General features: G+C 39.6%; 1 protein-coding gene and 1 non-coding gene across 2 annotated transcripts; one reads left to right on the top strand and one right to left on the bottom strand.

The window, feature by feature from the left end:
* Window positions 1-10,306: 10,306 nt before the first annotated feature.
* On the bottom strand, window positions 10,307-51,634 carry PPIL4 (peptidylprolyl isomerase like 4). The gene is made up of 13 exons (XM_050787157.1): window positions 51,474-51,634; window positions 46,830-46,897; window positions 46,678-46,742; window positions 46,268-46,385; window positions 41,289-41,431; window positions 40,356-40,452; window positions 39,110-39,226; window positions 32,896-33,020; window positions 31,431-31,497; window positions 27,049-27,160; window positions 23,033-23,129; window positions 18,066-18,213; window positions 10,307-11,296 (listed from the first exon to the last, which is right to left on the bottom strand). Exons 1-13 carry the CDS (start codon window positions 51,541-51,543, stop codon window positions 11,045-11,047), a joined length of 1,479 nt encoding a protein of 492 aa, XP_050643114.1. The 5' UTR covers window positions 51,544-51,634; the 3' UTR covers window positions 10,307-11,044.
* LOC126954039 (U7 small nuclear RNA) lies at window positions 22,636-22,697 on the top strand. The gene has a single exon (XR_007725492.1). It is a non-coding gene; the product is annotated as a U7 small nuclear RNA (small nuclear RNA).
* Window positions 51,635-57,951: the final 6,317 nt, after the last annotated feature.

The following is a 57,951-nucleotide window of genomic DNA, read 5'->3' as shown; positions in this document are numbered from 1 at the left end:
GTGCCTCAGCCTCCCAGAGTGCTGAGATTATAAGTGTGAGCCACCGTGTCCGGCCAATACAACTTTTTAATTGTCCATAAAAATGTCACTCAAAAACCGTGCCCATCTGCCCATTCAATGAACAAGGAATAGCAGAGGAGGCAAAAACATAAAATTGTCAACTCTTGACAGTGCCCCTAGCAAAATTAAGCCTAATTAGTAGTCAAGTGTGGGTAAAATCGGGTAAGACCATAGATTTTCCCATTAGCAGAAGAGTAATTAAAATGACTTGCTTTAAAAAGAGTTTTGGGCTGGGCATGGTGGCTCATGCCTATAATCCCAGCACTTTGGAAGGTTGAGGCTGGTGGATCACTTGAGGTCAGGAGTTCAAGACCAGCCTGGCCAACATGGTGAAACCCCATCTCTACTGAAAATAACAAAAATTAGCAGGGCATGATGGCAGGTGCCTATAATCCAAGCTACTTGGGAGGCTGAGGCAGGAGAATCACTTGAACCTGGGAGGCGGAGGTTGTGGTGAGCCAAGATCACACCATTGCACTCCAGCCTGGGTGGCAAGAGCGAGACTCCGTCATGAAAAAAAAAAAAAAGTTTTGAAAATGAAGGGGATCTCCACATTCTGTCATTTAATAACAGGAAGCCCAGGGTTCTCTCAAATTTCCCATCAAAACATGGTTTCATAGCAACAGCCACTGAAAGGTAAGGTTCCTGTGATTTCGATTTTACTATCTATTATGCATTCTTTGTGACTCAGTCTAGATGGGTAAGAAATGTCACTTAAGATTAAATGTTTTTATGATGAGTGGAAAACAAAGATGATATATATTTTTCAGTAACTAAAAAGCAACCAATTTATTAAAAGACACTTGTAAAAGTATGATTGCTGAGTGTATTTAAACTTTCTTTTATTTAGCCTTTAATAGTTCTAATCAAAATCTTTGAAAATTCAACTGGTAAGAAAGATTAAGCTGAAACCTTACAGTGAGGTTGTAATAACTGAGAAATTTTAGGCTCCAAATAGTTTTGGTGTTTTTTTTTTAATTTTTTGTTTTTTATTTTTGAGATGCATTTCCACTTGGCATCCAGGCCGGAGTGCTGGCACGATCTCTGCTCACTGCAACCTCCACCTCCCAGGTTCAAGCAATTCTCCTGCCTCAGCCTCTCGAGTAGCTGGGATTACAGGTGCCTGCCACCATTCCCTGCTAATTTTTGTATTTTTAGTAGAGACAGAGGTTCACCATGTTGGTCAGGTTGGTCTCGAACTCCTGACCTCAGGTGATCCGCCTGCCTCGGCCTCCCAAAGTGCTGGGATCACAGGTGAGCCACCATGCCCAGCCCCAAATAGCTTTTTAACTTAAAAAAAATCTGACTACCAAGAGCTCACTCAATCTTTCTTTGTGGGAGGGGTTGGCAGGGACAGGTTAGCAAAAGCCAGTAGAATATGTAAATGGAGACTGGTTTTAAGAGTTCACCTAAAACCTAGAGAAGCAAAACAGAAGAAATAGGAAACATGGCCACTTTATCGTAGATTAGTAGTAGTATCATGAAGCCAAGACTGCACTGTATCTGATCAAGGATGCGTGATAAACACTACGTTTCTGTACACACATCTTTGTTAAAACCAGTTTCTCATACCTAATTGCAGCATTTGCAATTAAGGAAAGTTTTGTCTTGAAATGATAGGTTCAAACATTTTTACTACCTTGATTTTTCCCACTGGATCTACTGAATTCAAGTTTCAGGTGTGGGGAGGTTATTTCCTGTCATGGCCCCATCACCTGCAACCAGCATTTCTCCCTTGGGCATTCATTCTTTCAGACTACATTTTAGAATCTTCTGTATGAACAGTACATATTTTTCTATATTCAGAGTGATAGTTTCTTATGTATTTAAAATGTTTTCTATTCATGGCTAAGAATTACGTACAATAGGAGGGAGACAGTTGCTCTTAGCTGTATGGTGAACTAGATATTCTGAATTGTAACCACCCCCTCCCACCTCCTCCATACAACATCCACATGCTGGATAAATTACAGCAATTATACTTTATTTATTTATTTATTTTGAGATGGAGTTTTACTTTTGTTGCCCAGGCTGAAGTGCAATGGCGTGATCTCGGCTCGCTGCAACCTCCACCTCCAGGGTTCAAGAAATTCTTCTGACTCAGCCTCCCAAGTAGCTGGGATTGCAGGCATGCACCACCACGCCCAGCTAATTTTTTGTATTTTTAGTAGAGACAGGGTTTTGCCATATTGGCCAGGCTGGTCTTGAACTCCTGATCTCAGGTGACCTGTCCACCTCAGCCTCCCAAAGTGCTGCGTTTACAGGCGTGAGCCACCACGCCTGGCCAGCAATCACACTTTTCCATGCATTGATGAGACTGCAAGACAGGGAAATTCCTCATGACTCACAAATATATTAACAAAATGGTAAGCAGGCCACTAGCGAGGATGCCCCTGCCTGCACAGCTGGGGACTAAGGACTTCAGGTCACAGTGATGAGGAATATTTATAAAGACGAGGCTTTGGACCTAAAAGAGAACTGGGAAGCTGAGCCTAACATCTTCACATGAAGCCAGGAGACTATAATAGAAGAGCTCACCCAGAAAAAATTCTTCAGAGAAAGACTGGGCTAGGGGGAAAAAAAACCACCTAAGGCTGGACACGGTAGCTCACGCCTGTAATTCCAGAACTTTGGGAGGCCGAGGCGGGTGGATCACAAGGTCAGAAGTTCAAGACCAGCCTGGCCAATATGGTAAAACCCCGTCTCTACTAAAAATACAAAAATTAGCCGGGCGTGGTGGAAGGCACTTGTAGTCCCAGCTACTCGGGAGGCTGAGGCAGGAGAATCACTTGAACCTGGGAGGTGGAGGCGGAGGTTGCAGTGAGCCAAGATCGCACCACTGCATTCAAGCCTGGGTGACAGGGCGAGACTCCATCTCGAAAAACAAAAAACAAAAAAAACCACCTGCACTTTACCCAGTTCTGCAATGATGGGGGTATAGATGGGAGATCTCAATGCTAGATACATTTTCCTTGATATTTTGTCAACTTTCATCAAGGTCTAGGGTTCAAAAATACATTATGCTTGCACAGAGAAAGTCCAAGCCAGAAATGAACGTAGCCTCAAGTGATTGCATCACCTGGATTTTGAAAGGTAAATATGCATCCTCTCTGGAGAAAGGCATCTTCATTTTAGGTACCTTATGAGTCCCAAAGTATGTCCTCCCAATTTAAGGGAAAAAAAAATCTGAAACACACAAGGAAATAAGCCACTATGCACAAGGGTCAGCAGAAAAACTTTTTTAATTCTTAAGAAATTAAGATACTGGAATTATCAAAAACACAATACAATTATGTAAATAAAACAGAGTGGAAATACATGAGCAAAGAACAACAGAAAGTCAAAAATAACCAGGCAAATTCAAGAAAGAATCAAACAGAACTCCTAAAAAAAATTACTGAAATTAAAAATTCAGTGGATGGGTTAAATAGGAGACTGGGTTTATATGAAAAAGAATGGGTGACCTGGAATATAGACCTGAAACAATTATTCAGAATGTACTATCTGGAAAACATAAGATACAAAGAACAAAATGAGAAAGCCTTACATAAAACTGACTAAGATTACAAAAGTAAATAATAGATATAACGTGGAGAGAGACTATTTGAAGAGAAAATGGCAGAGAAGTTTCCAGAATAATAAAAAACATGAAGCCATCAGACACAGGATATAACAAGAAAGATAAAGGAAATCCCAACTAGACACATTATAGTGGAATTCTAGAATACTGAAGACAAAGGAAAACCTTAAAAGCAGCCAGAGACCTTTTTCAACAAATAGTGCCAGTACAAGTGGATGTTCATAAGCAAAAAAAAAAAAAAAATCTCAAAGTGGATCACAGACTTAATGTAAAACTAGAGAAATTTTAGAAAAAAAATTAAAAGTATGAGAAAAATTTTCAGAAGCTAGTGCTCGGCAGAGTTCTTACTTTTGACACCAAAAGCACAATCCATAAAAGGAAAAACTGATAAACTGCAGAAAAATTAAAATCTTGTACTCTACAAAACTCTGTTAAGAAGATTAAAAGATAGGCCATACGTTGGAGGCTAGGCATGGCGGCTCATACCTGTAATCCCAGCATTTTGGAAGGCCAACGAGGGAGAATTGCTTGAGACCAGGAGTTTGAGACCAGCCTGGGCAACATAGGGACCTTGTCTCCACTAATAATTTAAAAAAAAAAAAATTAGCTGGGTGTGGTGGCAGGCACTTGTATTCCCAGCTACTAAGAGGCTGAGGTGGGAGGATTGCTTGAGCCCTGGAGGTTGAGGTTGCAGTGAACTGTGACCACACCACTGTACTCCAGCCTGAGTGACAGAACAAGACTGTCTTAAAAAAGAAAAAGAAAGACAAGCTATACATTGGGAGGAAACAGCTGCAAGCAGCATATCTGACAAAGAACTAGTATGTAGAATACATTAAGAGCTCTCAAAATTCAAAAATAAAAAAACTAAAAATCCAATTAGATACAAAGTAACATTTCACCTAACAGGATATGCAGATGGCAAAATGAGTACATGAAAAGATACTCAACAACATTACCAATAAAATAAAAATTAAAACCAGAATAAGTTACATACCTATCACTATTTACCTACCAGAATGCCTAAAATAAAACACAGAGACACAACTAAATGTTGCTGAGAATGCGAATAAAGTGGATCACCCATATGTTCTTGGTGGGAATGTAAAGCAGTCTGACTCACCCTGGAAAACAGTTCAGCAGTTTCTTTAAATACGCAATTATCATATGACCTAACAACTGCACTACTGGGCAGTTATCCAGAAGAAATGAAGACTGTGTTCACAAAGAAACTAACAGCAGCTTTATTCATTATGGTCCCAAACTGTAAACAACCCAGATGTCCTTCAATGGGTGAATGGTTAAACAAACTACAGTATATTCATATTCATACCATAAAATACTACTCAACAATAAAAGTGAACTATTGGCCAGGCGCAGTGGCTCACACCTGTAATCCTAGCACTTTGGGAGGCTGAGGCGGGCGGATCACCTGAGGTCAGGAGTTCGAGACCAGCCTGGCCAACATGGCGAAACCCCATCTCCACTAAAAATATAAAAATTAGCCGGGCATAGTGGTGCACCCTTGTAATCCCAGCTACTTGGGAGGCTGAGGCAGGAGAATTGCTTGAACCCAGGAGGCAGAGGTTGCAGTGAGCTGAGATCGCGCCACTGCACTGCAGCCTGGGCAAGAAAACGAGGCGCCGTCCCAAATAAATAAATAAGTAAATAAATAAAACAAAAAACAAAACAAAAGTGAACTATTGATACAGCAACAACCTGGAAGAATCTCTGAAGAATGAGGCTGACTGGAGCAAAACAAACCCAATCCCAAAAAGGAGTTTGGTTTATAATCCTGTAAGACACAATCTCGAACACCTTAATCCTGAATGGTGAAATCCCAAAAGATCAAAATGCCTAATCTAAAATCCATTATGTCTAAAATCCCAAAAATCACAGTCAGAGGATACTGGCATCATGTTAGGTAGAACTACAACTTTCTCATTGTCTTTATTTGGAAATTAAGTACGGTTTAAGGAGGTATGTATGGGTGCCAAGTTAAGAGGTGGTCTTTGGGACTTAATTTTAGGTGTCAAGTTGATTTGATTAAGGAATACCTAGAAACTTATTAAAGTTTTGAGTGTGTCTGTGCAAGTGTTTCCAGAGATTAGCATCTGAGTGAAGCCGGTAGAAGACATTGGTTGTTCTTAGAGTATTTCAAATGACTGCAGTTACAAAGCTGAGCACACACAATTACCAACCATAGGGCTATGCATTGATACATTTCCCTTTTTGATCTATTTCTTTATAAATACCACTCATCCATTCATAACTGTCATATCCATGTGACTGTCATTAGTAGAACTGAGAACTGTTTATGCTTGCAAAAATATGTATGTTATTGCTGCCTATTTTATTGTGTAAAGTGGCCTGTGTTTGTATTTCTCAAATCCTCTTTTAAAAATATAAGTAACCAGCTAGGCGTGGTGGCTCATGCCTGTAATCCCAGTACTTTGGGAAGTCGAGGCGGGAGGATCACAAGGTCAGGAGATCAAGACCATCCTCACTAACACGGTGAAACCCCGTCTCTACTAAAAATACTAAAAAAAAATTAGCAGGGCATGGTGGTGGGCACCTGTAGTCCCAGCTACTCGGGAGGCTAAGGCAGGAGGATGGCGTGAACCCAGGAGGCGGAGCTTGCAGTGAGCCCAGATTGCGTCACTGCACTCCAGCCTGGGCGACAGAGCGAGACTCTGTCTCAAAAAAAAAAAAAAGAAATAACCCGAAGTCAGGGGTTTGAGACCAGCCTGGCCAATACGGTGAAACCCCATCTCTACTAAAAATACAAAAATCAGCTGGGTGCGGTGGTGCACACCTGTAGTCCCAGCTACATGGGAGGCTGTGGCAGGAGAAACACTTGAACCCGGAAGCAGAGGTTGCAGTGAGCTGAGACCGTGCCACTGCACTGCAGCCTGGGCAATGGAGTGAGAGACCATCTCAAAACAAACAAACAAAATGTAAATAAATATCTTTTAAAAGCTTTTAAAATTATTCTTTCCAGAATTACATATTTGGGATTATGATTATCAGGGTTTCAACCTTCATGATCATGGCATTTGGGACTATGTATTTCGGATTATGAATGGCTCCCCAAAAGGCTACATAATACAGAATTCCACTTATATAAAATACTTGAAATGACATAATTATAGGAATGGCGAACAGATCAGTGGTTGACAGAGGTGAAGGAGAAAACAGAAGTGGCAGGGAAGTAGATGTGGCTACAAAAGGATAGCAAGAGGGGTCTGTGTAGTGATGGAAATTTTCTGTATCTCCACTGTGTCCATGTCAGCATCTAGGTTGTGATACTATACTAGAATCTTACAAGATGGTATCACTGGGAGAAACTAGGCAAAGGGTACACAGATTCTCTCTGTATTATTTCTTATGATTGCATGCCAATCTACAACTGATTTCAAAATTGAAAGTTTAATTAACCACAGCAGAAAAGCAATCATAAAGAACAGTCACATTATATCCAAAAGAATGACATTTGGAATGACAAAAGATTTCTCCCCGGTAGTAACAAAAGTAAAAAGACAGTAGACTAATTCTTCAAAGTACTGGAAAAAAAAAGGAAAAAAAAAAACCTCAGAATTATGTACATATAAAATCAACTGTACAGAATGAATTGAAAATATTTCTGATAAATGTAAACTATGAGTTTGCCATTAACAGATGTCACTGGAGGAACATCAAAGGATATGCTTCAGAAAGAAGGAAAATTATTCTAGGTGAAAGGTCTGAGATGCGAGAATATGAGTAAAGTAAATAATAATGAGTAAAGACACACTTCTAACATATAAAGTAAATCTAAACCAACAGTAATCTACAAAAACAGTAAGAATCACAAGGTCTAATTTTTTTTTTCTAACAGACGGTGTCTCACTGTGTTGCCCAGGCTGGAGTGCAGTGGCTCGTCACAGGCACAATTGCAGTGCACTGCAGCCTCTAACTCCCGGCCTCAAGGGCTCCTCCGGCCTCAGCCATTCAGCAGCCAGAACTACAGGTGTGCACCACTGAGTCCAGCTCAAGGTCTAATTTTAAGGTTAAAAATCACAAGCTATAACTAAAATACTGAATGATTTTAACATGAAAGTTGCAACAGGGGTGACTTAGAGAGTTCCAAGACTCTCAATTAGAGTGGAAGATAAAGATTACACTTTTAAGAACGGATGTAATATTCCAAGGCAATTCTCCAAAACAAGGAAGACAGGGAGAGGGGTGAGGGTGGAATTAAAAACCATTTTTTATTCCAAACGAAAAAAAAAAAAAAGTGGAAGAAAAAAACATAAAAAGCACAAAATAAGGTGGGAAGGAATAAATCCAAATACATCAGTACAAATAAAAATGCACTAATCAGTTAAAGTTCAGATTAGATTAAAAAATAATTGGCCGGGTGCAGTGGTTCATGCCTGTAATCCCAGCACTTTGGGAGGCTGAGGTGGGCAGATTACAGGGTCAGGAGTTTGAGACCAGCCTGGCCAATATGGCAAAAACCCTGTTTTTAAAAAAAAAAAAAAAAAAAATTAGCTGGGCCTGGTGGTGCGCACCTATAGTCCCAGCTACTCAGGAGGCTAAGGCAGGAGAATCGCTTGAACCCGGGAGGTGGAGGTTGTATGCACCACCGCACTCCAGCCTGGGCGACAAAGTGAGACTCTGTCTCAAAATAATAATCATCATCATCATCTAGCTATATGCTGTTTATAAGACACACTAAAACATAAGGACATTCATCAACAAAGCAAAAAGATAGTAAAAATCTACCAGCTAAACTATGCACAATGCTATCAAAAAATTAAAACTTCAATGAAAACAAATTCCCAGAAAAATGTAATAAAAATGACTAACATTAAATAAACAGAAAGACTAATAATTCTATAATTTTTGAAATCTAATCAATAGTTAAGAAATTTTCTCACACAAAAAATGCAAAGTTCAGACAATTTTATAGGCAAGCTCTATCCAGCTTTTAAGGAATAGATTCATTTAAATCTTTTTCTTTTCTTCCAAGACAACAGACAGAGGGAGGGAGAGAAAGCACTCCCTAGTATCTTAGTATCCACAATCTATTAAATATAAAAAGACAATAATCTACTATATAAATGGGCAAAAGACATGAAACAAGCTTTTCACAGAGAGCAATCAGGAATGAATAATAAACATGGGGAAAGATGCTCAGCCTCATTAACATTTAGGAAATACAAAGTTAACTTCCACTCTAGTCAAAATGCAGTAACAGAGGCATGAGTTACCTTCTCTGCCTTAAACTAAAAACCTATATAAAATGTATACAAGGAAGTTTTTCAGATGTTGGACAACAGCCAGTGCAGGACAGTGACTCCTGAGAGATGGAAAACAAAGAAAGCCCTATAATTGCACAAGCTTCTACATGGGGTTTCTAGGCTGTAGCAGTAAGGCTAGGGAAGGGAACCTCCCTGGGTAGAGAATTTAGGGGAGCCAAGGTAAGATTTGCAGGGCAGAATATTGGGTTTCCTTCGAGTCTTCAGCTAAACACCAAGCAGTGTATGCATGTGAGGTAAGGAACAGGAGATACAACTGGGAGCTCAATAGGGCTCAGAAAAGTTCATGTTCCCAACAGACGGAATGGAGAAACCATGTAACCAGGAATATTATTCAGAACAGTATTACCTTCGTAGTGGGTCAAATTAGCCCTAAACTACAGGCTGTCCCAGTCCTGTCTCATTAAGCTTAAATGCAAACTATAAAATGATCGGATTGTTTCCAAGTAACTTTATGTCCCCAAACAGAGTTCAAGATACTTAAATAAAAGAACTCCAGCACCCAATGCTAAAAACAGAAATTACCAGGCATGCAATGAAGGAAGTTACAATCCAATATGGGCAGGGTGGGGGTTGGGGCAGGGTGGGAATCAATCAGTAGAAATAGACCAGAAATGATACAGATGACAGAATGAGCAAGTACACTGAAAAAGCTATTATCAATACACTCCAGGTGTTATAAAAAAAAAAAAAAAATAGAGGAAGGCATGAGCATGTGAAGGAGACACATGGGAGATAAAGACCCAGATAGAACTTCTAAAGACTAAAAATATGTCGGAGGTGAAAAATACCTGGATACAATTAAAAGGAAATTAGATACTTTAGATGGAAAGATTAATAAACAATGAGGACACAGCAGCAGAAACTACTCAACATGAAACACAGAAAGAAAAAGGCTTTTTAAAAAGCTGAACAGAGAATGAGCACACTGGGAGACAATGTTGAGGGGCCTAACATATATTGAAGTCATTGGAGCCCCAGGAGAGGAGCAGAGAGACGAAAAACGTAATAGAAGAAACAATGTCTCCAAATTTCCAAATTCTATGAAAACCATAAACCCACAGGTAAAATAGCTGCAGCAGAAGAAACATGAAAAAAAAAAAAAAAAACTATAGCAAGCACATCATAATCAAACTTCTTACAATCAGTGATAGAGAGAAAACCTTAAAAGCAGCCAGGAAAAAAATGACATCTTACACGTACAAGAACAGAGGTAACAGTAATCTTGCTGGAAGTCACAGGTAGATACCACTTAACATCCAATAGGCTGGCAAACTTTTAGTGTGAACTTAACAAGTGTTGAAGATGCTATGAAACAAAGGTAACTCACAGTGCCAAGAGGGGTATAAACTAGTACAGCCACTTCAGAATACAAATTTATCATTATTTTATCAATATATCAAGCAATATAACTCCTAGATACAATGTCCACAGCAGCATTGTTTCAACAGCAAAAACAAAAATAAAACTCAAATGTCCATCAAGAGAAGAATGAGTAAGTTGTGGTATATTCATATAATACTATATAGCAATAAAAATGAAAGAAAGTCACAGAAGTAAACAAACATTTTGCCATTTATATAAAATTCAGAAGCATACAAAATTAACATTTCGCTTACCGATACATATGTATGTTGTAAAACTATAATAGGCAAATGACAAACACTAAATTCCAAATAATTATTTGAGAGGGAGAGGGCCTTAAGGGACTTCTAAAATGTAGGCAATATTCTGTATCTTAAGCTGGCTGATGAGTACACAGATATTCACATTTATTATCCCTTTACTTTATATATACATGTTTATGTGTTTTTGTAGTATGAAATACTTCATTAAAAAAAGAGTGAAAATGTAAAAGACTTCAAAAATGAAGACTACCATTTATGTATAACAATAAAATTACTGTAAAAAAGTATACAAAGAAAATGTTCAATTCTTTATCTTTCAGTGCCCTATATAATCAGTATTAATCTAAAGGGCCATAATCCTAACATGAAAAAAATAACAAGCTTTGACACAAAATCTAAGCATCTGCTTTCCTGGCACTCTTAAATTAGACAAGAGTAAATGTGTTAGCCACTCAATTCTGCCTCTTCATCTTTCATCTGTACTTAGATTTTTCTTTATCTTTGGATTTCTTTGGACTTCTGCTTCGGTCTCTCTTTTTACTCCTTTCTCTTTCATAAAAATCTGTTTGGTATTTTGACTTGTGACTATTACTGTAATGGCCATCCCTCTCTCGAGATCGGCTGCGACTTCGGTTCTGAGTTCGGTCTCTCTTTTCACTCTTCTGTTTCTCCCAACAGCTTTCTTCTTCTTCATAGTGACCAAACCCCATTTCTCTATAGATATCCTGTCAAAGGAAGGGGGAATTACAAGTGAATCAGTACAATAATCATTTTGTGGGCATTTTCAATTAATAAAACTTAGAAAAGTCTACCATTTGCAAGCTGTTATAACAGCTTAAATGTGAAAACTACCCCTAATGTCAAGAATCTTGTAAATTACAAAGCAATGAAATAATTCAGAAAAAGGTTTAACCATTTTTCTTAACAATGTCATTGCTTTGTATCTACTATTTTGGCTGAAATGAAGGATCAGATCCAAAAATATGGAACGGAAATAGCTCAACTGAAATCAGAACATGTCTTTAGAGCAATCCTGCAATATAAAAAAATCTGATTATGTATAGTCTTATTCCCACCTCCCCACACTTCACTCCCCCAAAATGTGGTCCCATTATTAATCTGCAATGAAACTACTAAAATTCCCGCAAGAATCCTATAAGAAGATATCATTGAAATAACTTAGCAGGAAGAGATCTTAGACAAGTCAGTAAGTCTTAAGCAAGAAAATGGAGGCTGGGTGCGGTGGCTCATGTCTGTAATCCCAGCACTTTAGGAGGCTGAGGTGGTTAGATCACTTGAGGTCAGGAGTTCAAGACCAGCCTGACCAACATGGAGAAACTCTACTAAAAGTACAGAATTAGCCAGGGGTGGGGATGCACGCCTGTAATCCCAGCTACTCGGGAGGCTGAGGCGGGAGAATTACTTGAACCTGGGAGGCAGAGGTTGCAGTGAGCCAAGATTGCCCCACTGCACTCTAGCCTGGGCAACAAAAGCGAAACTCCATCTCGAAAAAAGAAAATGGATAATGTATACTTGGGTCTGAGCAATTAATTTTTAAAGTGTTTTATTTTATAACAGCTCCTCTCTACATGTTCAAATACATCTTCCATGTTTAGAAACACAGAAGCTAGAGAGGAGAATGTTTTTTGAGACAAGGTCTTGCTCTGTCTCCCAGGCAGGAATGCAGTGGCACAATCACGGCTCACTGTAACATCAACCTCCCAGGCTCAACCGATCCTTCCCACCTCAGCCTCCCAAGTAGCTGAGACCACAGGCATATGCCATCACCCCTGGCTAATTTTTGCAATTTTTTGTAGAGACAGGGTTTCGTCATGTTGCCCAGGGTGGTCTCAAACTCCTGGGTTCAAGTGATCCCCTCCTACCTCGGCCTCCCAAAGTACTGGGATTACAGGCATGAGCCACTTTACCCAGCTGACTAGGCTTATATTAAAATTATTATAGTTCTTTAAAATGAGTTTTTAAACACTAGTAGAATCCTATGCCCCAAAGATAATAAAAGTGCTACACTTAATTCTTCTCTTAGACCACAACCAATGCTCTTTCAAGAGATACTTTGTAAAATTTAACTTTCTTAAGATTGGCTGGGTGTGGTGGCTCATGCCTGTAATCCCAGTACTTTGGAAGGCCAAGGCAGGTGGATCACTTGAGGTCAGGAGTTCAAGACCAGCCTGGTCAACCTGGTGAAACCCCATCTCTACTAAAAATACAAAAAATTAGGTGAGTGTGGTGGCAGGCGCCTGTAATCCCAGCTACTCGGGAGGCTGAGGCAGGAGAATCGCTTGAACCTGGGAGGCAGAGGTTGCAGTGAGCCAAGATCGCACCACTGCACTCCAGCCTGGGCAACAAGAGTGAAACGCCTTTTCAAAAAAAAAATAAAAAACAAAACAAAAAAAAACCTTTCTTAAGATTGCCCAAAGGAAAGGCAAAATCTAAGGACTAAACTCCCAAGGGTCTCAACTCTATCACCAGATACTACTGTAGCAGACATAAATGTCAAGGCTTACAATCCAGAGTGATGAATAGCAATGGTTAAGGACTGGGTTTTAAGCAAATTACGTTATTCCATATACTGTCTAGATACTGTACACCTTGAGTTTGACAGTGTGTGAAAACAGATGTAACATGATTGTTATAGTAATAATCAGTGTTTGTGGAATACAATATTATAAACTGATTTGTGATTTTCCACACAATCCCAATAGTTCTTGTCATATTATAAGAGTCCCTGAGGTAGAAAAAATGAGTAGGCATTTTGGTTTAGCCCTTTACCATCTATTTTCTAGTAAAATACGGCATTCCTAGATAAAAGAATTTTTGTGCTTCCTATAACACATCCAAAATAAAAATATCCATATATTATATCTGTACATCTTGTACGTATTTCTGTATTTGTTGAGACAAACTTTTAAAATGCTGAGACTGCTGGCTGATGTATAACTTCATAAAATCCTTAGTATGTTATTACACAAATGGGCATGACACTTAAGTGCTTTGAGTATTTAAAATAGAAAAGATAAAAGATTATGTAGCACTTAGTTCTTTCAAAAAATTGAGGAAGCTGAATATCTGAATTGGACTGAAACTTTAAAATCACTCCTACTTGGGAGTAGTTTTCAAAGCTACCCAAGCTTTGAAGTCAGGTAGATCTGGGTTCAAACAGTCTTTGACATTTAGGAGATGTGTCAAACAAGTACTCCTAAGGTTAGAATAATTAGAGAAGGTTTCATGGAGAAGTTAGGATTTCAGATGAGCCTCAAAGGGTAAGTTAGCTTGGGTCTGAATTGGCTGCAAGAAGGCTAATGAAAGTAGTGTAAGTGAAAACTGGAAAACAAAGAAAACTGAGCCCTGTATGAAGGGGAAAAGTTAAAGTGGCTGAATGAAGCCATGTAAGAGCAGATCCTCTAAGAACACGCTAACAGTGCTAAGAGCTTTAGGAGTGCAATATCCTCATTCTAGAAATAGGGAAAACTGAGACTCAAGAGTTCTGCACAGGTTGGAGATAATTTAACTTGACATCCAAAATTTAAAAATGGGGGAATGGTATAGAATAATGGGGAAAAAATCCATTATTTCCTGAAAAAATCCATTATACCTGACTGAACCAATTAAATGTTAAAATTCTAGTTCTCCCACTACAAAGGCCTAAGGTCCTGTGGGATCAGTATCTTCATATCTAAATGAATTAGATAAGCTCTAAGTCCTTTTGAGTATGAACTTTTAAAAATTATATTATTTATACATTTAAAACATAAGACAAGATGATTAAACTACCATGTGGCAAAAAAAAAGAAAAAAAAAACGAAGAACACAAAATGGCCAATTTAAAGCAATTAACTTAACCTAGCAAATGACTTGATATAAGCAATCAAAAAAAGTCTAATCTAATTAAAAGCTATCCTTGCTCAGGTCTCTGGGACTAAATCAAAGATCTGGTTAAATCTTAGTCGCCAAGATAACATTAAATCATGAAAATGACAGCAAAAGTACAGTCAAGAATACAAACATTATGAAAACCCCAGTGGAAAACTGACAACCAGCATGAATACTTCTCAGCAAGGCAACCCCCAGTTGAACACTCATTTCCTGTAACCTCAGTAAAACCCAAACCTCAACAACACAAAAACCATCTCTGGAATTAAGACATGAGGTGGAAAATTAAACGTTTTCGAATTGATTAGTAAGGCTAGCTACTCAATAAAAAACAAAGAATTTGAAGAAATAAGTTAAAATACTCTTGGGAAACCAGACTCACCAAGCAAAACACCAACAGGAAAATATGAACTATAGCTGAAATTTGTCTAGTACTGAAAATTCTCTTTAATGAATTTTAAAAAATAAAAAGGAAAACAATCAAAATAATAAAAAATCAGGGGCCATTAAAATCTTAAATACTGATGCCGAGTTTTATTAGAAAGGAGAAAATTAATGTAGCTATATTATTAAATCAAAGTATACAATTTTTTAAAATTTAATATACTTTAAGGGGAGAAGTTAGGAGATCATTATTCAGAATTTAATAATTTTATAGTTAATATTGCCTTAAAATTAAAACTTAAAATTGCCTTAAAATCTTTTAAAAAATACTCATAGCATTCCCCCAAAATCTTGATGCTTTTACTTCAAGCAAAATGAAAAGGATATTTGCTGCTGTAAGGTTTCAAGTAATCAAAGAGCAGAATCAAAAAGATTCACACAAAAAAACACAACCAGTCTGATTTTTTGTAGCCCTCTGATTATCTCAAACACACCAATGTTTATTTATCTCAGGTTTAAATTCATTGACAGTTCCACGTACAAGTGCAGGATGAAAAGCTGGAGCTGAAAGCAGCACACGGAGGGGGAAAGAATTCGGAGTTTTTAGTGGAAAGCATGCTAAACATTCACAGGAATGTGATGCAGCCACCAGTAAAGAAGACTGATGTGACCTTAGACTAAAGTAATAGAGTATAGATATTTAAGAAAGAGGAGATGTGTTCCTATTAGATCACATTGGAATATTATACTATGGGACAAATTTTATTAAAATAACATTAGAGTTTAGGAAAGAAAACTGACGAGAATATACCCCAGATAAGAAGAGGAACAAGAGTAGTTAGGAGTCCAAGTATGAAATTAAACTGTGGTTCCACTACTTACTAGCTGTGTAAAACTATGGGCAAGTAACAATTTTTTGTTCTCACTTTGTTGTGTGAAAGGGGGATAAAAGAACCCACCTCACATTGTAAGGACCCAAAAATGTTAACTACTACTACTTTTTCTTTTTCTTTTATTTAAATTTTTTTTTAAAGACAGGGCCTCCTATGTTGCCCAGGCTGGTCTTGAACTCTGGGATCAAGTGATTCTCCTGCCTCAGCCTCCCAACATGCTGGGATTACAAGCATAAGCCACTGCACCTAGCCTACTACTACTTTTATTATCACCACTGATTCATGTGAGAAATATTTGCAGGAACCAACAAAAGTATGGCCTAAAAATGGGATGAGCCATGAATGATGGCAATCTTTAAACAGCTAAAAGGCTATAGAAAGAAGAAATTATCTCTCTGCTGGATTATAGCAAAGAGCTAAGTACATATATCAAATATTTACTTGGTAAATTTTTTTAAATCAATAACCCATAAACACATAAAATAGTTACCCACAGAGGGAAGAAGGAAAAGGGGAGGGAACAAGAATAGAAGCTAGGTTCTCTAAATGTACCATTTTGTAGATTTCACTTTGGAAACAGTTTTTAAAACTACAAAACAAAAAATTGTTAAAGCAACCCTTAAACATTTAAAAAAAAAAAAAAAAAAAAAAGAAGCAAGGCCGGGTGTGGTGGCTCACACCTGTAATCCCAGCACTCTGGGAAGGTGAGGCGGGCGGATCACAAGGTCAGGAGTTCGAGACTAGCCTGGCCAACTTGGTGAAACTCCGTCTCTACTAAAAATACAAAAATTAGCCAGGCATGGTGGCAGGTGCCTGTAATCCCAGCTACTCGGGAGGCTGAGGCAGGAGAATCACTTGAACCCAGGAGGCGGAGGTTGCAGTGAGCCGAGATTACACCATTGCACTCCAGCCTAGACAGAGCAAAACTCCATCTCAAAAAAAAGAAGAAAGAAAACAATTTAACTGAAATATGAACCTAGTTAATGTCATAATATCATAACCACAGAGAGAAACTATTCCAAGTAACTCTAAAACTAGTAATTTGCTTTATCAGTTAAGAAAGAAAAAAAAAAGTAGTAACAATAATAGCCAGTGTAGAAAATGTTTGCACACGCATTTTTTTTCACTGAATCTTAACAACATGCCTGTGAAGTATTTCTCACCTTTCACAGAGGATGAAACTGTGGCTCTGAAAGTTAAAGAACTTGTCAAGGTCGCTTTGATGGCCAGCAGTATAGAAATGTAAATCTAGCTCTCCTGACAGCAAATCCTTGACTCTGCCTATCATACTACATTTCTCTATTTCTCCATCTTTGCTTGACATTCTCACCATCTTGAGTTCCCTCCCTTCTCACCTCAGCCCACTGAAATCCTTCTCATCCACCAGGGCTCAGCACAAATGCCTCCATGTGGTAAAACAAAAGCAAGGAGCTCTGATGTAAAAAAAAAAAAAGAAAAAATTTTTGGAGACGCCATCTGGCTCCATCGCCCAGGCTAGAGTGCAGTGGCACCATCTGGGCTCACTGCAGCCTCTACCTCCTGGGCTCAAGTGATCCTCCCAAGTAGCTGAGACCACAGGTGCACACCACCACGCCTGGCTAACTTTTGTGTGTGTGTGTATTTTTTGTAGAGATGGGGATTTCACCATGTTGCCCAGGCTGGTCTCGAACTCTTGAGCTCAAGCGATCTACCTGCCTTGGCCTCCCAAAGTGCTAGTATTACAGGTGTGAGCCACCGTACCTGGCCTGTAAATTGTTTTTTATTTAACTAAGAACCAAACCACAGATTGGAAATAATCACTTTTCTTCACAATAAATTTTCTTTTGGGAATTTTTATTATATATTTTTTAAATGTGCTGTTCAGGAGAACTTTTAGCATGCTAAAGTTAATTATCAGTGCTGTTTTTCTTATATACGATATAAGATGGCAGCATATAAATGTTTTATAGGACTTAAAATCTCAAGAACCCTTATGTGCTACAGATAACACTTGGTGATAAATTAAGCAGATAAATGACAAAATCTTTATCAGCACAACCACACTTGTTTCTGATGGGAATAAATGAGTATCCACAGGTATGGAAATCACTCTTGCTTCACGGTGTGGAAGTATTTGATACATAATGTCAAAAATGATCTTTTATCATTTGTGATAAATATTTTTGAAAATTAAAATCCAGTACCCCAGTGCAACCATTCTGCTTCTTAGAACAAACTATCTCTGCTTAGAACTATCCCTTACCTCCTAAATTATATCACTAAGACATTATTTACAGAGGGATAAAATATTTATTTCTTCACATCTAAGTCTGGACATTAGAGGTACCTGATTAGTATTTTTGATTGGTATATAGTCCTCATCTTCTTTCTCTTCAGAGCAGTGACGGGTTTTCTTCTTGTGTTTTTTACTTGTGTGTGAGTGACCTGATTTTGAGTCTTCGGCCTGCTCATCTAATATAAGATCATATTTTGCACTGCAGTAGTTAGTTAAGGATAAATGTGATAAATAATACTGGTAAGACACCAAAACTTAAGATCTGGTAAACAAAAGAGGTCATAAGGCTAAAAGTAACTTTAAAGCAAACAGCATTTCAAAAGAGTAGAGTACATTTCTAAAGCAACACAAAAATTTTCTTTCATTATATAGTCAGGAGAAATGGAAAGAATCCTAATCCTAAACAATCTTAAAATAACGACTAGTACGCAAAAAAAAAAAAAAAAAAAAAAAGAAGAAAAAATAAATGTATTTGTCAATAATTTTAAAAATTTAAATTTAGAAAATGAGGGACATCTTTAACTAGAAAAAATGATTACAAATTCCAATGCCCAGAAAAGCTATACAAGATAACAGGTATATTCGTATGTCTCTTCTTTTAGGTCAATCCTACAAGAGGAAATTCAGCAATGCATATCAAGTTATCATGTTTAAATTCTTTTCTTTTTTTTTATTTTTTTGAGACAGAGTCTTGCCCTGTCACCCAGCCTGGAGTGCAACAGCATGATCTCGGCTTACTGCAACCTCCACCTCCCAGGTTCAAGCAATTCTCCTGCCTCAGCCTCCTGAGTAGCTGGGACTACAGGCACGCGCCACCACGCCCAGCTAATTTTTTGTATCTTTAGTAGAAATGGTGCTTCCCATGTTTACCAGGCTGGTCTCGAACACCTGACCTTGTGATCCGCCTGCCTCGGCCTCTCAAAGTGCTGGGATTACAGGTGTGAGCCACCACACCTGCCCATCATGTTTAAATTCTAATAAGAATTTATGAATAAAGTTAAATGAACAAAAATATACATAATAGCCAGGCATGGTGGCTCACGCCTGTAATCCCAGCACTTTGGGAAGCCAAGGCGGGCAACTCACTCGAGGCCAGGAGTTTGAGACCAGCACGGCCAACATGGTGAACCCCATCTCTACTAAAAATACAAAATTAGCCGGGCATGGTGGCGCAACCTATAACCCCAGCTACCCGGGAGGCTAAGGCAGGAAAACTGTTTGAACTTAGGAGGCAGAGACTTTCATGAGCCAACATTGTACTACTGCACTCCAGCCTGGACAGAGCGGAACTCAGTCCCAAAATATATATATATATGCATAAAAGGACTACTTTTAGTAGCAAAGTGGTAACAACAAAATATCCAGTAATAAAGACATACTTAAATGTATTATAGTACTTCAATAAGATATATTATAAAGGAAGTTATCAACAATGATAAATGCTACAGAAAAAAAGCCCTAGAAAGGTGTTTATGAAAATTAACATAAAAAGATTAAAGCAAAAACTACATATACCATACAACGATTATAACTTTACATAAGACAAAGGCTTGAAAGAAACAAGGAGAAATAAAAAGAATCATGTGTCTAAGTGATGAAGCTATGAGTGAATCTTTTTAAATTTCATATAAATGTGTTAAAATTTTTTAATGTTTTAATTCAGAGATAAGTATTTTCTTAAATATACTATAATAGAATAAGAGAAAATATAAAATAGTTACAATTTCTGCTGAAAATAATCTCAACCTCAAATGTGGTTTCTGAGGAAGGCTGACATGGGCTGGAATAGTGGTTTTCCTAAGAAAGCTTATGAGGAAGCCCAACAGGCAGAGCTATGCTAGCTACATGTGGAACCACAGTAAACGCAGACACACTTCCCTCAGGACTAGAGGCTCGTGTCTGCTTCACAACGCCACAGCTCAACACTTTCTGCAGGAATGTCTCACTTCTACATAAGATCAAATGAAAGACACTGTCCCTCCTAGCTTTCCATGAGATGGCTAAAGAGGGTTAGTCAGCTTGTACCATTCGATTACGACTCTGTTATCTCCAACTTCCCTCCTTCTACTATGCTACGCTGTTTCCAGGGCATCTTCTGGATCTTGCCTTTTCCAGATACACATTCCATAGCTCCTGCCTATGATTTCATTCTAATGTGTGCTCTGCACATGCTGCTCTCTCTGTCCAAATTCTTAAGAGCAGTGTTTTTTTTTTTTTTTTTTTTTTTTCTGAGACTCAGTCTTGCTCTGTTGCCCAGGCTGGAGTGCAGTGGCCCGATCTTGGCTCCTGCAACCTCCCCATCCAGGGTTCAAGCAATTCTCCTGCTCAGCCTCCCAAGTAGCTGTGATTACAGGTGTGCACCACCACACCCAGCTAATTTTTGTATTTTTAGTCGAGACAGGGTTTCGCCATGTTGTCCAGGCTGGTCTCAAACTCCTGACCTCAAGTGATCCACCCGTCTTGGTCTCCCAAAGTGCTGGGATTACAGGCGTGAGCCACTGCACCCAGCTCAGAGCAGTGTTTTTCAAACTGATGACTATAATCCATCAATGGGGTACAAAATCTATTTAGTGAGCCACAACAGCACTTAAAAAAAATATAGAAATACAGTATATGCCACCTAAAAAAATTTTTTTATTCTATTAACCTTTTGGTTCAAGTGTGTGTGTGTGTATGAATGATTATACCACGACTGTACTGGGTTAAGATAAAAACTGTATTTTTTAATTTTTTTCATTTTTTTGAGATGGAGTTTCACTCTTGTTGCCCAGGCTGGAGTGCAATGACGCGATATCAGCTCACCACAACCTCTGCCTCCTGGGTTCAAGCAATTCTCCTGCCTCAGCCTCCTGAATAGGTGGGATTACAGGTATCCGCCACTACACCTGGCTAATTTTTTGTATTTTTAGTAGAGATGGGGTTTCTGCATGTTGGCCAAGCTGGTCTTGAACTCTCGACCTCAGGTGATTTGCCCACCTCAGCCTCCCAAAGTGCTGGGATTACAGGCATGAGCCACTGCACCCAGCCTATTTCTTAAATGATGGATCATACGAAAGAACACAGCACTCCACCTCAGCCCTCCTATCTCCCATATTAGCGTCACAGCTTTGTCACTTTTTTCAGTGTTGAGGGTATTCTCTAACCTCTCAACCCTTATTATGAGTCCCATATCCCTTTGCAATATTTATTTGCCATAATTTAGACATATTTAGAATGGTAATTATTTAGTGTTTGTTCTTTTCCCCACTCCAACAATAAAATGTAAGCTCTGTGTGGGCAGGAACTGAATACCTTTCATTGCTAAACTGGGTATGTGACAGATGCTAACTATGTATCTGTTGATTACTTGTCATACCCTCAAGACACTTGTTATATCTCCTGCTTTCTCATTTACCCACTATCTTGTACTTACCACTAAAATCAACAATTTTAGAAGACATCAAATCCCTCTCCCTTTGAATAAAACACAAATCTGTGAGCTCACTGCCCTCTTTTCTCCAATTTCTTCCCTGAGGTCTAGTTGGGCCAAGTTATTTCCTTCTTCTACTTCTATTTTTGATTCTTCTTCTTAATAACCTATATTTTTCAGTAATTTCTTTCTCTTAAGGCCCATAAAGTAGATGACACCATGCCTTCTTAATTGTCTTAAGACAACTTATCTCCACATCAGACTAGCCCCTAATGGCATTTCTCTCTTTTGCATCAACTTCAAAAGGCTAGAAGCTACACGATTCCATATAGATATATGTGTGGTTATTTCAATTAACTAAAATTAAAGAAAACTTAAAATTCCCCTTCTTCCAGCTACGGTTATTAGTAATAAGCCTAAATTTAATTTCAAAGATTCAGCAAATAAATATCAAATGTATTCCATTCATACCTTTTATGATTTTGAGCTTTCAATCATATGCCCTTGAATGTTGATTTTTTCCTGACCAAATCTCAGCTTCTTGTTTGGTCTGTCTGCATGTGAAAGCCTCTCCTCATGCTGATTTTATCATCTTTCTTCAGACTTGATACAACTCTAACACCTCAAAATGCTTTATGCATTGCAGACAGTCAACACATCTTAAAACATGAATATAGACCAGGTCAATCTGATATTCATCTTTCTTGACGAGTACTTGGAAAAGAAATATCTACATGTGTGGGAAAAAAATCCCTGAAATACCAATAGAAACTAGGAAACAGAGACCCCATTTACCAGAAAGAATCACAAAATAACTCTTGCAATGTGTGGAGTGATATATTTACAATGGGAAAAATTAGTGAATAAATTTAAATGTCATAATATAAACTGTATGTTTCAATACTTTTTACATATCTCAATCTAAAACTTGGAAGAACCTGAAGTAAATGGTCAAGTCAAAGGATCTTTTTAATCCTATAAAAGTGAACTCTTACACTCAGTAGAAGCCCAATAAATATTTGTTGTTGAAATTACAACATACTATACCGAAAGAAGTAACCTAACTTTGTAACAGAGAACAACATGATTTTATTATCTAAATAAGGAAGTTAAACATAAGAATGGTTAGCACAAAAGATTCAGCTTACCAATAATAAATTTTTGATTATAATGAATAGAAAACACTACAATTACATATAGAAAATATAAAGCTAGTGTTACAGCTCTTTTAGAATCTGTCTAGTAGGCTTTCCAGTTTTTGCAGGAAAGTCTCCCCAAAAAGAAAATACAAATCTTACCTGAACATCTTCTAAGAATATGGTAAGTAGGAAAGTACTTAACCTAGAGTAAGAAGGTATTAATAAAAGAATTAGGCTACAGATTTCTTTCAACCTTAACTTCTCCATACACTAGAGTATAGTGAAAAAGCAAAATATATGTAAGATCTTGAAAAGAGATGATGATAAACTAAGTTACTTCCTCACAAACCATCTGGATTCAGGAACTTTGTCTTCTATAGCTTTTGTGACTGTTCATAACACACCACACAGTACTCTACACATAGCAGATGGTCAATACATATTAACTAAGTGATTCTTGGTAAGGATACTCCTGTTTGGGCTTTACTTTATCTTTCAGAACCAAATTAGATGGTTTATCCTGTTCTTTTTCATACTCCTTGAAATCACTCTTGGTGTATTTCCCACCTATTTATTAAGAAAAGAAAAAAAGAGCTTAGTAAAAAAAACCATCTAGTTAATCAAGAACAATAATTATTTTATAAAAGGTATAAGAGCTATTTTATAAATGGCATATATCGAGAGACAGAGAAAGGGAACAAAAGCTTGTTCCCTTTGCCATTACTAATTTAACTGAAATCAGATATCCATTTTGCTAGGTAGCCACATGCTGCCACCTAACGATATATGTGAATATTACAACATCAAACTTTCAAATAAATTACACACAAACACAGTGTTTAAGCAGAGCCATTGAGCCCATGAGAACAGTAAGTCCAATGGAAAACTGAGGATTTGGGACCTGAGTTTAAGATCTGAAAGACGGCCGGGCGCGGTGGCTCAAGCCTGTAATCCCAGCACTTTGGGAGGCCGAGACGGGTGGATCACGAGGTCAGGAGATCGAGACCATCCTGGTGAACATGGTGAAACCCCGTCTCTACTAAAAAATACAAAAAACTAGCCGGGCGAGGTGGCGGCGCCTGTAGTCCCAGCTACTCGGGAGGCTGAGGCAGGAGAATGGCGTGAACCCAGGAGGCGGAGCTTGCAGTGAGCTGAGATCCGGCCACTGCAACTCCAGCCCGGGAGACAGAGCGAGACTCCGTCTCAAAAAAAAAAAAAAAAAAAGATCTGAAAGACTTAAGTTTGGGAGAAGTGAGACTTTAAGAGACCTTTTAAAGATCTAACAAGATAGTGTGCGCCTGTAATCCCAGCTACTCCGGAGGCTGAGGCAGGAGAATCACGTGACCCTGGGAGGCAGAGGTTGCAGTGAGCTGCAATTGTGCCACTGCACTCCAGGCTGAGCGACAGTAAGAAACTTTGTTTCAAAACTGTCTATATCTATATCTATATCTATATCTATATCTAACAAGAGATACTGTGCTGCCAAATGGCAACAGAGCATCAGGCAAACAGAAGAGGGCAGGATGTGCAGAAGATCACCAAACAGCTGTGAGAGGAGAAAGTGGGTAATAGCACCAAAGACAAACTGTCTCGACTTTGAAATTCTAACTTAGGGGCAACTTTATTCCTCCCAAGTGCCAAAAATCCCTTCAGGAAAATAGGACCTACTGCTACATCCTAACTAGCTTGGTAGCACTGAAAGGAAGAGCATTCAATGCAGCCTCTCTACTCTCAAGCCTAGTCTCCTACCAGATGAGAATTCAATTCGTATCCACATCCCAGACCTGTTGACTGCCCTGCCTTTCCTATCCCTCAACTATACCACCAGGAAATGCTTTTGTAGAAAGGCTTCCTACAGAAGGGTCCTAGATTAAATGTACAAGTAAAACAAACTGGAGTTATAGAGAGAGGTTTTGACTGGGAATCCTATATATACCTTGATTGTCAGGGTTTTAAAGGGCGACCTACAGGGTAAGCAAAAAAGACAAGATCAATCTATTTGGCAATTCCAGAGACTCCAGAAACAAAAATGGCCAGCAATGTTTCCCATAAATGTGAAACAGACTACTGCAAGAGTTAAAATAACTCGTAACGGTAACAAACAGCCATCATTTATCACTGAAAAATTATTTGCCATCTGCCTGCCATTAAAATAAGTCTCACTATGGATGAGGCAGTTACCATATAACAGAAAGGGCAGCACATTAATATAAGAGGTTCTTGACTGTAGTGGGAGGTCCTAGGTAAAACACCACTTCTCTGCAATTCATTATCTTTATTTACATTGTCTTCATTTATAAACTGAAAATAGTATCAACATTTCACAGAGTTACTGGAATCATCAGACTATAAAGGAAAGTACTTAGTGCTGTGAATGACACATTATACACGTTAAAGTTATAAATCTGAATCAACTGCATATATAATTATCTCAAAATTAACTGAGATTAAACTGTATGTTTATGATGGCATGTACAAAACCAAAGCCTCTCCCTCCTATATGACATTTTATCTTAGGAAAAAACATGAAGAAATTTATTTAAAAGTAATAAGAAAGTAGTATTATTTATTCAGTGGGTGGATAGGCTGAGAAGAAGACAGAATTGAGAGGGTAAAAAAACAAACCAAACTTAGAGTCTGTCTAAATCTTCCATGTATGTACTCTAGGTAAATCATGTCTCAAGATTATGCCTCAAATTCCATATCTATAATGAGGAATCATAATACTTATTTCATACACTTCCCAAATGATACAATTAAACTAGCTCTTTGCAAGCAAAGCTCTACATAAGAGCCACTTGGCATTACTACTGGCCCGAACTACACTGCATCAGGCCAGCAGCTCACCAAGACTTCCGAATACACTTATTGGAATCTTTTGTTCACAAAGTTGTAATTATCCTATGTGAAAAAAATCTTAGTACTTCAATTTAGTTTTCACAAATCACTCAAACAGCACTGTCAAAAACTAGCCAACTGTTGTAGAAGGAGGTAAGGTTTCATGGAAGAAACTAATAGTACATGGAACTCCAATCCAAGTCACCCTCTCCCTTATCACAGAGATCACGGCTTCCACTGAGCAGTCCTTGCCTACTTTAGTCACACTAATAATTTCTTCCTTCTCTAAACTCCCATAAGGTAACAGAATCTACCAAACAATTCAGCAATTCACAACTAGTGTTTTTCTTTCTTACTAAAAACAGACAAAAAAAAAAAGTTCATTAAAGTCATGGGAAATGAGTGTTATAGAAAAAGAAAGTAACCCTAAAATTCCCAGTAAAATTCAGCATTACATGAGTAATTACCAAAGTGAAACCTTTTAAAAACACTGCATCAAAAACCAAAAATTCGTATTATTTCAACATATGAAAGACCCAACTTTAAGACTGACATGCTACCAGGAATGTATTTCATATATATGCATATGTGGGAAATGTAATACGTACAAGGGTGGAACATACTGCTAGGGATATGAAAGAGTAAAAATTCAGAAAACCCATTAACAGGGCTGGTTCATTTTATATACTGATATGAACTGATCTCTTAGATAAACTGTTAATTGAAAAGTGCAATGTACAAAAACAGTATGTATAGACTGCATCCTTTGTATTTTCCTTTGTAAAAGGAGAAAATCATATATATATATACACACACACATACACATACATATGTGCACATATGTATTCAAAGAATGTAGGAGAAAGTTAGTACCAATAGGAAATAATGGTTACCTGGAAGAGAAATTAGATAGCTGAGGAGCAGGAATGAATGAGACTTTTATCTACCTTTCCATGGACCTTTTCTATTTTGCATCATACGACAACTAAAACAAACTTAAAAAAATTTAAGTTGTGCACCTAAAAGACTCAAAACACCATAAAGTCAAAACAATTACTTTGGAAACGTATCATGTCTGCAGTGGATAATTATTAGTAATTTATAATATAGTCGAACATAGAAAATATAATTTTTCATCAGTTTAAAATACACACAGGTGCACACATGCATGTGCGCACACACACACTCTCTACCTCAGATTCTAGATAGCAGGTTTGTAAAATTATAAATGGCAGGAGTTACATCAATTAATATTTCTCCTAATTAACAGCACTCAATAAAAGGCTCATACAAGCAGGAAAAGAAGAACAAAAACAAGGCCAGGCGTGGTGGCTCACGCCTGTAATTCCAGCACTTTGGGAGGCCGAGGCAGGCTGATTACCTGAGGTCAGGAGTTCGAGACCAGCCTGGCCAACATAGTAAAACACCATCTCTACTAAAAATACAAAATTAGCTGGGTGTGGTGGCACATGTCTGTAATCCCAGCTACCTGGGAGGCTGAGGCATGAGAATGGCTTGAACCTGGGAGAGAGAGGTTGCAGTGAGCCAAGATCGTGCCACTGCACTCCAGCCTGGGCAACAGAGCGAGACTCCAGCTCAAAAAAAAATAAAAGGTAGAACAAAAACAAAAGAAGATAAACCATCATACCTTTTCCTTTCCATTTAACCTTTGCAACAGACTGGCTAAAATCCACATGTATTCTTCTGTCATCTATAAGTACATTGTCCATTTTGAAGAATGCTTTCTCACAATCTTCTTCCTGATAATAATTATAAAAACTCAAGCATAAATCTTTATGGAAAAATTTCTGTAGCTAGAATACTTAAAATACAAAAAGTTTGTTACAAAAATTAATGTTTGAATATTTATTACACACCCGATGCTGTTAAATCCTTTGTATCTATTCTCTCAAATAACTCTGGTAACAACCCCATGAGGTACTATCCATTTTCTTAATGAGAAAACAGAAGTTTAGAGAAGTATAGAAGTTGTTGGCAAGAGTCAGAGCCAGAATTTTAAAGAGGCAGTCAACAGACAAATATAAACTCACTGACTGTATTATACAAGTTCACAATCCTTTTTACTCAAAATTCAAAAACATCCTGAAAAATTAAAGTTGTTTTCATAAGTTTGGTGTTAAAATTAATTTGGCAGTAACACCGGACCTAATGGTAGGTTATGACCTTTTTTTAATCCACTTAATAAGAATATTCATTTGTTTCACTGCAGAAATACTTTTGTGATGGATTATGGAATGCTGACCCAGAAAGGTATTACATAATCACAGATGTAATGTATATGTGTGTGTATGCATATACCTTTCTGAATTCTGAAAAATTCTAAATTAGGAAGCCTAGTTATTCTCAAGGGTTTTAGATAATGAACTGTGAGCCTGCAATACCAAGGTCTGTGCTATGCAAGAATCCTTCCTGTCAGTAACTTCACAATTCTAAATCCCTGTTTCTGACACTGACAGTAACATACTTCTACTCAGTACTGATCAATTTTCTTTTACATTCCTGGAAATTTATTCTTACTAGAGATAACCCAAAGAGAAGCAGATAAAATAGTTATAATCATATTTATTACATGTGTCAATAATTAAATTATAAACTCCATGAAGATATAGACAAAGCTTGATTCGTCTTTGTAACTACATCATTTAGAACATCATATGGCATGGTATCTAAAACGCAGGCAATCAGTGTACGCTTCATGAATCTGACTGATTATTTTCAGGCAGGTATAATTCTATCACCATGCCATTTCCCCAAAGAGAAAGCTCTGAGATCACTTTTTCAGGAGGATAGTATTTACAAATACTCAATTTACTAACACCTAAATAATAGTTAAGAAATCTCTTCAGGCTGGGCACGGTGGCTCAAGCCTGTAATCCCAGCACTTTGGGAGGCCAAGTCGGGCGGATCACGAGGTCAGGAGATCGAGACCATCCTGGCTAACATGGTGAAACCCCGTCTCTACTAAAAATACAAAAAAACTAGCCGGGCGAGGTGGCGGGCGCCTGTAGTCCCAGCTACTCAGGAGGCTGAGGCAGGAGAATGGTGTGAACCCGGGAGGCGGAGCTTGCAGTGAGATCCGGCCACTGCACTCCAGCCTGGGCGACAGAGCAAGACTCCGTCTCAAAAAAAAAAAAAAAAACAAAAGAAATCTCTTCAAAATTGAAAAACTGATTCAAAAATATACATATAAATTCAAAAGTCAAAAACAGCTATGACAATCTTCAAAAATAACAAAGTTGGAAGACTCACACTGTAAGTTATCAAGACATTATGAATCTATAGTGATTAACACAATGTAACAGTGGTATATGAATAGACAAACAGATCAGTGCAACAGTATAGCATCTAGAAACAGACTTTATACATATATGGATACCTGATTTATAACAAAAGTGGTACTACAGAGCTGTGGGGCAGATCAACTTTTTTTATCATTTTATTTTTTTCATCAGTAGAGACCTCAGAGAAAAAGGACAATCTTTTATTTATTAATTATTTTTTTGAGACAGAGTCTTGCTCTGTCGCCAGGTTGGAGTGCAGTGGCACGATCTTGACTCACTGCAACCTCCACCTTCCGGGTTCAAGCGATTCTCCTGCCTCAGTCTCCCGAGTAGCTGGGACTACAGGCGTGCGCCACCACGCCCAGCTAATTTTTGTATTTTTGGTAGAGACGGGGTTTCACCATGTTGGCCAGGATGGTCTCATCTCTTGACTTCGTGATCTGCCCGCTTCGGCCTCCCAAAGTGCTGGGATTACAGGCATGAGCCACCACGCCCAGCCAGGACAACCTTTTAAATAAATGGTGCTGAGTGTCACTTGGCAATCCAATGTAAGAAAAACGAAACAATGTAATACACATACACCAAAAGCAAATTACACAATTGAATGGGAAACAATTTCACAACAAAGCTTCTCAAAATAATACAGGGGAATATCCTCATGTCTTTGAAGTAGGCAAAGATTTTTTAAACAGGCCATTAAAAAGGAAGAAAAATATTCACAAACTGAACCATTAAAATTAGAAATCTGCTTATCAAAAAACACCATAAGAAAGGAAAAAGGCATGCCTGTGGTCCCAGTTACTCAGGAGCTAAAATTGGAGAATCACTTGAGCCCATGAGCTCAAGTCCAGCCTTGGCAACACAGAGTGATCATGTCCCTTTAAAAAAAAAAAAAAAGGAAAAAGAAAGAAATCCACAGAGCAGAGATATCTGTATCACACATAATCAAAAAAGAGCTTGCATCCAGAAAATGTAACAAATCCTTAGAGATCAATAAAAAACCAAAATAGCAGGTGCAGTGGCTCAAATCCATAATTCCGGTACTTTGGGAGGCCAAGGCAGGTGGATCACTTGAGGTCAGGAGTTCAAGACCAGCCTGGCCAACATCATGAAACCCTGTATCTACTAAAAATACAAAAATGAGCCAGTTGTGGTGGCAAGCACCTGTAATCTCAGCTACTTGGGATGCTGAGGCAGGAGAATCGCTTGAAACTGGGAGGCGGAGGTTGCAGTGAGCTGAGATCATGCGACTGCACTCCAGCCTGGGTGACAAAGCGAAACTCTGTTTCAAAAAAACAAAGAAAATGGCATAGCTGCAAAAAACTGAAAACATGGGCAGTCATTAGTCTATGTGCTACAAATGAAGTGAAATTTTATTTGTTAGCTAACAAATAATAGACTGTATAGTGTCAATGATAGAATGCTAGTGCAGGTCTACAAGTTTTCACAGCAAACCAAAGGTAAAGGTCTTTCTCCTGGCACCAATGTTCCTTTTAAGTATCATTTCTGGTATATCTGACACAGTGTCTACATATAACTTTATGTGTCTATCTTCCTCAACCCTCCAGGATTCATCTTGTATCCCTAGACCTTACACTGCTGTGTCTGAAAACATAAAAGGTATCCCATAAATGCTTTGTAATAATTAAAACTTAGAATGAGCTACTATTGTATACATATGAGTCCAAAGGTGCATTAAAAAAGAGCATGCCATAGCATAGTGTAAACTCAATGGGAACAGAGTCAGACATATCTGAGTTCAAATCCCAGCTATGACATTCATTCACTAGGTGTGTGACTTTGAACAAGTCACATTAGCATCATGTGTCTCAGTTAACTTATTTGGAAAAGGGGATGATCCCTATCTTACATAACTGTGAGGATTAAACGCAACAAAAGTAACATGATGCCTAGCTTAAAGTAAATATTTGAGCAACATAAGCTATCATTATTACAGCTCTAGAAGGGACCATCTAATCTAATACCCAAGTTTCATTTATAAGAAGGTAAGACCTAGAAAGAAGGGTTAACAAAACTGCCAAATATCATACAATAGCTGGCTAGTGACAAAAGATGGATTAATATCTAAATCTTAACACCCAGTTCAGTTCTCTTTCTATTATGCAATTTTATCTCCACTTAAGTAACAGTGAAAAATTATTAAGAGTCTCTGAAGGGCTTTACTTAGAACTTAAAAAGTTCTAACATTGACTGGGCACGGTGGCTCATGCCTGTAATCCCAACACTTTGGGAGGCCGAGGCAGGTGGAGCGCTTGAGGTCAGGAGTTCAAGACCAGCCTGGCCAACATGGTGAAACCCCATCTCTACCAAAAATACAAAAAATTAGGAGGGCGTGGTGGTGGGCACCTGTAATCCCAGCTACTCGGGAGGCTGAGGCAAGAGAATCACTTGAACCAGGAGGTGGAGGTTGCAGTGAGCCGAGATTGCGCCACTGCACTCCAGCCTGGGTGACAGAGTGAGACCCTGTCTCAAAAAAAAAAAAAGTTCTAAACATACTTTCATGCAGATTGCACCTGAACCTAAAGTAAAAGTACGTATGTTAACATCAACAGATGTTGAACTTATCCCCTATATGGATACAATAAACTTTGGGGAGTGCCAAAAGAAAGGGCAATTCTAGAAACTAGAAAAAGCTCTATAATTTTTCACATTTTAATACCATAGAAAAGCAAATAAATACCAAACTTATGCCTGTATTATGACGTACCTTTTCAAATTCAATAAAAGCATAACAGAGGGACTCTCCTGTCTTCCAGTCCCGGATAACTTCACAACTGAAACAAAGTATTTAAAAGTGACTTAAAAAAAAAAAAGGGAAGAAAGCATTCACTCTCACTCTCCAAAACTGAAGAAGAAATAAGTCAGTTATTACAAGGCAAAGTTAAATTCATAGATTATTTTTCCAAATTCATTTAATAACAATTCTTTTTTTAAAATAGTTCACCAGAGCAGTAACTAAATTATCTAAATTCTACTCTAAGTGCCCCATGTAGGCCTACAGTCCTAAATTCCCTTAAGCACTGAAGGAAGAATAAAAATATTTAATTTTCCTTTGGCAAAAGTAAACTACTGCTAAAAACTTTTAAAATCACAAAACTTTTCTAGTCCAAATATAGACGAATTATAGAATATCTAACATTACTGTAGAATAATGCATACTCATGCACATATAAATGTTTAGTAAGTTTAAGCTTTGACATTTTTGAATTTTAATATAAATCAAGCTCAAATTTAACACTGTAAGCACAATGTTAACTACACAACTAATATACCATAATAACCAAGTGAAAAGGCCAGTAAGCTGGAGTTGAAAGCACCTGGCTTGTCCCTTTCCCCAAGTGTCATAAGTATCATTTTAAAAACCTGAAACGAGGCCGGGCGCAGTGGCTCACGCCTGTAATCCCAGCACTTTGGGAGGCCAACGCGGACGGATCACAAGGTCAGGAGTTCGAGACTAGCCTGGCCAATATGGTGAAACCCTGTCTCTACTAAAAATACAAAAACTAGCTGGGCGTGGTGGTGCACACCTGTAGTCCCAGCTACTCAGGAGGCCAAGGCAGAAGAAGCCTGAACCTGGGAGGCGGAGGTTGCAGTGAGCTGAGATCACTGTACTCCAGCCTGGGCAACAGAGCGAGACTCAGTTTCAAAAAAAACAACAAAAACAAAAACAAAATCCCTGAAACGAAAGGAAACCCTAAATATAATACTTTTTAATCAATTACAAAATAGTCCCCTTCCCCACAGAAATACTAGCTTCACAGACCTTTTCATTAACGCAGGGAAAATGAACCAAAATAAAAATTTTAGAAAACTTAAATTAATTTTGACATAAATTGCTGATAATTCCAGGAGTTGAATGAGATAAATATTTTAAATATTAAAGAAGGCTGTTGAAAGTATTACAGAACTAGATTTAAATTGTTTCATTCATTTCCTGTTTTAGAATAAAAACGTGTTGGGAGTGGGAGATTCAATTATTTATCTCTATGTATACGTGTGTGTATGTATACACACACATACATACTTTTCTTCCCTACTGTCCAGACTCACCTGTAAAAATTTACCAGTACAAAATTCACCTAGAATTCACAGAATCATCAAAATATGCCATTAGAAAACCACCAACTAATACTTAGTTTTTCCAAATATCTTTCACTAATTCTAAGGATTACCTTCTTATTGGCCCAAATCTAGAGAATATTATTTCCAGATCCTCATCTGTGGTCACTGGGTTCAATTTACACACAAACAGTACATTTTCTGGAGGTTTAATATCTGCATCAGGTAGGTCTCCCACCTAAATTATAAACAAACAAAAACATAAATCAATTTCTATTTAGTTTCCATTCTAAATCCTATCCAATCCCACAATGCTGATTTCCTTAAAACATCTGAATTTACATCATAAACTGCAGGCTCTGGAAAACAAATCCAAAAAGATTTCAAAATTAGAACTACACTGTTCCTATTCTTAACAGTAATATTAACAGTAACAGCTAATATTTAAATAACTCATACTTTGTGTGAACAGTGCTTGGGGCTTCATGTCTATTACGCTAATTCTTAAAACAATCCTGCATATTTTAAAGACAAGTAAAGTGGACGGGCATGGTAGCTCACGCCTGTAATCCCAGCACTTTGGGAGGCCAAGGGGGGCAGATACTTGAGGTCAGCAGTTCAAGACCAGCCTGGTCAACATGGTGAAAACCCATCTCGACTAAAAATACAAAAATTAGACGGGCATGGTGGTGTGCACCTGTATTTCCTAACTACTCAGGACACTGAAGCAGTAGAATCGCTTGAACCCAGGAGGCGGAGGTTGCAGTGAGCTAATGTCACTTTACCCCAGCCTGGGTGACAGAGCAAGACTCCATCAAATAAATAAATAAACAAATAAATAAAACAAATAAAATAAACACAAGTAAAGTGAAATTTAAAAGGTTAAACAAGTAATTTGCCCAAGGCCACACAATGGTAAACCACAGAGCTGGGATTTGAACCTAGATTTATCTGGCTTCAAAGCCCAATTTTACCCCTACTTCTTCTTTTATCAAGTATTTGATATATATTTTTTAAAGGATAAGAATTATGTAAAGAACATGTGGCCGGGCACGGTGGCTCGAGCCTGTAATCCCAGCACTTTGGGAGGCCGAGACGGGCGGATCACGAGGTCAGGAGATCGAGACTATCCTGGCTAATACGGTGAAACCCCGTCTCTACTAAAAAAATACAAAAAAACTAGCCGGGCGAGGTGGCAGGCGCCTGTAGTCCCAGCTACTCGGGAGGCTGAGGCAGGAGAATGGCGTAAACCCGGGAGGCGGAGCTTGCAGTGAGCTGAGATCCGGCCACTGCACTCCAGCCTGGGTGACAGAGAGAGACTCTGTCTCAAAAAAAAAAAAAAAAAGAACATGTAAGTTATAAAGCATAAAAATAAAAACCACTATGACACTACCACCTAGCTTAAGAACTAAAATGTCACCTGATCCCATTCTCTCTCTGCCTCCTCATCAGAGATAACGAATACCCTGCTTTTTGGTGTTCCTTTTTAGTCATTTCCTTGCATATCATCAGAGTTTTAACATATATGTATGCAACTCTATCATATTTAGATGGGGCAAAACATTCCTTTATACATATATTCAAACACTTTCTCAGATATTATTTCTGACAAGATCACTTGTAAAGTGTCTCCTCTTGGATAAACACACTCTTCTCCCCAAAATCTTGAAAATAAAAAACAGTAAGAAGCGACAGAGCCAGTAAAATCTCAATGTTTCTGAAGTCTATCAAAAGACAACATTATGTCCAATAAGAAGTATCACAGCCAGGCATGATAGCTCACACCTGTAATCCCAACACTCTGGGAGGCTGAGGTAGGAGGATCACTTGAAGCCAGGAGTTTGAGACCAGCCCAGGCAACACAGTAAGACCTTGTCTCTATAGTAAATTTTAAAATTAGCCAGGCATGGCAGTGTGAGTAGTCCTAGCTATTCAGGTTGGTGGACTGCTTGGGTCCCAGAGTTTTTGAGGCAGCAGTGAGCTATGATCACGCCACTACACTCCAGCCTAGGAAACAGAGTAAGACCCTACCTCTAAAAAAGAAAAAAGAAAAGAGTGTCAAAACACAGAAGGAGAAGAGCAAATTAGTAAAAATCCTCCAAAGTACCTATAATGGCAGAAAGGAAGCACAAATGAGAAAAAAAAAAAGTTAATGAGTCAAAAAAGAACTTGCTATATACTACTTTAGTCAAAGCTAACTTTAAAATACTACTAGAAAATTTAAAACATTCATAAAAGCTATGAGATTCAAAATTAATTTTACAAAACACTAGCTGAATTATCAGTATATTACAAACAAATGCAAATAAAGTAAGAGAAACTGATGTTCTTAGAAAATAGAAGATGAAACATGTTAATAAAACCAAAGGACACAGGATCACCTTTTAGAGTGACTAAAATCCAAAACAATACCATCAGCAAATGCTGGCAGGAATGTGAGGCAAAAGACACTCTCATTCATTGCTGGTAGGAATGTAAAATGTAAAGCCACTTTAGAAGACAGTTTGGCAGTTTCTTACAAAGCTAAACTATGCAACCTAGCATCTGAACTCCTAGGTATTTACCCAAATGCATTGAAACTTTATGCCTACACAAAAATCTGCACGCAAATGTTTACAGCAGCTTTATTCACAACTGCCAAAACTTGGAAGTAACCAAGGTATCTTTCAATAGGTAAAAAATAAACAAGCTGTGATACATCCATACAATGAAATATTACTTAGCAATTAAAAGAAATGAGCTATCAGCCATGCATGGTGGCTCACACCTGTAATCCCAACACTTTGGGAGGCCAAGGCAGGAGGATCACTTGAACCTATGAGTTTGGGATCAGCCTGAGCAACATGGGTAAGACTCCATCTCTACAAAAAAATTTAAAAATTAGCTAGGTGTGGTGGCGTGTGCCTACAGTCCCAGCTACTCAAGAGGCTGAGGCAGGAAAACTGCTCAAGCTCAGAAGTTCAAGATTATAGTGAGCTATGATAGCACTACCGCACTCCAGCCTGGGTGACAGACCTTGTCTCAAAAAAAAAAAAAAAAAAAAAAAAAGGAATGAAATCCCAGGCTCGGCAATATAGTGAGACTCTGTCTCTACAAAATATAAAATTAGCCAGGCATGGTAGAACACACCTGTGGTCCCAGTTACTTGTGAGGCTGAGGTAGGAGGATTACTTGAGCCCGGGAGGTCAGGGTGCAATGAGCCTTTATTGTGCCACTGTCAGTGCAACAGAGCGAGAACCTGTCTCAAATTTAAAAAAAAAAAAAAAAAAGGGCTGGGCGCGATGGCTCATACTTGTAATCTCAACACTTTGGGAGGCCGAGGCGGGCAGATCACGAGGTCAAGAGATCGAGACCATCCTGGCTAACATGGTGAAACCTCGTCTCTACTAAAAATACAAAAAAATTAGCCAGGTGTGGTGGCGCGTGCCTGTAGTCCCAGCTACTCAGGAGGCTGAGGCAGGAGAATCTCTTGAACCCGGGAGGCGGAGGTTGCAGTGAGCCGAGATCGCGCCACTGCACTCCAGACTGGTGACATGAGTGAGACTCCGTCTCAAAAAAAATAGGAGGGAAAGAAAAGAAAGGAAAAGAAAAAGGGAAAGGAGAAAGGGAAAGGGAAGGGGAAAGGGAAGAAAGAAAAAATGCACAGTGGAACCTTAAATGCATATTGCTAAGTAAAAGAAGACAGTCTGAAAAGGCTACATACGCTATAATTCCAACTACATGACATCTTGAAAATGCCAAAACTGTATAGAGAGTAAAAACATCAGTAGTTGCCAAGAACTGGGTGTCGGGGGTGGGGATGAACAGGTGGAGCCCAGGGGATTTTTTAGACAGTGAAACTACCCTGTGTGATCCTGTAAGGGTAGATATATGCTATCGGACATTTGTCAGTTTCACAGAATGTACAACACAAAGCTTGAATTCTAATGTAAACCATGGATTTTAGTTAATAATGTATCAATATTAGCTCATCAATTGTTAACAAATGTATCACAATAATGCAAGACTGGGAAAAGAGGGTGGGAGTACATAGAAACTCTCTGTATTTTCTGTTCAATTTTTCTATAATCCTAAAATTGTTCTATAAATTGTCTATTTATTAAAAGCAAAACCAAAAAAGGAATCCATGAGGCACTGATAATGTAGGAAAATATTCTATAAAATGCAACAGATGATAAGTCATGAGCTGGATTCTAGTCTGGAGGAGGAAACAATTATGAAATATATTGTTAAAACAACTGGCAAAACTAGAATATAAACTGTAATTTTTCTTTTTTTTTTTTTTTTTTTTGAGACGGAGTCTCGTCCTGTTGCCCAGGATGTAGTGCAATGGCACGATCTTGGCTCACTGCAAGCTCCACCTCCTGGGTTCAAGCGATTCTCCTGCCTCTGTCTCCCGAGTATCTGGGATTACAGGTGCGCGCCTCCATGCCCAGCTAATTTTTGTATTTTTAATAGAGATGGAGTTTCACCATGTTGGTCAGGCTGGTCTCGAACTCCTGACCTCATGATCCACCCGCCTCAGCCTCCCAAAGTGCTGGGATTACAGGCGTGAGCCACCGCGCCCAGCCCTATAAACTGTAATTTCTCTCACTTCTACATTTTCTGATTTTGATAACTACACTGTGAATAAGTACATATTGTTACACACATTGAATACTGTTGCTCTTAGGAAATACACACTGATTAAGAGGTAAAGGGAAATAACAGGCAACCTACTGTCAAATAGGCCAGAAAAAAAATGTGTTTATGTGCTTGTATAATCAGAGAGAGAGAAAAAGAGAGAATCATAAAACAGATGTAGCAAAATGTTAAAAATTGGTGAATGTGGGTAAAAGGTATACAGAAGTTCTATGTACTTTTTTCCATAAATTTGAAATTATCTGAAAACAAAAAGTTTTAAAAAGTATGTTAATCCATTTTCTTCTGGCATAAACTTCCAAAGTGTTGCTGTTGAAAAGTCTGATAACAATCTAAATTCATTCCCTTATAAGTAACTTATTCTTTCTGCCCAGTTGCTCAATGTATCTTTCAAGTGTAGTAATTCTCTTAGAATTTGTCTTGGTGTTGGGTGTTCAGGGTCAATACTGTGAGATACACAGTGTGCTCATTAAAATGTGTATTTTCAATTAATTTTTTAAATTTCAGCAAAGCTTTCTTGAACTATATAGCCTTTACTATTTGTTCATTTAGACAGCTGATGGTAATATAAGCTTAAGCCTGGCTAACATAGGGAGATCCTGTCTCTACAAAAAATTTTTAAATTAGCAGGGCATGGTGGTGTGCAACTGTGGTCTCAGCAACTCAGGAGGTTGAGGCAGGGGCATTGCTTGAGCTGAGGAGTTGGAGGCTGCAGCCAGCTATGATCATACACCACCGTACTCCAGCCTGAGCAACAGAGTGAGACCTTGTCTCTATAAAATAATAATTAAATAAATTTTAAAGCAGACTACAAATCTGAAAGTTCTATTATATAAAATAGTAACTTTGTTATCCATTCATTCAAGTATTTATTATTTATGATATGACAGGTATGCCTATTCTACAAAAATAAGAAATGGGCCGGGCCCGATGGCTCAAGCCTGTAATCCCAGCACTCTGGGAGGCTGAAGCAGGTGGATCACGAGGTCAGGGGATCGAGACCATCCTGGCTAACACAGTGAAACCCCGTCTTTACTAAAAATACAAAAAAATTAGCCGGGCATGGTGGTGGGTGTCTGTAGTCCCAGCTACTCAGGAGGCTGAGGCAGGAGAATGGCATGAACCCGGGAGGTGGAGCTTGCAGTGAGTCGAGATCACGCCACTACGCTCCAGCCTGGGCGACAGAGCAAGACTCCGTCTCAAAAAAAAAGAAACGCAAAATAACAACAAATAGGTCAATTAATCATCTACTGAATTATTATTCCCCAAATGACTTCACATTGTTAGTAATACAGAGAAACAGTATATTTTAGAGTGTTCAGTGTCTACCTATTATTTTGCCCTACAACTAGCATTCTGTTTAATCTTGAGTGGTACAATGAATTCTTCTTTAATATACATAAAATTCAGCCCACTCTTTAAAAATGAGATGAATATTAAACAACCGAAATTCAATTAATAAGTTAGAGATCCATTTTCCACCGTTTAAAAAGGAACTTAGCACTATATTGACAGCAGAGCCAAATTTATTTTCACATGCATTATTATGCTGTATCAAATTTAAACTAGAAAAAAATCATAACTCAATTTTTAGTACTTTAAGACCACCGAAGAGCCAGAAATAAACACTTAATAAGTATTATTAGATATATTACAGAACAATTTGAACAAAGATAATTATCTTACCATCTCTAAAAGTATAGCCTGAGTTTTAGCCTCTTTTTCTGCCTTTATTTCTTCTACTTCCTCAGCTGATCTTCCTTTGAAATCATCAATTTCTTCATCTGCTCCTATTCGACCACTCTGTAAGACAGAAGTTACTGACGTATATATTTAAAGAATAAAAAAAATCTGAGAAACATAGAAGACATACTTTATTCTTAGGTATATCAAACATGCTAAAACAGTAACTGATCAAGGTTGCAGTGACCTACAATCACACCACTGCACTCCAGCTGGGTGACAGAGTAAGATCCTGTCTCTAAAAAAAACTTTTAAATAATTAATTGAACAGCAACTGAGACAAACTTATGAACCTTCAAAAATTGATTTATATTAATTCTAAAATATAAACCAAAGTGGGCTTCTGTTAAAATCAAAATAGGCCAGGCATGGTGGCTCATGCCTGTAATCCCAACACTTTGGGAGGCTGAGGCGGTTGGATCACTTGAGGTCAGGAGTTCGAGACCAGCCTGGCCAACACAGTGAAACCCTGTCTCTACTAAAAATACAAAAATTAGCCAGGCATGGTGGCATGCGCCTATAATCCCAGCAACTCAAGAGGCTGAGGCACGAGAATTGCTTGAACAAGGAAGGAAGAGGCTGCAATGAGCTGAGATGCCACCACACACTGCAGCCTGGGTGACAGAGTGAGACTCCATCTCAAAAAAATAAATAAATACAAATAAATACCTATATGGACACTATTTATTTTCCAATTCTAACTGCTGAATGAAGAGAAATGATTTCAGAATAACCAATCCCAAAAATAAAGACAAATTCAGCTTTGAGGAAGCCACATAAACCTTAAAACATGTGGGGGAAAAGTCTGTGCTATTTCACAGAAATTTCTGGGTTCTAGCCTGGCTCCAGAGTATACCCAGTTGAAAAGTTACCTCACAAGATAATAGTTTAATTTGGCCTCGAAAACTCCTAGAGTTAGATGATAAGAAAAACACTTTCCCAAGTTGTTTATGTAAGCTTCTAGAGCTAAGGTTGTCTCAGTAGAAAAGAAACTGAAGAAAGGAAATTAGGGAAATGAGAAAACAGCTAGAAAAATGAGTATCTCTGTGGAAAAGAAAAAACTCAACTTGTTCTAATACAATTAGGCAAGATAATAATTCTGAAAAATTAACTTTAATAGATGAAAAAGATAAATCCATACAAATCATTAATATAAATGTACATTTAATCACAAGAGGGCTTTACTTACATCTAATTGTTCCCTTGTAGGTTCTGGTGATCGATCAGGGATTAATAAATCAGGAGGGTCATCAAATGGATCATCTAAAATCACTGTATGATTTATCCTTACAAAATAAATCCAAATAAAATGTTACATTTAAGTTATTTCAGAATCCATAATTTATTTTAATAGATTACAACAAATTACTTGATTATCTCTAAGGCCAAAAAAAACCCATATTGCACATGGATATTACTAACCTAGATATAGTTTCACAGTGAGTGTTGCTGTTTTACATTGAGTGATACCATATTTATTACCCTGCATTACTTTAAGATGTAAACTAATATAACTGTCTAAATATTAGTATTTTTGCCCTATTTCTCAATTAAGAAACTAAATTAAAGCATCAATAATTCCTCCAGCTAGGTACAAAGGCTCACGCCTGTAATCCCAGCACTTTGGGAGGCCGAGGTGGGTGGATCACGAGGTCAGCACATCAAGACCATCCTGGCTAACACAGTGAAACCCCGTCTCTACTAAAAATACAAAAAATTAGCTGGGCATGGTGGCGGACACCTGTAGTCCTAGCTATTTGGGAGGCTGAGGCAGGAGAATGGTGTGAACCTGGAAGGCAGAGCTTGCAGTGAGTCAAGATCACGCCACTGCACTCCAGCCTGGGCGACAGAGAGAGACTCCATCTCAAAAAATAAATAAATAAAAATTAAAAAAAGTAATTCCTCCAAACATAATTATAAATAAATAATTAGTACGAGTATAAAAGTACAGAAGGCCCTTTTTATTATAAAGATTCTTACAGTCTTATATTAATTCAACTTTTGGGATTAGAATTATCCATAAACCAGTCCTATGCATACCATTCCTATCCATACCACTATGTGTCAAACATCTCAATATTAAAACATTCTAGTATATTCAGATAGTAAATTGTAACCACACCTTATATCCTGATATGGTACAAAGTCCTTGTCAACAAAGGTCTCATTAATTTTCTTAATTATGTCCATGCCTTCTGTCACCTCACCAAACACTGTATGGACACCATCAAGGTAATCTAGATTTTCTCCTGTAGTGATAAGAAACTATACAGAAGGACACATAATAAATACCATAAAAATAATACATAACTCAAACTGAAATCAGTTACAGACTGACAAAAAAATACACAAAAGTTAAGAGTCCACATTTGCTGCACCAATTCTTAGACACTTGTTACTAGAACTAAGTAAAAAGTACAAAGCTTATACTGGCATAACTCATCTTATTGCGCTTTGCAGATACTGCATTTTTTACAATTAAGGATTTCTGGCAACCGTGTATTAAGTCTACTGGTGCCATTTTCCCAACAGCATATGCTCACTTCATGTTTCTGGCTCAGGTTTTGGTAATTCTCACAAGATTTCAAACTTTTTCATTACTATTATATCTGTTATTACGATCTGTAATCTTTGATCTTACTACTGTAATTGTTTTGGGGCACCACAAACTGTGCCCATATAAGATGGTGAACTTAATCCATAAATGTTGTATGTGTTCTGACTAATCCACCAACCAGCCATTCCCATCTTTCTCCCTCTCAGTGCTCCCTATTCCCCAAGACACAACAATATTGAAATTAGGCCAATTAACCCTATAAGTGTTCAAGTAAAAGGAAGAGTGGCACATCTCTCACTTTAAATCAAAAGCTAAAAAGGACTAAGCATAGTGAGAAAGGCATGTTGAAAGCCAAGATAAGCCGAAAGCTAGGCCTCTTGTACCAAACAATAGCTGAGTTGTAAATGCAAAGGAAAAGTTCTTGAAGAAAATTAGAAGTGCTATTCTATGAATGGTAAGAAAATGAAACAGGCTTACTGATGATATGAAGAAAGTTTTAATAATCTACATAGGTCAAACCAGCCACAACGATCCCTTAAGCTAAAGTCTAATTTCAAACAAGCCCTAACTTTCTTCAATTCTATAAAGGCTGAGAGAGGGAGGTAGCTGCAAAAGAAAGTCTGAAGCTAGCAGAGGTTAGTTCATGAAGTTTAAGGAAAGAGGCCAGGTGCAGTGGATTACTTCGTCTCAAAAAAAAAGAGAAGTTTAAGGAAAGAAGTTGTCTCCATAATTTAAAAGTGCAAGGTGAAGCAGCAAGTGCTGACACAGAAGCTACAGCAAGTGGCCAGGTGCAGTGGTTCATGCCTGTGTAATCCCAGCACTTTGGGAGGCCGAGGCAGGTGGATCACAAGTCAGGAGTTCAAGACCAGCCTGACCAACATGGTGAAACTCCGCCTCTACTAAAAACGCTAAAGTTAGCCAGACATGGTGGCATGCACCTGTAATCCCAGCTACTCAGGAGGCTGAGGGAGGAGAATTGCTTGAACCTGGGAGGCGATGGTTGCAGAGTCAAGATCACGCCACTGCACTCCAGCCTGGGCGACAGAGTGAGACTCTGTCACAAAAATAAAAATAAAAAAAGAAGCTGCAGCATGCAGCAAGTTATCTGGAAGATCTAGCTAAGATCACTGATGAAGATGACTACATGAAATAACAAATTTTCCATGTAGATGAAACAGCCTTATATTGGAAGGTGATGCCACTTAGGACTTTCATAGCTAGAGAGGAAAAGTCAATGCCTAGCTTCAAAGCTTCAAAGGACAAGCTGACTCTTCTGTTACAGGCTAATCCAGCTAGTGACTTTAAGTTGAAACCAATGCTCATTGACTATACCAAAAATCCTGGGGCCCTTAAGAATGATGCTAAATCTATTCTGCCTGTGCTCTAGAAATGAAACAACAAAGCTTGGATGACAGCACATCTGTTTACAGCAGGTTTTATCAAATATTTTAAGATCACTGTTGAGACCTGCTGCTCAGAACAAAGATCCTTTTTAATATTACTGCACTTTTAATAAGAAATCCTTTTAAAATGTTACTCCTCATTGACAATACTCTGGGTCACCCGGGAGCTCTGATGGATATGACGTACAAAAGGAAATTAATATTGTTTTCAGCTGTGCACAGTGGCTCACACCTGTAAACCCAGCACTTTGGGAGGCTGACGCAGGCGGATCACTTGAGGCCAGCAGTTCAAGGCCAGCCTGGCCCACATGGTCAACATGGTGAAAACCCATCTCTATTATAAATACAAAAAATTAGCCAGGCATGGTGGTACATGCCTATAATCCCAGCTACTCAGGAGGCTGAGGCAAGAGGATCGTTTGAACCTGGGAGGCAGAGGTTGCAGTGAGGTGAGACTGCACCACTGTACTCCAGCCTGGGTGACAGAGTGAGACCGTCTCAAAAAATAAAAATTCTGTTTTCATGCCTGCTAACATAACAGTCATTAAGGAGCCATAGATCAAAGAGTAATTTCAACTTTCAAGTATTATCATTTAAGAAATACAGCCTGGCATGTGGCGTGTACCTACAGTCCCAGCTACTCAGGAGGCTGAGGTAGAAGGATCACTTGAGCAATGTAGTGAGGCCCCATCTCTAAAAATAAAAATAAAAATAAAAAAACACATTTTATAAGGCTATAGCTGCCATAGACGGTGATTCCTCTGATGGATACGGGCAAGTAGATTGAAAACCTTCTGAAAAAGATTCATCATTCTCGATGTCATTAAGAACATTCGTGATTTGTGGGAGGAGGTCAAAATACCAATATTAACAGAAGTTTGGAAGAAGTCGATTCCAACCCTCATGGATGACTTTGAGTGGCTCAAGACTTCAGTGAAGGAAGTAACTGCAAATGTGGTAGAAATTGCAAGAGAATGAGAATTAGAAGTAGAGCCTGAAGATGGGACTGAATGCTGCAATCTCATGATCAAACACGACCAGATATGGAGCTGCTTCTTAAGGATAAGCAAACAGAGTGGTTTTCTTCCCTTTTTTACTTTGTTTGACACAGACTTGTCGCATTGCTCAGGCTGGAGTGCAGTGGTGCAATGTCGGCTCACTGCAACCCACGCCTCCCAGGTTCAAGCAATTCTCCTGTTTCAGCCTCCCAAGTAGCTGGGACTACTGGCACCTGCCACCACGCCCAGCTAATTTTTGTATTTTCAGTAGAGACGGGGTTTCACTATATTGGTCAGGCTGGTCTCAAACTCCTGACCTCAGGTGATGTGCCGGCTTCAGCCTCCCAAAATGCCGGGATTACAGGCCTGAGCCACCGCACTCAGCCAAGTGATTTATTGAGATGGAATCTTCTCTTGGTGAAGATGCTATGATCATTGTTGAAACGACAACAAAAGATTTAGGATATTACATAAACTTGGCTGATACGGTAGTAGCAGGGTTTGAGAGGATTGACTTCCATCTTAAAAGAATTCTACTAAATGCTATCAAACAGCATCGTATGATACACAGAAATGTTTCATGAAAGGAAGAATCCATCAACATGGCAAACTTCTGTTGTCTTACTTATTTATTTGCAAGACAAGGTCTCACTGTCACCCAAGCTGGAGTGCAGTGGTGCAATCACAGCTCACTGCACCCTTGACCTCCCGGGCTCAAGTGATCCTCCCACCTCAGCTTCCCAAAAAGCAGGAACTACAGCCTATACCACTATGCCCAGTTAATTTTTGTATTTTTTTGTGGAGATGGAGTTTTCACCATGTTTCCTAGGCTGGTCTCGAAATCCTGAGCTCAATTGATCTGCCTGCCTTGCCCCTGCAAAGTACTGGGATTACAGATGTATGCCACCGTGCCAGTCAGTTGTCTTATTTTGAGAAGCTGTCACAGTCACACCAACCTTCAGCAATCACCACCCTGATTAGTCAATGGCCATCAACATCAAGGCAAGACCCTTCACCAGCGAAAAGATTATGAGTTACTGAAGACTCACACGATCAGAAGCATTTTTTAGTAATAAAGTATTTTTTGGTCAGCCACAGTGGCTCACACCTGTAATCCCAGCATTTTGGGAGGCCGAGGCAGATGGATCATCTGGGGTCAGGAGTTTGAGACCAGCCTAGCCAACATGGCAAAACCCCATCTCTACTAAAAATACAAAAAGTACCTGGGCATGGTGGCAGGCACTTGTAATCCCAGCTACTAGGGAGGCTGAGGCAGGAGAATCGCTTGAACCTGAGAGGCGGAGGTTGCAGTGAGCCGAGATTGCGCCACTGCACTCCAGCCTTGCTGACAGAGCGAGACTCTGTCTCAAAATAAATAAATTAAATTAAATTAAATACTTGGACAAGTCGTAACTCAAATTCATGTGTATATAGTAGAAAATAAAAGTACCTACTCTAACAGGGTTGTTGGGAGAATTAAACAAGGCAATGAAAAGAAGGTACTCTACATAATATTTTTAAAAAGTAAGAATTACTGGAAAATGGCCAGGCGCGGTGGCTCACGCCTGTGATCCCAGCACTTTGGGAGGCCAAGGCGAGTGCATTATGAGGTTAAGTGATTGAGATCATCGTGGCTAATGTGGTGAAACCCCACCTCTACTAAAAATACAAAAATTAGCCAGGTGTTGTGGCAGGCGCATGTAATCCCAGCTACTCGGGAGGCCGAGGCAGGAGAATTGCTTGAACCCGGGAGGCAGAGGTTGCAGTGAGCTGAGATTGTGCCATCACACTCCAGCATGGGCGACAGAGTGAGACTCCATCTCATAAAATAAATAAATAAATAAATTAAATAAAAAATACTGAAAAACGAGCCACAAATGTGAACAGTTATAATCACGGATGGTGGAGTTGTAGGTAATGTTTTTCTTTGTACTTTTCTGTATTTTCTCAATTCTTCACAATGGGAATGCTTTATATTTAAAAGAATAATTTTTTTAACATAGAAAAAGTGCATTTTTTTCCCTAACAAATATTTCTGACTGAAACCCTCTCAGCCTCACTGGATAGTTTAAAAAATAACTCTGTGGGCTCCTTCCAGTCCTTCATTTCTAAGCAAACCTCATATTCTTACTCATTTCCTAACCTGAGATCCATGTTGATCACTGCCATTATTCACCATGGACACTGTGCCTTTCTTCTTGTGCTTAATTCTTGGGACTTTTTCTGCCTCAAAAAAGCTTGCTTGATCACCATACAGTTGGCTGAAAAAACATACAAGGTTATAAAATGTTTAAGTACTCTCAAAATGAAATATAGAAGTACTAGTAACACACAGGGTTACCAATTACTTCTTTACAGAAATGCCAACAGGATTCAAAATATTACTTTTTTTCTAGACATTTAGGGAACTTGGGGGAAAAAAGTCTAAATTTAAACCATATTTTAAAATGCAGATTGAAGCATAAGCAATTATATTTTTCCTCATTTAAGAACAAAAGAATTTGTTCTGCCCTTCCAGAGGTAATAAATAAATAAATAAATAAAACAACTTACCCAAAAATAGACTCTCCTCCACGGCCAGTCCCTGTAGGATCGCCAGTTTGTATGATAAAATCCCTCTGTAATATGTAGGATTCTTTGTTAATTCACAGAGTTTGTTAGATAGTTCCAATAACAAAGGAAAAGACTAATATCTACCAACTCACCTGTACATTGTGAATCAGGCAATAATTGTAATATTTTATTTTGCACAATTTCAAGAAATTCAAGCAGGCTGAAAGAAAAGTAAACACCAAATTTATCACAGTAATCCTCAAATACATTTTTAAATAAGTAAAACCACAGTAAAATGTAATTTCTAAATTACCATTAAAAGAAAACAAAAGTCAAATGTCCAAAGCTATAAAAAAGGGCACTAGGCCGGGCGCCGTGGCTCACACCAGCAATCCCAGCACTTTGGGAGGCCGAGGTGGGTGGATCACTTGAGTTCAGGAGTCTGAGACCAGCCTGGCCAATATGGTGAAACCCTGTCTCAACTAAAAATACCAAAAAAACTAGCCAGGCATGGTGGCGGGCACTTATAATCCCAGCTACTAGGGAGGCTGAGGCAGGAGAATCACTCGAACCCAGGAGTTGGAGGTTGCAGTGAGCCAAGATCACACCACTGCACTTCGGCCTGGGCAACAGAGTGAGGCTCCGTCTCAAAATAAAATGAAATAAAAGGGCAATAAGTCTAGGAAAAAAAAAAAAACATTTTAAATTACGTTTTTCTTTCTTTCATAGGACTTTTGGGGCATCTGGGCTAATACGGAAAACTGACACCTGTGATAAGCAATCATTTACTGATGGATTGATTTTATTACGAGAAAAAAGAACACTTAAAGAGCATATTGTAATAGGAAAGGATCTAGCAGAATATATAAAAATGGACACAGATTATATCAATTAGGAAAAAGTCAAACACCCCGGGTCATTTCTTTAATAATAAACAGCCCTCCATACACTTATGAACGATCTTTCTCATATAAATTAATCTGCTTATCCAATAAACATTTACTGAGTACCTTCTAGATGCCTGACACTGCCATCACAAATGCCATTAAACCGTGGTCCCTGCTCTCAAAAAGTTCACAGTCTAGTCGTGGAAAGACACATTAACAAGTTCTTAAGGCACTAAGTTAGAAACCAGGCAGACTTTAGTAAGATATATGAGGCAATTCCTGCCCTCAAAAAGCTTACATTAAATTAGGGTCCTTACATCTGAACACAAGTAGTTACATATTGGGCATATCTAATTAATAACATGTGTGCCACTTAAATAGTAAAATGGTAAAAAGTAGTTTTAAAAATTCCACAAGAGTTCAAAAGATTGTTTCTGGCTAGGGAAATTAGAAAACCTCAGGGAAGGTTAAGGCAAGCATTAAAAGAACGGGACTAGCAGAGAGTGAAGGGTGAGCATTTTAGGTTTGGAAGACTATGAAAAGGCCTGGAAATGGAAATTTAAATGTTTTAGGGGAGATCCAAAAGACCAAAGTTCTGTAATAGTCTGGTATTACAGAGTAATAGAGGATTAAAAGACTGGAGTGATAAAATGGGGCTGAGCTGTTCAAGAGTGCTGAATATCAGTCTTGCAGTTGTTTTTCTTGAATATATTTCTGGGCTTCCTGTTTAACAGATAGGAGTGGTCCTTTTACTAGAAAACAAAAATAATGGATTTAGGCAATGATCATCAATGGCTGCCAAAATCTTTAGGCCTTTCATCAAAATCTGATGGGAACAATTTATAAGGGCAAAAAGGCCTTAACCCACTGACCAATTTTAACATCACAGAAAGAGCCAACCAGACATCAAGTGCCTCCTGAATGTGATGCAGCTGAAAGAACACACTATCTCATGTGAAATATTCTTGCCAAAAACATTAAACTGGAATCTAACCAAGGCTCTGAAGCTAAAGAACAATTTATAGGAAACAGAGAGGACACAGGAATATGTTAACGCACCCAGTAATCAGTCAAATTCAAAACAAGAGAAATTCTACAAGACAAAGCACCCAGATTCTTTCTCACATTTTTTTCAAGAAAAAAAAAAAACGGGAGAACCAATAGATTAAACATATATACGACATTTTAACCGATATATGGACTTTGGGTCCTAATTTAAATTTTTTTAAAGTTTATGAGTTTAAATGATACTAAAAAATTATTGCTAGTTTTTTCAAAGTGTGATGAGATTTGTGGTTCTGTTTTTTATCCTTTTTTACAACTTTTTCTCTTTAGGATTTTTCTCTTTTCCCTGTTAAATTTTTTTTCTTTTTTTAACCTGTCACTTATGTGGTACTTAAGCTCATAGTTCCACTTTTTTGTTTTTTTAAAGAGACCTTATATTTTAGAAATACGTACTGAAGTAATTACAGATTAAACGGATGCACTGGAAGTGGATACTAAATGATACTAAAAAATTATTGCTAGTTTTTTCAAAGTGTGATGAGATTTGTGGTTCTGTTTTTTATCCTTTTTTACAACTTTTTCTCTTTTCTTTAGTATTTTTCCTTTTCCTTGTCAAATTTTTTTTTCAACCTGTCACTTATGTGGTACTTAAGCTCATAGTTCCATTTTTTTGTTTTTTTTAAAGAGACCTTATATTTTAGAAATATGTACTGAAGTAATTACAGATTAAACAGATGCACTGGAAGTGGGGGTATTATAAATGAAGAAAGATTGGCTATGTGTTCACAGCTATTAAACAAAGCTGGTCATGTGGACACGAGAGTTCATTTACATGATTCTCTCTACATCTGTGTTTTAAATTTTCTATAATAAGAAGTTAAAAAAGAAAAGGAAGAAAGAATGAAAGGAAGGTAGGTAAGTCTGGATATGTTGATCATAGATTGATAAGTGAGTATAAATATAGCAGGTACACACGTAAGCAGATCTCCAGTCATATGCTTACAAATATGTACAGGGGGTGGACTTATGTTTTGGTGTTACGCGCTTATCTTTGCAGAACCACTGCTTGTTAATTGGGTGGGGTAGCTCTACCCCCGCTTTATTTCCTCACAGCTCTGGGGAAAGAGACCCATTCATTTTGCCAGGTGCTGTTCTACACGGACAGACCATCAAAGGAACTCAAAGAAAAGCAAAATCAAGGGATAAAAAACAAAATTCCCTAAATATTATTCGAAGCACTGGATTCAACCACCCTTAAAACCAAGCTTACCCCAGTATTATGAAGCAACCAATTATTTTCTTTGTTTAAGCCAGTTTGAGTTGGGTTTCTGTCACTTGCACAAAGGGTCCTCACTAATACAACACATTTATATCCATTAGTCATTATAATGAACCCCTAGTGTGTGCCCTAAAAGTAGCAGACATTGTACTAGGTACTCAGGATATAGAGATGATAATTATGGTATAGTTCCTGCTCTCAGTGGAGTTTACATTCTTGAGAGAGGACACGACTTGTAAACAACTCCAGGATAATAGGTAAATGTTAAAATAAAACGTGTCATGTGGTTTATAAAAGACCTAAGACAGAGCAGAGGAAACCTCAGGTAACTCTGCTTAGAAAGGAGGGAGAGCTTCAAAGAAGAGATGACGCTTGATCTGAGATTTAGATAAAAAGCAGTAAGTTTGCCAGAAGGACAAGAGTGGAGAGGAATACTGGTTAGAACGAAAAGCAAAAGAATGGTAAAAATGGTACGGGAGAGTTCGCAGTGTTTTTGCCAGGTGGAGAAGAGGGAGGAATAGCTGCATGCGGTGGAAAGTGGAGCACAGCAGGAGGCAGTTATTGTACAATATTGCAACTTATTTCACCTTCTTTGATAGGTTCTGCATTCCATGTGAATAGGACCCTGTTTGTAACTAATCTCTTCTGGTCTAAGTTTCTTCCTGATTCTGATACTTTCTCCACACTACTGCCTATTATCTTCTCAAAACAAGTATGCCATGCCTCAATACTGCTTTTAAAATCTTCAAGGACTCTGATCATCAGTAGGGCACACAAGACTATTCACGACCTGACCTAAGCATATCCGACCACACTCGAGTCTACCGTTCCACGACTCATATCAGTCCTTCCAGCCACACCAAACTACTTGCCGTTTCCAGAAAATTCCAAACAAATAAAGTCCAAGCTAAGAAAACCCTCATCCCCATTCATCTTTGAAAGGACTAGTTCAAGTGTTCTAGAGTCTTTGCTAGCTTTGCTTCTTCCCACCCCCACCAAAGAAGACGCCCTCCTCTGGTTTCCATGGCAACTTATACATTCCTCTACCATAACACATATAAAACTAAAATGGGTTCCTGTGTCTATTTCCCCTGATGGAAAATCAGACCCTCAGGGGCAAGAAGTCAAGCCCAGGACTTAGCCCAGTGCCTCGAAGGCTCAGTCCACACTCCAGACAACCTCTTCCTCCTCCACCCAGGTGGGATGCCCACACTCGCTGCACCATCACACCCTAACTGCCTTCATCAAGATTTAACCGATTACACACCAAGCAAAGTTGCTGTGTTCCTCTCACGAGTAAACACAATAAAGGCACAAAAGCTATGGGTATTGTATGTGCAGCTCAAATCACACACACACACGCCCCAAAGGCAATTAATGACCGCAAGCACCCTCCACCGGACTGGCCAGCACAAGATAGGCGAGAGGGGCTGCCAAGGCTCAAACAATTCTCGTCACAAAAACTTTTCTAGCCAACGCGGGTTAATAAAATAGCCCAGTCGTGGGCACCAGCAGCCCAGAAGCTCGAGCTCCAGTCAATCTCTGCCCTGGACTGCGCAGAGAAAGGAAAGTAGGGGGACAAGCTCGGGGGACCCGGCGACAGGTGAGTAGGGCTCAAGCCTCACCACGCGGCCGCTCCTCGGTGTACAAGTCGATGACGACGTCGCCCAAAGTGGTCTCTAGCAGAACCGCCATGGCGCCCGCTCCTCCTCTGCTACAAACCCCTGGGGGGCTGACAGGCGCAGGCCGTCGGCGTCTTCTACGCCACACGACACCCTCTGCGCGACCCCTCTTGCGTCATCCCGCCGGCGCCTCCCCCGCTTCCGGGCAGTTCCTTCCGGCCGGCGTGTGGGCGCCGGGCCGCCCAGCTGACTTAAAGTCCTGGTTGGTCCCGCCCCCGGCGCGGCGGTTTTGAAAACCCGGGTCCGCCCTTGGCTTTTTTTACGGAAGCCTGTCCCTCAGAACGGTCTCAGTATAGTGTTTTGTGGCCCGTTTGTGTCCGTCTCCGGAGCAGAGCCGCTCTCCGAGCGGCCCTTTTATCCACCAGGGGGCGCCCGCGGCGGGATCTTCTCTCCACCTATTTGGGCCGACTCCTCCGGGTTTCCTCGTCAGTCTCCTTTTCGCAAAACAACTTTTGGCCTCTACTAGGAGTTTCAGATTCTAAGAACTAACATTTTGTTTTGTTTTCTGTTTTGAGAGAGGGTCTCGCTCTGTCGCCCAGGCTGGAGTGCAATGGCGCGATCTCGGCTCACTGCAACGTCCACGTCCCGGGCTCCAGCGATTCTCCTGTCTCCAGCCTCCCAAGTGACCACAGGTGCGCGCCACCACGCCCGGCTAATTTTGTTCTTTTATTTTGTAGAGATGGCGGTGGGGGAGGTGGTCTCACTATATTGCTCAGGCTGGCCTCGAACTCCTGAGCTCCAGAATGCGAACTCTTCCCGCCTTGGCCTCCCGAAGTGCTGGGATTACTGGCGTAAGCCACTGCGCCTGGCCAAAATCCAAGCCTGTCACTCTCTCTTACGACATTTTACACATTATCTCCAATAACTTCACATCTGAGGAAAAGCCAAAGCTTTTTTTTTTTTTTTTTTTTTTTGAGACGGAGTCTCGCTCTGTCGCCGAGGCTGGAGTGCAGTGGGCCGATCCAGCCTCCCGAGTAACTGGGACTACGGGCACCTGCCACCACGCCCGGCTAATTTTTTTATTTTTAGTAGAGACAGGTTTTCACCGTGTTAGCCAGGATGGTCTCGATCTCCTGACCTCGTGATCCGCCCGCCTCGGCCTCCTGAAGTGCTGGGATTACAGGCGTGAGCCAGCGCGCCTGGCCGAACAAGCCAAAGCTTTTATAATGGCTTACAAAAATCCTCTCCTACCCCATCTTCCTAGGCCATCTTCTTATTCATCTGAAGCCATACTAGACAGTTCGCTCTTCCCTGAACACTGCTGACATACTCCTGCTCCAGGGCCTTTTCACTTGCCTTGGTTGAGGGACCTCTTCCTCCAGTTATTTGCATGGCTCCCCTTCACCTCCTTCAGGCGCTTTGGCTTCCGTCACCGTCAGTGAGGCCCTCCATGGCTGCCATAATTAAAATTAACACGACATACACTTTTCTTTTTCTCCATATAGCTTTTTCTCCAGAGTACTTTTTACAATCTAGCATGCTATTTACGAATTTGTTTATGTTTGTTTATTGTTACTAGAATGTGTGTTCCAGGATATTCCATCTTGTCTGTTTTGTTTAAAGCACTATCCCTAATGCTTATGACAGCGTGGTACATAATGCGCAAATGTTTGTTGAATGAATGAATGTTGTTTTTCGGTTTTAGGGGGTTTTTTTTGAGACGGAGTCTCGCTCTGTCATCCAGGCTGGAGTGCAGTGGTGCGATCTCAGCTCACTACAACCTCCGACTCCTGGGTTCAAGTGATTCTCCTGCCTCAGCCTCCCGAGTAGCTGGGACTACAGGTGCGTGTCACCACGCCTGCCATCACAATATTCATGGCTGGGCGTGGTGGCTCATGCCTGTAATCCCAGCACTTTGGGAGGCTGAGGTGGGCCGATCACCTGAGGTCAGGAGTTCGAGACCAGCCTGGCCAACATGGTGAAACCCCGTCTCTAATAAAAAATAAAAATAAAAAAAAAAATAGCTGGGTGTGGTAGCGCATGCTTGTAATCCCAGCTGCTGGGGAGGCTGAGGCAGAATTGCTTGAACACGGAAGGTGGAAGTTGCAGTGAGCCAGGATCGCGCCACTGCAGTCCAGCCTGAGTGACAGAGCAAGACTCCGTCTCGAGGGAAAAAAAAAAAGAAAGAAAGAAACTGCTCTCATACCATGTTCCGTTTATGCCTGATATGTCTTTAAGGTTAAAAGTAAAGCCAACAAATGGAATCCTAAGACTGTGAGTTCCAGGTCATTGTAAGTTTCCTCAGTGCTGTTGAACTGAGAAAACCGCTTAGGACAGACCCAACAATTAGTCTTGTTGCAGAAATGGACCATGGCAGATATTGTAGGAGCTAAAGGGTGTGAGGTATTAGTAGGTCCCATAAAAAGTCCTAACAGACCCAGTGATAGTAAAACGCTCATGTTTACTGTTGGTTAATAACCATTATTCCTGCTATGAGGATAGTAATTAAGCAAAATGCTACAGTAATTGAGATTCTCTGTTCGATATTACACTGTGAGGGTGCTATAGTATATAGTAATATTTGGCTTAAAAGGAGAGATAGAAACAGCAAAAAGGATTTGGTGAGGTAGAGGCGAGACTAAGGTGAGTAGTTCTTACTCCATTACTTACCTTTTGTGATTTTCAGCTTACGGTCTCCTACTTCTTCACATTGATATTCAGGCCGTTCCTCTGGGCTGTCACGGGTTGCTCCGTCAGCTTTCCAGCTTTGACTCGAGTGTGATGTATCCAAAAGTCGATTCCTGTAACTTTTATTGCCAAGGGAGTCGAAAGAATGGTGTAAAGCCCTTCCCAGCTTGGGCTTAGGGTGGAAGAGAGAGAAGGGAGAGCCTTCACCAGTACCAAATCTCCTGGGTTAAATAGAGGTGGCCCAGTTTCCTGGGGTTGGGCCTTTGCTAATTGTGCTAATACCTGTTGCAAGTGAGAGAGAAGTTACACGTTTGAATAGCTCAGAGGTTTCTTGATCTAATAGAAAATCATTGGTAAAGAAAGGTCGTCCATACAGCATCTCAAAAGGGCTAAGACCTAGTTTTGAAGCGGTGTTTTTTATTCATAGTAATGCCATAGGAAGAAGAGTGATCCAAGGAAGGTGATTTTCTTGGGATAATTTTCTGAGGTGTCTCTTGATCATGTCATTAGTTTTCTCTACCTTTCCTGAGGATGGGATCTCCAAACACAGGGGAGACGGTATTCTATGCCAAGTGCTTTTGAGACCCCTTGTGTGACAGCTGCCTTAAACGAGGGTCCATTGTCACTTCGAAGATACCTAGGTAGGCCAAAGCGGGGAGTTATTTCATTAACTAACACTTTTATTACCTCAGAGGCTTTTTCTGTGCGGCATGGGAATGCCTCTACCCAGTGAGTGAAGGTGTCTGCCCATACCAGCAGGTACTGGATGCCCTTTGTCTTCGGCATGTGGGTGAAGTCTATTTGGCAGTCTTCCCCTGGATAGCCTCCTATTCTTTGGGGTTGAGGAGGAAGGAGTCGCCTGTTCAGGATTATTTTTAAGACAGACTTCACAAGCATTAACAACCTCCTTAACTGTTTTTAGTAAGTTATCTCCTGAAAACAATCTCTGGGCACATTGATATGTCTTATCCTTTCCCAGGTGAAAAGCTTGGTGAAGGACTTCAAGGACTTTCCATCGGCTAGAGGCTGGCAAGTGGAGCTTGCTATCCTCCGACTGTCACCATCCTGAGGGCAGAAATGTATACCCTCAAGAAGTGGCCCATTCTACTTCTGTAGGGGAGTACTGAGGTTTAATTCCTCTTATGGAGCCTTCGCAGACTAGAGGGGTTTGAAGTGTTGATGTCTTGAGGCTTTCTTGGCACTGACTTAGCTGTCTGATCGGCTAATCTATTTCCTTCAGCTACCTCATCTGTTCCCTTTTGATGTCCCCTACAATGTATTACTGCAATTTCTCATGGAAGGAAAACTGAGGATAGTAATGTATTAATTTCCTGGTGATATTTTATAGGAGATCCATTGGTGGTAAGAAAATGCCTTTCCAGGCCCTGCATGGTGACTCACGCCTATAATCCCAGCACTTTGGGAGTCTGAAGCGAGAGGATCATGAGGTCAGGAGTTCGAGACCAGCCTGGCCAACATAGCGAAACTCCGTCTCTACGAAAAATACAAAAATTAGCCGGGCATGGTGGCAGGTGCCTGTAATCCCAGCTACTTGGGAGGCTGAAGCAGGAGAATCGCTTGAACCTGGGAGGCAGAGGTTATAGTGAGCTGAGATCATGCCACTGCACTCCAGCATGAGCAACAAAAGCAAAAGTCCATCTCAAAAAAAAAAAAAAAACAGAAAAGAAAATTCCTTTCCTTCCAAATGGCCGCATGAGCATGGAGAACTAGGAAAGCATACTTGGAGTCAGCGTAAATATTAGCTACCTTTCCTGTGCTTAATTCAATTGCTGTTGTAAGAGCTATTAGCTCAGCTAATTGAGCGCTTGTGCCTGGAGGAAGAGACACACTTTCAATAGAATCAAATTCAATAGAATCAAATAGTGGCTGGATTTAGGCTAGAACAAGTCTTTAATTGGATGTGGGAACCCTCTAACAACAGGGCCTGATATTTAAACCAATGGAGTTATGTTCCCAGGGGGATTATGGCTGCCTCCTTCCTTGGAGCAAGTAGTCAATGATTACGGCGCATCCTGCCTTGCGGATCCCTTGTTCTGTAAAAGAGCTCCATCTGTGAAGAGGGTCCAGTCTGAATTCTCTAGGGGAGTTTCCCTGAGTTCCTCCCTGGCTGCATAGATTTGTACTATGACTTGTTCACAGTTATGTTCAGGTTCCCCAGTTTCCTCAGGGAGGAAGGTGGCTGGATTTAGGCTAGAACAAATCTTTAATTGGATGTGGGAACCCTCTAACAGCAGGGCCTGATATTTAAGGAGTCAGCTATCTGTTAGCCAAAGCCTTTCTCTGGAGTACAGTAGTCCTGCCACATGATGTGGGGTCTAAACAGTTAAATCATTCCTCAGGGTTAGTTTGGAGGCTTCTGGGACCAGAAGAGCCACCAGTCCCCTTGTAGAGTTTCTGCTGGCTTGGTAGTGGCAAATTCTCTCAGCATTTGTTTGTCTGAAATAGACTGTATCTTTGTTTGTGAAGCTTAGTTTTGCTGGATACAAAATTCTTGGCTGATAATTGTTTTGTTTAAGGAAGCTAAAGATAAGACCCCAATCCCATATAGGTTATAGAGTCTCTGCTGAGAAACTGTTGTTAATCTGATAGGACTTCCTTTATAGGTTACCTGATGCTTTTGCCTCACAGCTCTTAAGATTCTTTCCTTCTGGCTGGGTGCGGTGGCTCACGCCTGTAATCCCAGCACTTTGGAAGGCCGAGGCAGGCGATCACAAGGTCAGAAGATCGAGACCATCCTGGCTAACATGGTGAAACCCCATCTCTACTAAAAAAAAAATACAAAAAATTAGCCAGGCACGGTGGCAGGCGCCTGTGATTCCAGCTACTCAGGAGACTGAGGCAGGAGAATGGCGTGGGCCCGGGAGGCGGAGCTTGCAATGAGCCGAAATCGCGCCACTGCACTCCAGCCTGGGCGACAGAGCGAGACTCCGTCTCAAAAAAAAAAAAAAAAAAAGATTCTTTCCTTCTTCTTGACTTTAGATAACCTAATAACTATGTGCCTAGGTGGTGATCTTTTTGTGTTGAATTTCCTGGTGTTCTTTGAGTTTCTTGTATTTGGATGTCTAGGTTTCTAGCAAGGCCAGCCCCAGAGCTGTTTGTACTGGTACCAGTGTTAAGTGGGTCAAATTCTTGGGCCTCCAGGTGGCTTGCTCAAATGCTGGTAGCGACAGTGACAATCCAGGTGTTTGGGTAGGTTTTGGGCTCGTGGGTAGCTGCTGGGAAATGACTGATGGCAGTAGCAGTGGTGGAGCAACCCACTGGGGCCCAAACAGTCTGTGCTTGTATTGGCGAGGGCTGTGACAGGTTGAGTTGCACTGGTAGCACTGCCAGCTGTGAGCTGTGAAAGTATCAGCAGGATGGGTCAGCCCAACCTTAGACCCCCGCAGGAGTGGCCATTCAGGTGTCAATGGTCATAGATTGGGATGGGTGATTTTCAGGTCCCTGGATAGCATGCTTGAGTACTGGAGGAATGGTACTGGGCTGGCCAACTTGTACTCTGGCCCGCTGGTAGTGAATTTAGGTGCTTTTTGTGATAAGCAGAGGCAGAGTGGTCCACAGGCCACAGGCAGAATGCTCAGGTGTGGGCAGTGGCAGCTGTGCTGTGGGCCTGCCCTCAGGGAGGGTGGGACCCGTCTCAGCTGGAATAGTGCAGGCAGGCAGCTGTAGGCAGTGCAGTTTGCCCAGGCGTTGGCCCACAGCAGCCTGCAGCTGCAGTGGTGAGATTTGTCCTAGGGTTGCATAGGAGTTCCTGGCCTCCCCTCTCACTTCTCAG

The sequence above is a fragment of the Macaca thibetana genome, chromosome 4, assembly GCF_024542745.1.
Source record: "Macaca thibetana thibetana isolate TM-01 chromosome 4, ASM2454274v1, whole genome shotgun sequence".
NCBI lineage: Eukaryota > Metazoa > Chordata > Mammalia > Primates > Cercopithecidae > Macaca > Macaca thibetana.
Note: the sequence above shows the minus strand (reverse complement) of the source record. Positions and strands in the feature narration are given on the sequence as shown.

What these genes read in the sequence shown, in the direction of transcription:
- PPIL4 (XM_050787157.1), bottom strand. Translation starts at nt 51,543, where the DNA reads ATGGCGGTTCTGCTAGAGACCACTTTGGGCGACGTCGTCATCGACTTG. An exon ending in CACCGAGGAGCGGCCGCGTG is followed by an intron (nt 46,898 to 51,473) that starts GTGAGGCTTGAG and finishes CTTTTCTTTCAG; the next exon opens with CCTGCTTGAATTTCTTGAAA. An exon ending in GCCTGATTCACAATGTACAG is followed by an intron (nt 46,743 to 46,829) that starts GTGAGTTGGTAG and finishes TACATATTACAG; the next exon opens with AGGGATTTTATCATACAAAC.